The 58,682-nt window shown below is 41.7% G+C and overlaps 1 protein-coding gene across 1 annotated transcript; it reads right to left on the bottom strand.

The window, feature by feature from the left end:
- Positions 1 to 6,776: 6,776 nt before the first annotated feature.
- On the bottom strand, positions 6,777 to 31,148 carry LOC124146303 (tetraspanin-8-like). Its single transcript, XM_046516540.2, has 9 exons — positions 30,996 to 31,148; positions 15,181 to 15,267; positions 13,387 to 13,435; positions 12,990 to 13,042; positions 11,393 to 11,467; positions 10,282 to 10,350; positions 10,011 to 10,121; positions 9,419 to 9,505; positions 6,777 to 7,049 (listed from the first exon to the last, which is right to left on the bottom strand). Exons 1-9 carry the CDS (start codon positions 31,050 to 31,052, stop codon positions 6,915 to 6,917), a joined length of 723 nt encoding a protein of 240 aa, XP_046372496.2. The 5' UTR covers positions 31,053 to 31,148; the 3' UTR covers positions 6,777 to 6,914.
- Positions 31,149 to 58,682: the final 27,534 nt, after the last annotated feature.

Consider the following 58,682-nt stretch of genomic DNA (forward strand, 5'->3'; position numbering starts at 1 on the left):
CAGCTCGTGGGTATAAGCATTGATCGCGCTCTCGAATCATTTGTCCAGGTTGTTTTTAAAGCAGCAGAATGTATGAGAAAGCGTAAATTTACAGGCGCTTCCAGTGGCTTTAGCTATATTCACTATAAGCGAGCAAAGTATCGAACTCGCAAGGACATTTTCGGAAAAGCAAATCTGTTCAAAATAGGCGACTGCATTGTGTTGAAATAAATAAATACAAGAGCATTTGTGGGCAGACAAATCAAGCTTATCAAGTGAAAAAAGCAGATATGTTAAAACAAACAACAAATAACCCTGCTAGATTTTGGAGGATACTTAGGGGTATATCCTCAGTACCCCGTCATTTTAACACTATCAGTCAGAATATATGGTTTACATATTTCAGTGAAATGTTTTAGTCCGACAGTTTAAACCTCAAGGATAATGAGATTAATATTGAAGACCCGCCTTTAGATGAAACTGATTATATTATCCCAGAATCGCCCATTACAGAGGAAGAAATAGAATTCATGGGTTACACATTGTTCAATACAGTGTCGGAAATAGTATTTACTAGTCCAGCATACATCAACTTTAAGGAATAATTTTATGATTTTTTATTCCAGTTTTGCAAGGAATTCGTCATATGAATAAAATCGCCAAAACTCATATACATTGTTTGACCTAGTAGTGAGTGAGTATGGTTTTACGCCGCTTTTAGCAATATTCCAGCAATATCACGGAAGGGGGCACAAGAAATGAGCTTCACACATTGTACCCATGTCGGGAATCGAACCCGGGTCTTCGGCGTGACGAACGAACGCTTTAACCACCAGGCTACCCGACCGTCCCGTTTGACCTTGTGGACCGCTCGATACTCCAAGTTGCATTTCAGCGAGTGAGTGATCACGCCAATTGGGCCATGCTGTGGTTTCTCGATCGATGTCTGACGTCAGTGAGAATTCCAGGCAGGTGATTTCTGACATTCTATTAAAATCTATGCGTGATAGATCTGAGGACATATGTTCTTCGAGTGTGAGTGAGTTGGGTTTAACGTCGCTTTAACAGTATTACAGTTATATCACGGCGTTTCAGCTTAATGTGGGAGGAAAGCCCGAAGTGATGCACGTGGTTCTACGTAGACAGGTTTAACAAACTGTCATAACATAACACTTGCATTCAATTTGATAAGTTGATACGCCCCCTTTGACCTTTCTTGTAATACTTTTGATATCTTCATTCATCCATTCATAAATTTGAGTACAACCGTAAACAAGAATAAATTCAACAGGCATTGTGTATTCAAAGAATAGATACGTTTCGATACAGAATTACTCAATGAAACAGAATTGTATACATGATGCATTTGCATAGATACATAAATGTATCATAAATGACATACACGTTTGATATCAAATTCAATGTGTCAAGGTTGAGATGTCAAGGATGTCAATCAAATTTTATTTGAAGTCACCTGTTCTCTGATCAACAGCGACAAAATGGCCGATCACATAGAATCAGGCACGCCTTCGAATATTCATGGATACAAAGTGAAAATTGACGAATACTGACCAACTGTACTTTGTGTGGGGAAGGGACTAGTAGATGTGAGCAGATTGAATTATGAAGGTTGTCTGGGTCTCGGACAGGAAATGAAACTGACTCAATGGTGCTCATCCGTCCAAGCCCCGTTAGCTTGCCGATGCTGATGAGACTGTGGTACCAACTGACCTGTCCAACTCAACATTTGAATCTTACGTTCATATGGCTTTCATATGGCCAAACGTCGCCATAATCCTATTTACAGATATGGTTAGGTGAGGTGAATTGGGGTTTAACGTCGCGTCCAAGATTATTGCACTTATATAGCGACGTGCATGTGTTTGTGTGGCTGCTTGTACTAGACCGGACTGATGCCGATTTATAGTGCTAGCACACTGAGATACCATGCCGCAGTTTAACATGAATACCCCACTCAGACACAGTATATTGACTCCGAGCCGACCAGTCCTTGTTTTAGCCCCTTAATGCCGAGCGCCAGACAGGGTAACAACAAGTTCCATCTTTTAACGTCTTTTGGTATGACGCGGCTGGGGATCGAACCCCGGACCTTCCGCTCTCCGGGCGGACGCTCTACCATTAGACCACGGAGGCGGTCTCATCTACAGATATGAAATCCGTCATGTGATGAAGACAACAGTGGGGATGCTCATTCACGAGTATACCTTTTTCTTGAATTTGCTTGTACAAATGTATAGGATTTTTCACACTAGCTCGCTCATTGAACAGCCCCGATGTGAGCCTGGCTCAGTCAACCAGTTCGGCTATGGCCCCTCTCTAAAGCTGGGAAAAGTGAAAAACGTTCCACTCGGGACATATACTTGACGTGTAAATGGAAACTCGTTTAATAGCTTCATGTATACTAACAAGTATGAAGATGAATGCCATATTTTATTCATGTGTTGCAAATAATCACAGTTATCGACTAACTACGTACATGTATCTACAGGGTCCATAGGGTGTCACGGTAGACCGGCTCATCCACCCGGTGGCTTTCTGTTATTCCTATTGTGTTCTGTCAGGGTACATGTACTGTTGTATATCCTGGATTGATTGAACATGTTGTGTCTTGTCAGACCTGTCAACAAAGGTTTAGTGTGTCAGTCTCAAAACATTAAGCACCCGTGAAGATCCGGCGTAGAATAGGTCTTCAGCAACCCATGCTTGCCCTAAAAGGCGACTATGCTTGTCGGAAGAGGCGATTAACGGGATCGGGTGGTCTGGCTCGCTGATTTGGTTGATGAATGTCATTTACAGACCGCCGTCATTTGGCTGGAGTGCTGAGTGCGGCGTTAAACAACAAACAAACAAAACAAAATCTACAGTTTGCAAAGACCAAGTGTAAAAGCAAACAACTACTGACAAAGGAATTCCCAATAATGTGCATCACATCTATGACATGTACTTGGTGAGACATGACTATCTAATTTAATAGATAAAATACCTTTACCATAAACAAGTGACAAATCTATGTTTCTCATGCTATTGTACTATGACCAATACATCCGAATAAACTGTCTGAATGTCGAACAGTGTCACACCGACTGATTTATCTCTGTTCTACATTTATAGAGCAAACGGAAATATCCCAAGTACGACGGAAATATGGCTTTGGTGACGTCAGCTGATATTGACCAGCATCCAGTGAAGGATACAGCGAGACAGCTGTGCTGTCATTTGCCCTGTATGTCCAGGAAGTGTTACACTACGTCATATGCGAAATAAATAATTCATAGTTCGGTAAATGTGTACGTCGCCGGTTAAACTAAACGAAATCGACAGTGACAACGATCGCCTGCTAGGAGTCTAGGAGTGTTTCAGCAAGGTACTCCGATCACTTCTGATGGCTGGACATTGATGGTGAAGGAGTGTATATCTGTAACAAAAATGTAGATTTTCTGGTTGCCTTATTTGCCACTGTCACGAAGTCATATGTCCGTGAATTATGTATCCAGTTCATTGCTTTCAAATGTCTTGAAAATGTTACTGCTTTACAACGAAGCATGCCTTTAAATGATATTCTAATAGCCGCCAAGATGGCAGAAATAGGCTGTGTAAACCCCAAGTAAGTTTTTTTCTCAATTCTGCTATGCAAAGATTATTGACATCAGAAATTATTTTTTTTAATGGACTTCTTCTCGGGAAGTCGTTTGACATATACCATGAGAAGGTCAAGGTAACGAGATATATAAAATACAAACAGCAAAAAATTATTAACCCATTTATCATTGAATTCACAATTCAGAAAGTGGTCAAATGTAACAAGTGTTATGTATGGGATAACACGTTCTTAGTAAAGTAAAGATTCTCGTAATTTTTTGAGTTGAGTCCCGTCCGGGATTCGATCCCACACTGCCAGAGTGAGGCACCTAATCGTCAGCACACAAAGTCAGCGAGCTAACCCCATTCAGCACCGAGGCTTTCACAAATTTGAAAGTCCGACAACTGGTAGTCTAGATCATGTACTTTGTGTACCCCTCAGATAAGTGAAAATTAACACGGCTCCCATGGCCGGAAGCTATGAATTCACACTGCCATTTAGAAAGTGGTCAAATGTAACAAATGTTATATTGGGGATAAGACTTTCTTAGTAAAGTACTGATACTCGTACTTTTGGGGGAAGAGTCCCGTCCGGGATTCGAACCCACACTGCAATTCATTAAATGTGGTAATACCTCCTTTGGGATAGGGTCTGCTTTGTAAAGGTTTCCATCCAGGATACTCAAAAGTCAAGCTCAAGTTTTCAGTGGCCTGGTGAATGCAAAGTGATGCAGGTCTCAGACATTTGCCACGAGCAAGGGTATTGTGCTGACAAACCTAGAAACATAAATGGGGCAAACAGGGATTCGAACCCACAATCTTAGCTTTCCGGCGTGTCCAAGGGACGCAACTGTGCAACAGCGAAGTGCGTCGCCTCAGAAGACTGGTAAGGCATTACGAATAGTATGTTATGAACAAGCAATAAAAACAAACTTCAGCACACATTCAGTGACAAAATAATTTATTCAAACCATTTAAGTTGTGGAAGAGTTGTTGATATTTCTCATCGTGGACATTTTCAAAATCAGTTCACATACACATGGAATTACATTTATTGTGGCGATTGACAATATGCGACAAACAAACAACATCTAATAAACAGACACAAAAATAGATAGGTTTTACTACATTATCACAAACATGAATGATTGTATCGCCAGCTCAAACCACCGTCTGAGTATAACAAGATCGGTACGAAACAGGGCTGGGACGAGACCAAATTTACTACCCAGGTACCCACCCCTCTATTACCCGACCCTACCAGGGTACCCGCTGTAGGTCTCAAGAGATAGGTCCAAATGTCCGACTGGGAATAGTTAGACCGAAACCTGGACGTATATTTAGATACACGTCATGGATAAACTGAAGTTGAGTCCAGAGCTACAGATAAGCTGCGTATCTGCGTAAAATACGCATCAGAAATGCAGAAATACGCAGTAAAATAAAATCCAAGCGTAGCAAATACGCAACGAACATTACAGATACGCTACAAAAATAAAACTTGTGCGTATCATCAAAATATTGCGAACTAACCCTGCGTATTTGATTAGCAAATCAGCAACTTATTTTGAAATCATAGACGGGCATTCCGTCAACCTTGCCAAACTCCACAATGACAGTTACATCATGATCATTTGCCATCACACTTTCTTGTAGAAGTATCGTGGTATTTTTTAGTATAAAGCTCTCGAACCCACACGACACCAGTTTGCAGGGACTAGATGTATAGTATTTTTAAATATTTAACTTAAATACTCACATGTGTAAAAACTGGGTATATATAGGGGGTAACAGAAATTTGAATACCCAGATAGAATTACTGATACCCAATGATTTTAAAATGCATGGGTAAAATACCCACAACACCAAAAGCTTATCTGGAGCTCTGAGTTGACTGAAGTTTTATCTTTATTGATACCTATAAAGTCAGGGTCACGGGTCCGGGTAGTCCTGTGGGTACCCGGGTCCTACTCAGTACCCACCCGACCCGACTACCCAAATTACCCGTCCCAGCCCTACTAAGAAATAACAACATCCCATTCAACACCCGTCAGGGCAAGGGAGGTAACAACATCCCAGGCAACAACCACCAGGGCAAGGGAGATAACCTTGGCGTACTTACTGGTTCTGCAGTCAGTTGCGTCAGAAGCCTTGTACGGTATATGGTCTCTGCGTGTGTCAAACAGTATTTCTCTTGTATAATAATGTCGGCAATGAATAATATATAATGACATATTCAAAACCAGACAATACATTTGTGAAGCAAGTTAACCATTTCAGAACAACATACACATATAATGTTATTCATGTTTATGATCACTTATCATTTTGATTGTCTTCTTTTCATGTAAAGACATTGATCTTAGTCGGATTCCTCACAGAGAAAAATACAAATTTGTTCAAAAAGAAAGGTGGACTCTTTATTGTTCTTTGTCATTTGTCGAAGTACTTTTTCTGTGAATGCAAATACGTAAAATATGAAGGGTAAGATTAAAGCTAGGATGTTTTGATCTAACCAAATTCTTTAGCTTGTTGAGTAAATTCCTATACCAGTGAGCTAGCTCATTCATAGTGTGTGTGACTCGGTACAGGATAGAGGTAGGAGCTGATTAGGCCACAGCCACCCCACCCATGCCCTGACATGGCCGAACATCAAAACATTTACTGAACAGTCTACCTTTCTCCAAAATATAGACAAACCGATAAAATACAGAAATATATAGGTATCGAAAATATGTACACCAATGGACGGATATATCGTTATAGATATTTGGCAAAAGTACGTCTTTAAATAGGAGATGACAGATAATACACTGTAATGAAAATAGCTTTCATCAGTCTGAATGTTCTTCTGTGCCTTAATACAATATCGTCAAATATGTAGGGATTTTGCAATTACAGATGTAAATAGTCACCAGATAGACGGAAAACTTTGGCACAATAATAAAAATCTTCTGTGGAAAATATAACACAATAAACAAAATTCCAATAAAAAACACAACGACAGTATAAACTAAGAACATATACAGTAACAATGTCAATTACTGAACTGAGTACATCTAAATCACATACACACAATATAAGAGTTGCTCACCGAATTTTCAACAAAACGGCTAGCCATTGATTCAGGCACAACCGGTAGTATGCGTCAACTTTGTGTCTGCCCCCCCCCCCCCCCCCCCCCCCTTCCCCCTTCCTCGCCCCTTATGGTTCCTGAAATAGACCTAAGTGATGCAACTATCCTAAATATCTGACCTTTACCCCCACCCTTATTTCGCTCGAGGTAACTTTAACATAAAGACAACTGTTTTGTTCCTCCGTCAGGCACATGCAGCCTAATACCGCCGACCACCACCCCTGCGCGCGGCGTGTCGTCCATCCCATGCCTGGCCATTGGAAGATGTGGACGACACCTTGCGGGATTTCTTCACCTTGGACAGCATCACTATAGCGAGGATGAGGCTCACGATCTGGAACACATGGGAAGAAAATGTTGGACAGGTGACAGAAGGGTGGATAATGTTAGAAAGTCGACATAGGGGTGGATTATGTTGGACAGTCGACACAGGAATGGTTTATGTTGGACATTCGACACAGGAATGGAATATGTTGGACGGTCGACACAGAGGTGGAAAATGTTGGACAGACGACACAGAGGTGGAAAATGTTTGACGGTCGACACAGAGGTGGATAATGTTGGACAGTCGACACAGGGATGGATTATGTTGGACAGTCGACACAGGAATGGATTATGTTGGACAGTCGACACAGAGGTGGAAAATGTTGGACAGTCGACACAGAGGTTGAAAATGTTGGACAGTCGACACAGAGGTGGAAAGTGTTGGACAGTCGACACAGAGGTGGATAATGTTAGACAGTCAACACAGGAATGGATTATGTTGGACAGTCGACACAGATGGGGGAAATGGTGGACAGTCGACACAGGAATGGATTATGCTGGACAGTCGACACAGGCGGAAAATGTTGGACAGTCGACACAGAGGTGGAAAGTGTTGGACAGTCGACACAGAGGTGGAAAGTGCTGGACAGTCGACACAGATGGGGAAAACGCCGGACGGTCGACACAGAGGTTGAAAGTGTTGGACAGTCGACACAGAGGTGGAAGTGTTGGACAGTCGACACAGAGGTGGATAAGGTTAGACAGTCAACACAGGAATGGATTATGTTGAACAGTCGACACCGATGGGGAAAATGTTGGACAGTCGACACAGGAATTGATTATGCTGGACAGTCGACACAGGCGGAAAGTGTTGGACAGTCGACACAGATGGGGAAAATGCCGGACGGTCGACACAGAGGTGGAAAGTGTTGGACAGTCGACACAGAGGTGGAAGTGTTGGACAGTCGACACAGAGGTGGATAAGGTTAGACAGTCAACACAGGAATGGATTATGTTGAACAGTCGACACCGATGGGGAAAATGTTGGACAGTCGACACAGGAATTGATTATGCTGGACAGTCGACACAGGCGGAAAGTGTTGGACAGTCGACACAGATGGGGAAAATGCCGGACGGTTGACACAGAGGTGGAAAATGTTGGACAGTCGACACAGAGGTGGAAAGTGTTGGACAGTCGACACGGATGGGGAAAATGCCGGACGGTCGACACAGAGGTTGAAAGTGTTGGATAGTCGACACAGCGGTGGAAAGTATTGGACAGTCGACACAGAGGTGGATAGTATTGGACAGTCGACACAGAGATGGAAAGTGTTGGACTTGGGTGGCCCATAAGGGACATGGACTCTGTTTTTCAATAGTTTGATATTTCACTTACTTTTATCGAAACCTTTTGCAAACTAACACGATTTGTCATACAAATATGTGATAAATCATGTATAACAACAACCGAAAACATGGAAAATGTACTTTCAAGTAGCTATTGAGTCGCTGAAACGTGAAACGAAAATGTCAAAAACTAAAATCGAAATGTCCAAAACAAAAACGAAAAGGTCAAACACTAAAATGAAAATGTCAAAAACAAAAACGAAAATGTCAAAAACAAAAGCGAAAATGTGAAAATCTAAAATGGAAATACAGAAAAGTATTTTCACCGCGGTGAAAACTATTTCCACTGCGGTGGAAATATTTTTCTGTGTTTTCATTTAAGTTTTTGACATTTTCGTTTTTGCTTTTGACATTTTCACTTTTCAGCGATTCAATATCTACTTTATACATGATTTATCACATATTTGTATGCCAAATCGTGTTAATTTGCAAAAGGTTACGATAACAGTAAGTGAAATATCAAAATATTGAAAAACAGACTCCATGTCCCTTATGGGCCACCGTAGTTGGACAGTCGCCACAGATGGGGAAAATGCTGGACCGTCGACACAGAGGTGGAAAATGCTGGACGAGTCGACAGATCAAAGCTAAATGATGATGTTTATCGCATTTTTTGCATTTCTTGTAATTAGTGTAACTTATATTTTCACTTTAGAAGTATTAGCACACATTCTTCCTTAATTAATCATCGCGATATCTGTATGCATTGTGTACAATTTATTGTGTTGAGAGTGTCCGACAAATGATAACATAACAACATATGGAAACCTATCAATTTAATGACATTATTTCCTACAAGTCTCCTCGGCGGTTATTTTAACTTTAGCGTCTTTTGAAGTGTACAATAAAGACGTCTAACAAGTAAATACTTTAGTTCACAGGATCTCTGTCAGCCTGGTCCGGCGGATAAATAACCTGAGAAATCTCATCAATGTACTGTTCCACATTTATCATCGCACATTGTCGAGGATCCTGCAACAGTAAGCTCGGAGCCAAACATGGCCATCATCTTTCAGCTATCATTGTACATACCTGGACAAGCGCCACGCCCCCTAGTGTGCCCGCCCATATCGCCATGTTGCTGTCCAGCCATTCGTTGATCTTAGTCCAACAAACAGCCTGGAGCAGAAAGCCAACAGCTTAATAAGATGTTAATTGGAGAAACAACACATTGCAACAACGTAACCGTCCACGATGCTTTAACAGGAGAGGGGGTATGGTTCAATTCACTGTGTTTGCCCTTTACGTCATATGGATTCTGTTTCTGCGTATAATCAAGACTGGTTATTCTCATGCATTGACGTTTAATATTTACAGGTAACGGGGGGAGAGGGGGGAGGGAGCATGTACATGTGCATCAGCAAGCATGTCGCAGATGAAGCTACATCCCCTCATCCTTTGCCTCAAGGCTGTCCCACTACAAGTTCGCTGGCTCAAGAATCGGATACTTTCCCTATGGATATAAATGTACCAACATCCTTGTTTCGTATAATTTAAATTTTATAAATTAAAAAAAAGAACTTAAACATATTTATTAACAGAATGAAATAATAATCGATGACAACAAAAGCCTGAAACAAAAAAGGCCTTTGAAAAGGCCTTTCGTGAGACAACCCAGACCTACATTGTGTTGACTGGCCCCAGTTTTGGATGACGGGTCTGAGAAGCAGCTGTCGGGGTAGTCGGCCACGGTGGAGCCGTACTCCGAGGCGCTGTTGAACCCGCAGCACTTCAACTGGAACACACACAACGCCACATACAGCTGCAATGTTAGGTAATTTGACTCAAACTTCATTGTTGTCTCGTGACCTGCAAAGTTGACATTTTCAGGTCACTCTAAGACATAAGCATGTTATTTGACAAGAAAAGACAAATATAGCTACAGGAGGTCCTACCTCCGTCTGCAGGAAGTTCTTGGTATCTGTGTTGAAGTCAGTCCATCCGGAATCCCGATACACTTGTAACTGAAATGTTGAACAATGATGAATATTCAATATTAGCACATTCAACCGCGATGTACAATTACGGTATACAACTGTGCATTCTTGCAACTTTTATTTTTCAGGTTTATAAAAAACGTATATTAAAAACGTGACAGAAATACTGGCAAAGTATTGATAATCATGATAACGCTGGACCCTTAATTGGGGGCAATTCGCTGTGCAGAGTTACTTCCCTTGGGCATGCCAGAAACTCGAATCCCGGTTCGCCCCGATTATGTTTCTAGGTTTGTCAGCACCATACCCGTGCTAGTGGGTTTCACCAAAGTAGTAAACGTCTGAGACCGGCATCACGGGTTTTCCTCCCACATTAAGCTGGCACGCCGTAATATAACTGAAAAACTGTTAAAAGCGGCGTTAACCCTCACTCACTCACTCAGTGGACCCTTTACCACCAATAGCTGTGTATATTTCTCGGCGACGCATTAGCACGTTGACTCCCATGTTTAAAGTTACACGTTTCTGGTTGGACTACATTATAAAACAGTCAGGATGTTACAGATAGTAAAGGGCGACAAATCACTAAGAACAACACGCCCGCCTTCTTAAACTATTGAGAAGATTGACATGTATCCCTGGAAGGATGAATCCGGGGTAGAATAGGTCTTCAGCAACCCATGCTTGCCGTAAAAGGCGACTATGCTTGTCGTAAAAGGCGACTAACGGGATCGGGTGGTCAGGCTCGGTGACTTGGTTGATGCATGTCATCGGTGCCAATTGCGTGGATCGATGCTCACGTTGTCAATCACTGGATTGTCTGGTCCAGACTCGATTATTTACAGACCGCCGACATATAGCTGGAACATTGCTGAGTGCGGCGTAAAACAACAAAACAAACCAAAACCAAAACCTGGAAGGATGATGAGGCACACACAAGGACGTGAGAGAGGGGTGTGTAGGATACGTGCAGCAGTACCCGAGAGGAACCGAACTCTTCCCCGTGCAAAGCGACCGCATATTCCACGGTGCTATCCTGACAGCATCATGTAGATGTTGAGAAACTTACCTCACCCTGCATCATGTAAGCCGTCACAGCACCGCCGATCTCTATCAGCAAGATGATGATGGTGAAGGCGATAAACTGCAAACAACAAAAGGATGTTTCAGTGGAAGAACAAGCAATTCATTACCCAAGTGCCTACTCAGGGGTTTCTCTTTTGAACCCGGCTCATGTGAAAGTTTACCGTATTTACATAAGTTGAGGAAATAAAATGGTTACACTCACGTCACGCAGAATGCGATGGTCACAGTTGAAAGGTACTTTTTTTAAATGAATATACTCGTACCAGTCTCCCATAATCATGTCGAAGCAAAAAGGGTTATGCCGTCGCCATGTTTGTTGAAAGCTGTCTTTATTATCATAAACTGCGCAAAAAAGGAGTTGGGAAATGGAACTCATTTTCGAAAATTACATGAACGACGTCGGGGTCCTCAACCCATTTTAGTGGACAGCGGTGACAGGACCATGACGCTTCTGTTACCTGTGAATCGTTATGTGCGGACACAGGCCTAAACAACAACATATTTAGGCCCATGATGCAGATTATCTTCAATGAGCTTTCATCCTACACAACACATTGGACGAAAACAATGTATAGTGAATGCCTTGTTGGATGTTGGATATCCAAGGAAGTTATATGTGGATCTCAGACGACGTCGTATGTAAGTATAATTTGTATGCAAGAAAGACACATTTATATATAAACACCAAGAATAAGAATAAGTTGAAAGTCTTCTGTCATTCTTACAGGACCGACACAACTATGAGGGGGTTCCATCGTTCATATATTTTCTCTGTTGATATTTATTTCTATAGGGCCAGTATATTGGTTGAGATGCGTTTCTAACCATGTCAGTCGAAGACAATATATAACATCCAGAAATGCAATAGCGTAGCGTGCACAAACACCCTTGGTTATTTTTATGGAACTGTTGGTATAGGTATCCATAGAAACAAGATATAACGTGCTTGTGACATACCGATTACTTGTACCTTTAAAGATGACAATACTTAAGACTATATTAATTCCGTTACGTTGTACTGCTGTATGATGTGACTTAAAATTAACTCACTCACTCACTCACTGTTGTATGAGGGTGCATTCCACAACGAGGTCTTCATAAACCTGTTTTTCGTCCTCAAACAAACTGACACGCACTTAATGTTTGTTTGTTTATTGTTTAACGCCGCAATCAGCAATATTCAAGTGATATGACAGCGGTCTGTAAATAATCGAGTCTGGACCAGACAATCCACTGATTGACATAATGAACATCGATCCACGCAATTTGGATACGATGACATGCATCAGCCAAGTCAGCGAGCCTGACCACCCGATCCCGTTAGTCGCCTCTTACGACAAGCATAGTCGCCTTTTACGGCAAGCATGGGTTGCTGAAGACCTACTCTACCCTGGATCTTCATGAGTGCTTAATGTTTTGAGACTGACACCCTAAACCTTTGTTTACACGTCTGACAAGACACAACATGTACTATCAACCCAGGATATACAACAGTACATGTACCCTGACAGAACACAATAGGAATAACAGAAAGCTCCCGGGTGGATGAGCCGGTCTACCGTGACACCCTATGGACATACCGTCTTCAAGAGACATGTCCCTTCCTTCAGCCCGCCAATGCACCCAAACAGACCTGCAAAACAAAACCAATAGTATTAGCATCAGATATGTCCACAGAATAAATAATTCAGCATCCCTATTTTGCTGACAGGATGTAACATATATGCTAATGTATTTGATCAGTCACCTGTGACGGCATCAGTATCCGGTATCCAAGGGATGAAGATAAGACCGAAGACTACATGGCATCGTACAATGGTCCTAACGATATACAACGCAAGTAAAGGTTCTGCCGCTTTTTATAATGGTATTACTATCTACACAGATCTTGATATCTTGATGTTGAGCGTTCCCCGCGTTTCTGGACGCCATTGTAATGTGTGAACATAAACAATAAAACGAAATATATGGCCTTACCTGCCAAGACGATGAGTACGCCTGCACCCAATATGGAGTAGGTAAAATACTGAAAGAGAAGTATTGATAAATGAGTGAGTATGGTTTTACGGCGCTTTTAGCGATATTCCAGCAATATCACGGCGGGGGACGCTAAAAAATGGGCTTCACACAGTGTACTTATGTCGGGAATCGAACCCGGGTCTTCGGCGTGACGAGCGAACCACTAGGCTACCCGACCGCCCCGGAATTATTAATAATCTATAAATGATTATATAACTAGCTACATGGTAACTCACTAAAAAGAACAAATGTGAAATTCAGATTTGCTGGAGGCTATTATTTCCCACATAAATCAAGGTCAACATAATTTAACAGGCCAGTTACCCGGGTCTTCGGCATCGAGCGGACGCTTTAACCACTAGGCTACACAACTGTTGGTTTCTTTGTTGGTTAACGCCGCACTCAGCAATATACAAGCCATATGACGACCGTCTGTGAATAATCGAGTCTGAACCAGACAATCCAGTGATTGACATCATGAGCATCGGTCCACGCAAATGGGATACTATGACATGCGTCGACCAAGTCAACGAGCCTAACCACCCGATCCCGTTAGTCGCCTCTCACGACAAGCATAGTAAATAAACTACAAACAAAAGAGTTAGAAATGGTATTAAACTATTAGGCTGTCATATGATATTGTGGGACGTGATATTACAAATGGTTTAGTATAGTTATATGTATATGAAATGATATGATGTGACATGACATGACATGATGTGATATGATGTGATAAGTGTTGTGGTGTGATATGATACATGAGGGGATATGATGCAATATTTTATGTGTATTATAGAAATTGTGTAAATACTGTTTTTTAGTGTACATATTATATGGCTTGCGGTCTTCCAGTGTTGAATAAATATTGATTGATTGATATGATATAAATTGGCATGGAATGACATGGCATTATATGGTATGATATGATAAGATATGATGGGACAAGCTATGAAATTGCTAATGTGTTGTGTTATATGACATATGAAATGTGATATAATATAGGTGTGATATATGGTACGATGGTATGTATGGTATGTTATGATATGATAATGGTATATGAAATAATACTATATAGTATGATCTTATAATAATGATACAATATGATATGATGTTATAGAATATGTTGTATGATATAACAAGTTGTGATATGTTAAAATAGAAATTATGAAATTACAGGGTATGGTATTGTACTGTATGTGTGAAATTATGTGACTGTTTTGAGATGCGATGTGGAATGACGTGAGGTGATTTGGTGAGATATGTACATAAATTGTATAAAATTGTATATTCTTCAAATTGTACTATAGGCCTGTGGCCTCTTCAGTACGTGAAATAAAGATTGACAAGCATAGTAGCCTTTTAATGCAAGCATGGGTTGCTGAGGACCTATTCTACCCCGGATCTTCACGGGTCGGCTACCCAACCGCCCCCTGTGACGGGTATATGATATGAAATCATAAACTTCCACTTACATACACTTGAAACTTGAATTTGACCAAAAAATTACAAACGTACAGCCACCGAAACAGTGCAAACTAAATCTCCAAAACAATACCTGTGTCAAATACGTACCATCGAATAGCCATTTTGTTGGTTTCATATTTAGCCACCATCAAACATGGGTGCATGCTTTTTTGCCCAGCAATTTATATTAGGGAACTATGTTGTGCCCTGTGTAACATATTTGATATTGACCTAGGTAGCAAACGCTAACATGTGTCGAGACCACGTCCAGACAAGTCCCTCACTCACCCTAGAGCCGGAGATGAAGCCGGTGATGAGAGCCGGGTTGGTGGCCATTGTCCAGGCCATGAAGCCCACGAGGAAAAGTCCCATCAGCTGCAAGATCAACGGAACATACATTATAGGGAATTGCTTTAAACTGGAAGATGATATATCGAGCAACATTGAATTCACGCTTGGTAATACTTTGAAATATTGTAAACTTGTATATTATCTTCGTGACTGACAATATCATGTAATCGCGTTGGTGATAAGTTGAGTCGAAAGTAGCCTTCGATTGACAAGGTATCAAGTGGGATTCAAATTAGCTACTGGCACACAAAACGCCAAATATGACGGGTCCATTTCGTACATGTATGCACTGTCTGGAGTTGTATGACGACACATGCAATCGTTATATAAAATCTCAACGTCAGAGAAAAACCAGCCTCGATTTTCTGCCGAAACAGATTCCACTGGGTGTAAAGGGTAAAATAGCGGTGAAAATAAAATTATTATGTGAATGGATCACTGAAACTTAGCGAAAATGCAGGTTTCGCGAAAAGGTTAAGCATGTTCTGTTCTAACGGAAACAACCCGACACAAAATTTACATTTAAAAAGTATTTGTCTGTTTCCTAACGCCATACACCAATACTCCTGCTATACGACGGTGGCCTGTACACAATCGAGTCTTGACCAGACAATCCAGTGACACGATACCGTTTTTTACCGATTTTGTTGAAACTGTGAACGATATGCTATCTTTGAATTACAAATGCAGAGATTTTGTTGTTCATATAATGAGACAAGGGCTTTGACAATTTTACGTATAGTATCTTCCTATATGTTTATTGCTGGTCTATCACTTCAACCAAAGTGTTGTGGTAAAAGCTAGGTGTTATATCCAGATGTATATCTGGTTATTTTATATTATTGATAGAATCTGTGTATCGCTGCACGCCAGGCGTTGATGGCGACAGGACACGCCTGCAGCACCTATGCCCATTCTCAGGTACACAACTCAGCTAATACAGACGTCATTGCAACATTTTTATTGGAGTCTGAATTGTGGGAACTGGTACGAGTCACATTGCTATTGTGTTCAATGTTCCATCTGACCTCGGACCGTGATATACGGGAAGAAACATGAGACGGACCCGTGAGTTAGTCGATCAGAATGCCAAGGTAACAATTACAAATAAGCACGCGACACTGTAGAACACATATCGTTAATGAAAAGGGGGAAAGGGGCCATGTCCTTTAGGAACCTACCATTTAACATTCTTGTGTGGGGGCGTGGCTGGGAAAACGTCAACTCCAAAAAATAATTAATTTTGATTATCTGCCGCAACAGATCCGTCACTGCTACAAAACACGCATTCTGTTCTGTGAAAACTCTTTTTGATAATTCATATTTTGAAAACATCCAGTGTGTCATATCCGATTCCGCTTTGAAATGACCTTCATTAAACCCAAGTAAATATATGGAGAATCACCTTCAGTAGCAGAGCCAATAGTGATGTCATTTGATTGTGACGTCATGGTAACAATGACGTCACAATGGTCTGAAAAGCATTATGAGCAATTTCATTGCAGCGATATCTACAATTTAGATATCGCTTGATCTCACCCAAACGATATCTCCTGTGGGAGTCAGTTTTGGATGATAAATCATCTTACAGCATGCATGTGCTTTTTAATTACTAATGCTTCGTTTAATTACAGGTATATGCTGTTTTAGTCTGTTTTAGCGTTCAGGAAATGATAACCATTAACAAAACATGAAACTTTTGTCGTTGGCTTTGTCCAAAAGCTTCCCCAATAATTTCCACACAATGACAAAAGATAAAGACGGAAGAAATCAATAACATTCTGAGATCGATAACGCTGATTGGCAGACAGATCCCCTAAAGTAGGACAGTGCTACGAATGCCAATAGGGATTTGATGTATCCCCTTACCCCTGGCGACGTTGATGTAGATGTCGGTCCTGTTGGTGCCCCTGCAGACTTTCGGGCCTTCCACCTAGCCAGGGAGGGTTGTATTATGGAGAGACAGTTGCGTGCCTTTTTTACAGTAAACATAACCCCGGCGGGGGTTAAAGTGAAGAACATATCCACTTTGTGTTCATGTAATTCAGATGTTCATTTGCAACTTGAATTGTGTTTGAACTATAAAACACAGAAACCCTCCCGTTGGGCGCGTTGAGACTCTTCTTTAATTACCCTACTCATATACCAACTTTTCAGCTACTACCAATGTAATTGTAAAGTGACATTTAGCACTGCGATGACATCATGCATTTAATAAATCATAACTTACATGTGTCATAACGTTGATATGAACACGTGTTTGTAACGTTGATGTATAAACTTGTGTGTAACGTTGATACGTAAGCGTGTTTGTAATGCATATATGAACACGTGTTTGTAACGTTGATATGTACCCGTGTTTGTAACGTTGATACGTAAGCGTGTTTGTAACGTTCACATCTACACGTGTTTGTAACGTTGATATGTTCATGTGTTTGTAACGTTGATATGTACCCGTGTTTGTAACGTTCACATCTACACGTGTTTGTAACTTTGATATGTACACGTGTGTGTAATGTTGATATGTACACGAGTGTGTAACGTTGATATGCACCGTGTTTGTAACGTTGATACGTAAGCGTGTTTGTAACGTTCACATCTACACGTGTTTGTAACGTTGATATGTACCGTGTTTGTAACGTTGATACGTAAGCGTGTTTGTAACGTTCACATCTACACGTGTGTGTAACGTTGATATGTACCGTGTTTGTAACGTTGATACGTAAGCGTGTTTGTAACGTTCACATCTACACGTGTTTGTAACTTTGATATGTACACGTGTGTGTAATGTTGATATGTACACGTGTGTGTAACGTTGATATGTACCGTGTTTGTAACGTTGATGTGTAAACGTGTGTGTAACGTTGATATGAACACGTGTGTGTAACGTTGATATGAACACGTGTTTGTAACGTTGATATATAAACTTGTGTGTAACGTTGATACGTAAGCGTGTTTGTAATGCATATATGAACACGTGTGTGTAACTTTGATATGTACCCGTGTGTGTAACGTTGATATGTACCCGTGTTTAGCGTGTTTGTAACGTTCACATCTACACGTGTTTGTAACTTTGATATGTACATGTGTTTGTAACGTTGGTATGTACCTGTGTGTGTAACGTTGATATGTACCCGTGTGTGTAACGTTGATATGTACCCGTGTGTGTAACGTTGATATGTACTCGTTTTTGTAACGTTGGTATGTACCTGTGTGTGTAACGTTGATATGTACCCGTGTGTGTAACGTTGATATGAACACGTGTTTGTAACGTTGATATATAAACTTGTGTGTAACGTTGATACGTAAGCGTGTTTGTAATGCATATATGAACACGTGTTTGTAACGTTGATATGTACCCGTGTTTAGCGTGTTTGTAACGTTCACATCTACACGTGTTTGTAACTTTGATATGTACATGTGTTTGTAACGTTGGTATGTACCTGTGTGTGTAACGTTGATATGTACCCGTGTGTGTAACGTTGATATGTACCCGTGTGTGTAACGTTGATATGTACCCGTGTGTTTAACGTTGATATGTACACGTGTTTGTAACGTTGATATGTACACGTTTTTGTAACGTTGGTATGTACCTGTGTTTGTAACGTTGGTATGTACCTGTGTGTGTAACGTTGATATGTACCCGTGTGTGTAACGTTGATATGTACACGTGTTTGTTACGTTGATATGTACACGTTTTTGTAACGTTGGTATGTACCTGTGTGTGTAACGTTGATATGTACCCGTGTGTGTAACGTTGATATGTACACGTGTGTGTAACGTTGATATGTACACGTGTTTGTAACGTTGATATGTACACGTTTTTGTAACGTTGATATGTACCCGTGTGTGTAACGTTGATATGTACACGTGTGTGTAACGTTGATATGTACACGTAAGTGTTGACATCTACACGTGTTTGTAACATCGATATGCACTCGTGTTTGTAACGCTGAATTCACACATACGTTTGTAATGTTGATATCTACCTGTCTTTGTAATGCTGATAATTACATGTGTTTGAAACATTGATATGTACCAAGTACTTAAAGGTTGAAATGGCGACATATAGAGTACACATGTTTAAAAAGCGGATATGTACATTTGTTTGAACGTTAACATGGTTAAAGCGCGTACGTGTTTGAAACGTAGATCCGAATCTCAAAACACTTACAGCATAATGCTTATATCAAATCGCTGACAGATCTGAAACTGCGACAAGTATACGTGGAACTAAAGTGGATATGCACATACAAACACTGCACTGTACACTTCTTTGTATCAAACGTATCTTGGCTTTCTTCAGTATACACCTTTGTCAATTTCCTTACAGCCCTATACCAGGTAAACCGTGGCCGAAATGAACCAAGTGTTTTCCCCATTGGGATAGTCAGGTTGGTGAAAGCAAAAGAGAAGATCAAGATGAACACAGGCATTGCCATGCTCTAAATCAACTATTCATATACTAGCTTGTTGGCCTTGCCTCAACACAAAACAATTGAATGACGGGCAATGGAGCAACACTAGGCACCCTGTGCTTTAACATAAGATCAACCGACCGTTATAAACTCTCAGTGTAGCCCATGTTGTTAACTATAAATCTGGGTGTCCCACATTGTCAGTATAGCCCATGTTGTTAACTATAAACCAGGGTGTCCTACATTGTCAGTATAGCCCATGTTGTTTACTATAAACCAGGGTGTCCTTCATTGTCAGTATAGCCCATGTTGTTAACTATTGACCAAGGTGTTATACACTGTCAGTATAGCCCATGTTGTTAACTATAAACCAGGTGTTATACACTGTCAGTATAGCCCATGTTGTTAACTATAAACCAGGGTGTCCTACACTGTCAGTATAGCCCATGTTGTTAACTATAGATCAGGGTGTTATGCACTGTCAGTATAGCCCATATTGTTAACTATAAACCAGGTGTTATACACTGTCAGTATAGCCCATATTGTTAACTATAAACCAGGGTGTTATACACTGTCAGTATAGCCCATGTTGTTAACTATAGACCAGGGTGTTATACAGTCACTGTCAGTATAGCCCATGTTGTTAACTATAGATCAGGGTGTTATGCACTGTCAGTATAGCCCATGTTGTTAACTATAGACCAGGGTGTTATACACTGTCAGTATAGCCCATGTTGTTAACTATAGACCAGGGTGTTATGCACTGTCGATATAGCCTATGTTGTTAACTATAGATCAGGGTGTTATGCACTGTCAGTATAGCCCATGTTGTTAACTATAGACCAGGGTGTTATACACTGTCAGTATAGCCCATGTTGTTAACTATAGACCAGGGTGTTATACACTGTCAGTATAGCCCATGTTGTTAACTATAGACCAGGGTGTTATAAACTGTCAGTATAGCCCATGTTGTTAACTGTTAACCAGGGTGTTATGCACTGTCAGTATAGCCCATGTTGTTAACTATAGACCAGGGTGTTATGCAGTGTCAGTATAGTCCATGTTGTTAACTACAGACCAGGGTGTTATACACAGTCAGTATAGCCCATGTTGTTAACTATAGACCAGGGTGTTATACACAGTCCGTATAGCCCATGTTGTCAACTATAGACCAGGGTGTTATGCAGTGTCAGTATAGTCCATGTTGTTAATTACAGACCAGGGTGTTATACACAGTCAGTATAGCCCATGTTGTTAACTATAGACCAGGGTGTTATACACAGTCAGTATAGCCCATGTTGTTAACTATAGACCAGGGTGTTATACACAGTCAGTATAGCCCATGTTGTTAACTATAGACCAGGGTGTTTTACACAGTCAGTATAGCCCATGTTGTTAACTACAGACCAGGGTGTTACACACAGTCAGTATAGCCCATGTTGTTAACTATAGACCAGGGTGTTATACACTGTCAGTATAGTCCATGTTGTCAACTATAGACCAGGATGTTATACACTGTCAGTATAGTCCATGTTGTCAACTATAAACCAGGGTGTTATACACTGCAGTATACCCTAAGCCATAGACCAGGGTGTTATACACTGCAGTATACCCACAGCCATAGACCAGGGTGTTATACACTGTCAGTATAGCCCATATAGACCAGGGTGCTATACACTGTCAGTATATCCAATGTTGTCAGCTATAGACTAGGTATTTGAGATCAACAAAAACGTACCAAGCTGTACTGTTCAATTGCGTGTCGGTAACAAAGGGACACTACCACTACCTACAGGTGTCAGTTTCACGTTGTTTATCTCGACCCTGTGTTGAAACCATGAAATGCCGTCGAGGTCACGTTGACACGGGAGTGTGAGGGGAGGGTGAATTTGGCGTTTCCCCGGAACGTGAGACGACAAGAGTTAAGATAGGGTATAAACTAATACCTCAATTAAATGTGAAGCGACTCAAACACAATGAACACGTCCATTCCTCATTAATCAGGATCACCCAATGTAATGAAACGTACATGTGAAACAAAAATTGCCATAAGCCAGAATCGCCATCAAACAGTATCTGCAATCCGACTGGAATTATATATTCGCACTTACGACCTAGAAGATAAAACCTCGGATTAAACTGATTACGTGATTGATCCTGAATCGTATAGCTACTGATCCGATCACGGTGACCCCGGTTTTTGTTGACATACCACGTTAATTTGGCACAATGATCAACTAAACACGTAACTGATCCTGAATCGTACACTCTTCAAAAAAAGAAACGCACAGGTAGATATTTGTAAATGTATTGTACCTAATAAAGTCGATATATTTGATTTAATATCATAGATACAGACATGACATTTTGGAGCTCGATAGTCACATGTTGTCGTTGTAAGGCATTGAAAACTGTTCATTATTATGTCACAAGGAGGTGCTGAACTCAGTATTTCGTGTGTCGTGTGACCGCCCCGGGCAGCAATCGTGACTCTGCATCTCTTCGGCACTGACTGGATAAGTGTACGAATTCTGTGGTGTTCGACTGGGTTGAGAACTGGAGATCTCGACGGCCAGGGCAAGGCGTTGATGTTGGCATTATGAAGGTAATCTACCTTGACAAGAGCTGTGTACGGTGGAGCGTTGTCCTGTTGAAACAGCTTCCTCTGGCGGTCAATGATTGAAAGAAGGTGATGTTGAAGAATTTGATTCATGTAGCGATTTGCTGTCAAATTTCCCTGAAACCACAACCAAGGCAGATCTTGTGGTCTAGGGCAAAACGCATATTTCATCTCGCCGGTGAAGAGGAAATCTTGATTCATTGCTAAACCACACTCGTCTCCGGTTTCTCAAATTCCAAATATGTAAGGTATGGCACCAACGCAAGCGCTGTCGATGGATCTGTTGCAAACAGGGACGATAACTGGTCTTCTGGGTCGGATTCCAGCCTCGCGAACATGGTTCCTGACAGTCTGGTCCGATATCCTCCTCAAATCAGGGATGCGTCCTGCAGTCTCCGTAGCTGTCGCATTGCGATGACGTTGGTGGAACAGTCGAATGTAGCGATCCTGTGCAGGGGTGGTAACTCTTGGTCGGCCAGTTCTCGGGCGGTCTGCAGTAGAATTGAAGTGTGTGTATCAGTCACAAAGGCGGCAAATGGTGCTGTTTGAAGTGGCGTGCAACAGAAGACTGCGATTCCCCTCTTTGGATACGTCCTTTGGCGATGTCCCGAAACGGCAGCGCTGAGTCTCGGCATTTTCGAACTTGAAAAATGTTGACAATTGAATGGAAAATTATTGGCTTTTTATAGCCACTACCACGAGTTACGAATGCCATAGCTTGCACGTACATTTTGCTTTACAGTTTCCCTCCTTGACATTTTTGAACAGGTGTGAAAACAATGTCGTCTGAGACATTGCAAATCGACAATGGCTGCGTTTTGACGTGAGTGTATGTACATTGATCCGGCCACTTTGACCCCGGCTTTCGTTGAAATACCACGTTAAATTGGCACAATGAATAAGTAGGTGTCTGTCCAAATCAGTGAGTATGTTTTACGCCTCTTTTAGCAATATTCCAGCAATACCACGGCGGGGGCACCAGAAATGGGCTTCACACATTGTACCCATGTGGGGAATCGAACCCGGGTCTTCGGCGTGACGAGCTAACGCTATAACCACTGGGCTACCCGACCGACCCTGTCCAAATCAAGACAAAGGGGTTCTCGTCAAGGTTAAATCAAAGTATAATGAAATAATGGCGGGAATTGGTACATAAATTAATTCAGGAAAACAATACTGAGATTTCTATACACGGGTTTTATGTAGTTTGCTGCTAAATTAATACCAATATTGTCTCAGGCTGTCTATATAGCAAGACACAACGCAAACAACCGACGTCAATTCATATAACAAGCCATAACGTGTTGTTTTGTTCCGTGGTAAGACGATACATTTATAGTTCAAAGATTTATGGAACTGCACCAGGATGTATTATCCTTATCAGATTAGTCCGTCGAGGAGGCATGTTTATGCATTTGATTTAATTGTCAGGCTCCTCACAGCGATAGCCCGTTCGCGGAGCTCTCTATAACAAAGGTGTCACGCGCTGGGAAGGAGCTTGGTAGTGTGTGTCTATTGTTCGGTAGATGACGTTATATGTATGACAAGACGTAAACACCACCTGCCTGTAGTACTCCATGTACATTTTATGTGCATGATAAGGGGGATACTTAAAGTCCGTCAACTTCGGGTGGCATAATAATGGCCTCGAGGACGGGTATGTAGAGTATCACAATTACCTGCAACATGGCCATATACTGCACTTGGTTCTGGTGACCGACGGCGACTCAACATGCCCAACACGACTAACACAACCATTCACTGGGTCCATATTACTCATACTCTTGGAATGGGGTTTAGTATAACTTGCCAATATCTGCACAAGTACTTTTAGCGATTATCAGACGATTTTCAGAACAAGACGCCAACCGTTTCCTTCATGAAGGCACAAACTGATAAAATTAGTGTATTTAATAGTTGACATTTCCCACGTGATTTCTCTTAGTTTCCTTTCTAAAATTTACAATGGATCATCTTTAGAATTACCTTCACGAAACTCGGAATTATGGATTTGTCAATCAAGGATTAGACAAAGATTTGCAGATACATAGAGATTATTGTACGGGCATGTGTGTCATTCTGATGTTACGAAACTAGTGTCAGAATTCTTGTAATACATGCATTCATGCAGGAGTTTCGTAAAATCAATGTGGCACACGTGCGAGTGTAATAATATCTTTATTTACCCATTATATCCTAATCCTTTTGAGCTCCGTTTAGAGAAAAGGTGCCGATCACTACCGCTGTCCTAGAAAACCACATGGTGGAATGACGTCTAATGTGACGTCATTCCGACCCTACGTCACAATAAGATTCAAATTATGTCAACAATGTCGTTCGGATGACTGAAACAATACACTGGTACGCGAGAAGTGATATATATACTAGTGCACATATGATTTCTACGAACTTGGTTATTTCCAACCCTATGGGTAATAAATAGCAATAATATTTCGCACAATGAAACAATAAATAGACGTAGATACAGGTCACATTTAAATAACTGTGATCGGTAATAATTCACCAGCATGTTTTAATCAAATATGTAACAGTCGTGTGAACAGATTCTCGGAAAGGTAAAAACATTAAACATGGTCAACCTGGGAAAATATTATTGATCACACCTTGAACTCTTGCGTTGCGTTGTTATAACAAGGACACATACTTCAAACGAAGAATCATCTAACTGTAACGGTATGTTGGATATAACAGGATGTATGATACTATTTTATTATTTGATTTTGTGTATCATTTTGAGTTACTTCAACGAACCTTCACCATAGCCAAATCATGAAAAAAACAAGACTTGTACATAAGTAAAATGCTCAGAATTTCAACAATAATGTATATAGCATGTGTTTATACCATGAGCAAGTGAGTGAGTGGGTATGGCTTCTAGCACTATTCCTACAATGTCACGGCAGATGAACAGCTGATGATTGTGATAACGTCATTTAATAGCAATACATACCATCATTACTAATGAGCCAATACTTTTCAAAGGATATTTACATTAATCATGAGACCCGTGAAGATACGGGGTAGAATAGGTCTTCAGCAACCCATGCTTGTCGTCACAGGCGACTATGCTTGTCGTGAGAGGCGACTAACCGGATCGGGTGGTCAGGCTCGCTGACTTGGTTGATGCATGTCATCGTATCCTAATTGCGTGGATCGATGCTCATGATGCCAATCACTGGGTTGTATTGTCCAGACTCGATTATTTACAGACCGCCGTCATACAGCTTGAATATTGCTGAATGCGGTGTTAAATAAACAAACACTACACTACAACGTAATATTGAACAAAAGTTTCTACAGGCCGTTCGCAAACAGGACTGGGTCATGTAAAACGACTGGGTATTAAAGTGTTCTAAGTTGAAAATTAAATATGTTCATCCTTAGTGGTTAATGCATAGCTTTCGTGCAACGTTTAGTTACAGTAATAACATATAAACTTGTGCGAGTGAAGGCAAGTCGATACCCCTTCCAAGGTTATGTTATGCTCAAAGCATAAGATGAGAATGGAAAAGACAGTTGAGCATCGTATGTGAGACAAATGTTATTTAATAGCGGTTTTGCGTATGCGTGGTTATTCCAAGATGTTTGCGATAAAGAACATGTTTTGTCTGCATTTATAATACGCTTAAGAGATATCACTTTCTAATCATGGTACCACAGTTTAGAGTCATCGACTTTTTAGTGCATTATGCTAATATAATTTTTTAATTTGACGTTTACACGATATGCGACTTTTCCATTGGACGAGAGGTCGGTCACATGACCGCGAAATTGACGTTCATAAGTGTATGAACGACACAATTTGACGTTCATACGTTTTTCACGAGACCGTGTTCTTGAAATGACGTAAACACTGACGGACTACTTCCACTTTCCTGGGGAAACCCCTGGGAATTCCCTAGCACGAAAACATACATAAACATTATTTCTGATCATTTAGAACCTTTAATCTTGGTCTCAGCATCTCAGTATACATTGAGAAACGTAAGAGAGCTTGACTGCATGATTGTTCACAATTTTTTCCTCGCTACCGGCCATCCTAATGAACAAACGAAAAAATGCACATCCAAACTATCGTCAGTATCGACTCGATCTGTGCCTAGGCTGACAGTGATTGTCTCCAGCAATCTACGAATTTACCTTGGTGTCCGTTTGACGCATCTTTAATCACCTTTCAATAATTGGTCAGTTTATCAATGATGACTAACACATGTAACCGCCACAGGTTCATTAACAACTTCGGAAATCCTCCCGTCACGTTTATCGTGTCGGCCATTTTGACGTCTTGTACTTGATTTAAATGTATTACGACGCGCTGTCATTGTGACTGACTTACTGAGGTAGTTCATTACAGACCTTTCTCATCTAATGGGGATATTATATGAACACATGTTTAGCATAAGATGTTTCTGAAGAGCAAGTTCTGCATCCATACACTCATGACACCTCTTTTGGGGGGGGACTATTGTATTCCGCGATATAGCTGGTTGTTGTTTGTCAGTGTAAACATGAAGTCACAAGTACTAAATAATAAAACGTTTGGCCCTCACTCTATGAAGGTTCATACTCCAATGAACTCACACAAAGTGAAGGTCAATTCTTAAATAAAATTTCTTCTGCAATCCGAATTATATATAACAGTACTCCAGCAATGTATAAATTTCGAATACCTCTTCACAAATTTCTAGTCCACATTATTCGTAAAAGGTCATTGTTAAATATACCTCATACAGAATCTATATGTAAAGAATGTGACCTTCATTTAGTAGAGGATGACTACCATGTCCTTTTTGTATGTAAGAAATGTTTACACTTGAGAAATATTGTTTTACTTTATTACAGAAATATTAGGTACATATTACGTTTGCAAATTTATTTAACTCCTGTGATATTAATGTACTACGCTTGATAGCTTTATATTCATGTAAATTATTTATGATGAGATCGACCTTTGATATAATTTAGGGGGCCCGGGTGGCCCAGTCGTCTAAGGCGCCGCGATTCGCTGTGCAGAGTTGCGTCCCTTGGGCATGCCAGAAACCTATGCTTGTGGGTTTGAATCCCGGTTCGCCCCGATTATGTTTCTAGGTTTGTCAGCACCATACCCGTGCTCGTGGGTTTCACCGAAGTGGTAAACGTCTGAGACCTGCATCACTTCGGGCTTTCCTCCCACATTAAGCTGACACGCCGTGATATAACTGGAATACTGTTAAAAGCAGCGTTAAACCCAACTCACTCACTCACTAGATATAATTTATCTTACAACTGTCCTGTGGTCCATGTGGCTTGAATTACGAAATAAACTTGACTTGAGTAACGACATTATTTGTTGTGAATGTCATTTGAAGTTTAAGAACTAAACATTCCACTGATGTAAAGTTATCGTCTCTGAAATACCCAAACAAATATTCCTGGGTTACAGAGGCGACATCGTTATTAAAGCTGAATTAGCCACTGAGATTATCACACAACCTCAACAGTTCACCACACATAATACTCCACGCTGCCAATGTCTGAAATGTTAACGTAAATCGGAGTACATATTACAACACGGCACGCTGATTATAACGTAAGTCGATTTAGTTTAACAAGGTTCACTGATTAAAACATAAGATGGTTTTATGTGTATAAACTTGCATTTTTACCGACGGACATAACGTCCCATGTGGGTGAATGACCGGATTAACGTCGGAGGACGACTCAAGGTCAAAGGTCACATTGTTGAGGTCAAGGTGAACTAAGATCCCGTACTGAAAGGATCACACCCCTCGCGCAAAATTATGAGATCAATAAACTTGTTTCTTGGGGTAATATAGGACTGGCCTATTAATTCCTTATCGTCAAATGTTGGCATATAATCAATTATTGACAGGCTGTCTCTATCAGTGCCTCTGGTTAGGATGAAGACAAAACTCGGATGGTTGCTGCAGTTTAAGTCTCGCTGACCCAGTTTCTAGTTTAGTAAAAATGAAGTGAAAAAAAAAATGATAACTACTGGGTGATGATATTTGACACGTTGTGTTTCAAACGTTGAATGATATAGGCTGAAATTATATTAAAAATGCAATTGAATAAATAAATATTTATTCATTTGAATTTTGGGCGGGTGGGTATTGTGGACTTGGGTGACGTGAAGACATTAACTCATCAGTGTTTTCTGGTGGTTGCGTATCCTGGTGGTCAAATTGTTTGCTTGTCATATAAGGTTTTTTTCCCATCTGATTTCGCATTGACCAACCCCAACGCCTTCTCCCAAACCTCAAACACTCACTCCCAACTGTCACTACATTGCTATGCTGCTGCGAGAAATAGATATGTCTTCTTTATCCTAGTGTTCCAAAACAAAGTAGAATGGCACAAAGTGTCTCAGGTCTACTTTGCATTCGACTTGCCTCAACTGAATGGGCAGCATTGGGAGGAATCAATATTGGAAATGGATAAACTAGTTTCGCTAGTTCACGTGACTATCACATAACACAACATTTTAATATGAATAAGGCTTGGTATCGAATGGTTACTTAATTTATATTAACCATGACCAGTCCGTCATGTTATACGAGTGAGCGAGTATGGTTTTACGCCGCTTTTAGCAATATTCCGGCAATATCACGGCGGGGGACACAAGAAATGGGCTTCACACATTGTACCCATATCGGGAATCGAATACGGGTCATTGGAATATTTAATTCTATTAAACGCAATTTGATATCTCAACTTCCTTTTGAAAATGTGTTGAAATAACTGATTATATCCTAGAATCATAAATTACACAGAAATGTTTTTTCAACTGAAGTTGTCGGACGTCTTTAGAGTAATCTCCCCTGATGGTTTAGGGCGTGGGTAACTCCGCTCTGGCCATGGTCACCACAGGGGTTTTAATATAAGGTGTGCCAAATACTTCATGTTGAGTTCGGTATTATATACCAAACAACTTCATCCTGCATTACAGCGGATGACCTGTATACCCCCTACTCGTGGATCAGGTTGCTGTCGTTGCAGGGGTAAGCGTTACGCCTTGTCTAAGGTCGACTAACGGTTATGGTGACACGCTGTCATTGGCCGGAAAGACGTAGGTAGAAGATAAGGCGGCTGTGTTTTCTATTGAGCTATTTCAACGCAGATTTGTATCTCTGCACATGTAAACTAAAACAACAGCGTGTCTTCATTCAACAATGACAAGCACATCGGTATTGTGGTTAAATCGTTGACGTCGAGCAAAACATGCGGAAGTAAGTTATATATCGGTTTGAAGCTCGTGATGCAGAACAGTAGCTTTGTATACGATGTGGTCGAATTTCCGCTGAGTGTGATTTATTTCACCTTCACCATTGTGATGAGTGAATATTGTTTTGTGGGGGTCTGTAAATAATTGAGTCAGAGAAACAAGTCAGCGCATATATTGTTACCCCATGGTCCATGTACAAACCATGTTCTTTATTTTCTAGGACTTGATACTTTTCCCTTTCTTTTAACATTCCCGAGTTTCTTTAAAACGATCGGCTCGCGAGATGTGGCGGATACGTATTAATGGAACAAGATCCTAATCTACACATTGGAGAGAGACACACAGAGAGAGAGAGAGAGAGAGAGAGAGTTTAGACTTCTGACACTGGTGTAGACACGCGTCAAAATGTACAGTAAACTACGGTTATAACGAATACGCTTATAACGAACTGACGGATATAACGAACTTACTTTTTTGGTCCCGACTATTTGCTGTAGTTATGCTGTATATATGCTTATAACGAACTACGGTTATAACGAACTAAAATTAGTTGTCCCTTTGAGTTCGTTATAACCGTACTTTACTGTATATGATACTGACCTTTCGTCCTGTCAAAATCAAACCTCAGTTACATTATCAATAATGTATGAGTTTTAAACAGCCCTACATAAATTCAGACCACACGACTGGTGCATATACGCAAATCTAGATCATTGTACGGAGGACAATGTCATGAACAAGATGTGCGCTTATTCCACAGCAGTATGTTGAGACATCATCATCAACAGAGGATGGTGATTTAACCGGGGAATGCACTGAAGCCCCGTGACAAATTGTCCCGTCTGTCCATGTCGGCATCAAAGTCGGCATCTGTCAAAGTCGGCTGCAAAACATATTAACCGTTACGTGTTTCTTGAACTGATAATGTCAAGTAATCACTGCGACAGGTAATAACTAAAGGTACAGTGTTCTGACCCCGAGAGTTTTTATCCCAGCAATTCCGTGGTGGTGATTTAAGGTGGAAATGTCGCTTTCTTGTGAATTATACATGAGTAAGAACAATAGGGATCAAATAACGAAACGAAAAGGAATCCATTCGTGATGAGCAATGTGATGTCCCTGTCGGGTGAGCGTCTCCACTGGACATCATCAACAACATCCAGCACATCGTCAACGATAAAGTGACCATCGACGACAGAATATCGCATCACAGATGCCACACGTGGAATGTTTTATTGTCAAATGTTTTATCAAAATTTATTTCAAATTCCATGCGTTGGACTAGGGATTAGAACAATACGATGTCAAGCGATAGAACTGTGCCATTTCAGATGCACCACGATATGTGTAATTTGATCTGAAGTTATTGTTTTAACGTTTTTGTTGTTAAGTCGTTTGACATGAACCTTGGAAATAAAACTATATTGAATTACAGTTGTACAATTTCATACAGGAATAAGAGACTTACCCAAAACAGCAAATTGAATACGATGAAGCATGGTCGCACACATCCTGACGCCGCCATGATAATATCCCACCAACTACCATATGAAAATCCCAGGTAATGTCGTGATCAGCGGCTGTTTACTCTCCGCGCATGCGCGAGTCCAGTGCCAGCATATATCGGTACTATCTCGGTAGAAATAATGAGAGGTCTCGACACTGTGTTCACGCCGATTTAGACACGGCGGCCTCGATCCCTTTATTGTAGCGCTATACATGACTAGAGACACACACGACATGTAAGCACAGCCGTCGAAAGCCACTTTTGTCCGGCTAAGTTGAATATATTTGTATAGCTTTATCGTTAGCGTTTAACAAGGGCAATGTCGTTATTAGATTGGTTTGTGGATATTACGTTGGCATTCAATGTCAATCTGCGTCATGCTAATTGGTGAGCGGGTCTCAGATATTTAACTTTGTATATACAGACTGTTGGACAAACACCGCTGGGTGACATGTCGGGCACAAACGTGATGGGCCGTGTTCAGTGAGGAATGAAGCCTACAGACAATTCAAGTAGGTCTGAGACCTACTGAACTTGTGACAGCTTCATACAATTGTTTAATGGGCGTAACTGATGTCGGAATAATTTGGCCTAACACTCACTGTGAAGTCAAATAAATGAAAATAAACAGATTCTTGCCAAGTTCAGATAGGTATTGATACCCATTAGACGTTGCTTCAAACACAGCGTGCCTCTTCTAGTCAATCAGTAAACTTACACTAGATACCCGACCTTTTTCTTTATGCCCCTATTTTCATTGGTATCGTCTAAACATGTTACGAGAGAGGTTAAAATAACCATTACGATTAAGTCGGGGGTGCCTCGTTGCAGACAGAACAAAATGTACAGATCAATTGCATCAACGTGTATAATATCTGTGTATTTGAAAATAACCAGATTCATAAAGGAGAAGAGAGAAAAATATTGTATTAATGTGTCATTATTGTACATTTAGTACATGCATAGTTTAAGTCTTGGTGAGGTACAATTGTATTAAATGTCCGACCAGAAGAGCCCATGAGACACAATAAAATACAATAAGTTACATAACAGTAAAATATATATTAAAACACGTCTTGAACTAACCAAAATACATAAAAGCGAACATATATAGTTTACACTCAAAGTTACATACCACCACCCCACAGCAAGCATTCACAACATTGATTTACCTACACACAAAATACATACAATTACCCTGCGCCCACGCCCCACCCTGACCAGACAAACGTTCAACCCCCATCCCCACCTCACCCCTCACCCCTCACCCCCACCCCCACCACCACCACCACCACCCTCCCAATACATGCATATGCTCACGATGGATCCATAACGTAAAAGAGTTCTTGTTAATAATATTATGAGATATCACCGAATTAAGTTCTGGGATCACCGATAGTTGTCGAGTTATCCGTTGTTCGAGATAAACGACGTACAGACGTCCCTTATGTTTATGCCGTTCATTGTAAACGATATATCGAGTTCGAATTTTCGTGGTTTCACTGTATGGGAATACGACTTTAACGATCAGCAACTATTACTCGGTAGATTACATCACGTGATCCTGTGTACAGGTCACAGATCAGGTGAAATTAATTAATTATTTTCAAATTTGAGAAATGTGGAATTTGATTGCAATAGGTGTGTGTGGGGGAGGGGGAGGGGGGGGGGGGGGGGGCTAAAGGATGGTGTGGTTGTGTGGTTTTTGTATTGATGTTTTCTTAGTTTTGGTTAGCGGTGGTTTCATTTTTGTAGGTGATTATATGCGGCCTAGTAGGTCAGTTAAAGTAAAGAATATGCCTCATGCTTTGACGGTTTGTTTATCGTTTAGCGGATTTAGAAGTGTTGCTACTGTTAGTTTACAAGCGGACTAATTTAATATATATCCTGGGTACTCCCAGGCTACCAAAAGGACGCCCTGTTTTTCACTGCAGCACAACAATGTAATCAGTGTGTATTCACACACTGACAAGTGGACTGTTACGCTGTGTATAGGTAGGTATGTATGTATGTATGTATGTATGTATGTATGTATGTATGTATGTATGTATGTATGTATGTATGTATGTATGTATGTATGTATGTATGTATGTATGTATGTATGTATGTATGTATGTATGTATGTATGTATGTATGTATGTATGTATGTATGTATGTATGTATGTATGTATGTATGTATGTATGTATGTATGTGACTATACTTATATCGGTTTGTACATGTATCACAAGCGTGTGTTACAGCAACCTATTCTTGACAGCCTTTGGATAAATAAAAATATAATTCAAAAGGTTAATTAACGTGTACAACGTGTAGATCATTCGTGACCAACTCGTGTTATTACGGGACAAGCCGAATAGCGACTGGGTTCCGTCTAAGCGCAAATGATATTGCTTAAAGATTCAGGTAAATGTGTGATATATATCCCAGATGTTGTTTAAAACACATCGGGACTTGCTGTATATTTTACAGTATGACTGAACACTTTTAACAGTACATGGGTATATTTTTAGATGCAAGACATGGGTAATATCAAAAATTATTCCCGAGGGATTCTTTGATCGAAGTACTTGATGTCATACACGCATTCTGATTGGTTTGTCGTATTTTTGCACTTAACTGTCGTCCGTAGGGGGATGACATTCGTCACCACTCGCCCCTTTCCGTAACCTGCAAGAAGACTCGTCCCCCTATCGATGAATGTCATGTGCGAAAATACGACAAACCAATCAGAATGCGCGTATGATTTCAAGTTCATCGTCAAAGAATCCCTCAGAAATATTTTTTTGATTTTACATATGTCTTGTATCTAAAAATACACCCAAAACACAGTTAAATGTGTCTAATCATACTGTATTGATCCGCATGTCCAGATGTGCTTTAAATTGCATCTGAAATATATACACTGTATAATATATGGGGAAATATACGTGAACCATGTGGGTTGTTTTGGTGGGTGGACACCCCATGGGTAGCAAAATACAGGAGATACCTTTCGTTGTTTGATAGGCATTACTAAGAAGTTGCCGGATGACAAAGTAGACACGATTTATGGATAACAACTTCTTTAATACTCATTAAACAATAATCACCACACCTATGCAAACTTATCCTGTTTATTTGGATTCATTTCCCATTGGCTTACAGCTGTGTGTTCTCTGTTATCCTTCTGTTGTCATTACTTACTCACGTTAGCCCACTCTTGTATGCAATTGTTGTTACTGTAAATACTCCACCTACTGTATATATAAATATATATTCTGTACCCAACAATTCATGCCAAATATAAACGTATTAAAATGTGTTATTAAACAACGTATCTTTGATCAGTTTAGCCAGACTTGGACAAGTTGGATAAACAACTCTCCCAAGGCAGTATTTTACCGAATACTAAACATAAAATCCAGTTAGAAAATCATCTGCTGTCGCTACCCTTAAGACTCAGTATCCCGATTACTAAAACAAGATCCACAAACCATAGATTACCAATAGAAAAGGGGCGATGGGAAAATATACCGCGGGAAGACAGAATTTGTAGTCACTGTAATAAACATGACTTAGCTGACGAATAACACTGTCTACATAATAATATGTCCTTTTCTGCATAACTTGCGTAAGCAATATATTCAAAAGAAGAACTTCACAAGACCTAGTACGATAACACTTGATATGCTACTAAATACTGAAAGTTTATTTGAACAAGGAAAACTAGCACAGTTTGTAAAAGAAATCCTCAAGATGTTTAATTAAATGTATGGGTCTGTTGCAGTTAAACGTACAGTTGACGCACGTCTGTCTCATGCCTCGTGTCACCATAAATCTCCATTTGTACCTTCAATATGTCATAGCTATGACCTTGAAGCAAAATAAACGTTTGTTGTTGTTGTTGTTGTTGTTGTTGTTGTTGTACAGTGTTCCTCATTAAGTCTTGCTTGACAACGGTATAAGGATCTACATGCATACCGGAACGTCGCCCTTACAGTATTAAAGAAGTTGTTATCCATAAATTGTGTCTACTTTGTCATACCTTTTGTTCTTGGTGATTACCACGCCTGGCTGGTTTTGTAACTCTAAACAATACGAGTTAAGTGAGTGGGAAGACCCGCAACATATTAATCCCTACATGACTGATTGCTAATCGATAATCCCCATCTCTATTGTTTTGTACATTTACTGTCAGCCTCCCTTAACAGTAGGAGCAATTATGTCACTCTTCATCCTCCTAATGTGAACTTGCTATCAAAGCACTGGTCCTTAATGAGATTGCCCGAGTGCGAAAACTGTCCCTCCGTAAGCACTCGTAAAATCACCGAAATAATCACCAAACGAAAAGCGATCGAGGACGTCTCACATTAAGCCCAGTTGGGGTAAAAAGATCGCATCAATGTTGTAAGGATCCAGTGAAAATAACCATATTATTTAGGATAGACGTTTTGAAAAACAAAAATGTAATTCGTTTTTTATGTGTATGTTTATATAGGTGCACGATATACATATATAAGGCGATTGTTGCGGAGGTTAACTACTGGGCAAAAGAAAGTATACACGCTAGTGTCTAAACATGAAACAAACAAGAAATTGTTATTCGATGGTGATGTAGTTGTGCTTTGAACTTTACGTATGCAGAGTTTCAGCGAATGTTTTCAGCCTAGCAACGCTTTGGTAAATCCAATTTTCAAGTGTATACTCTCTTTAGCCTGGCATTTAACCTGTAAATAGTATCTCACCATATGACAAAACTGTGTTTATCACATCAACCATTAGCCTTTTGTCAATAACTTGGACTGTTTATCCCATCACACACTTCATCATGTTGTTAACTATTTGGACTGTTTTAGCTTATGCCAAAAGAGAAGGCGATTAAGTAGGAGTAGGAACATTGCACGAAAATTGTATTTACTATAATCAGCATTTCCTTAAATTCCCGGACATCACCAAGACGTTAAACCACTTGCTTGAACCTTATGAGTGTCACCCTCATTTAAGAAACGCCACCTTTAACAGGGAAATGTCACGTACACATTGAGATCGCCACTATCATCTGGGAAACATCGCTATCATTCAGATCGTCAATTCGGAAACGTCACTTACATTTTGAACTGTTGAAATGTCACTCATGTTCACATATTCGTTTCTGTGAGTGAGTGAGCTGGGTTTAACGCCACTTTTAACAGTATTACAGTTATATCGCGGCGTGTCAGCTTAATGTATGGTGCTGACAAACCTAGAAACATAATCCTCGCGAATCTAGATTCTAACCCACAATCATAGGTTTCTGGCGCGCCCGAAGGGACGCAACTCTGCACAGCGAATCGCGGCGCCTCAGACGACTGGGCCACCCGTGCCCCCCTATTCGTTTCTGAATATTGAAGTCAACTATGTGATGCCACTGACATTCAGATTATCTCCTTCAAATGGGAAACGTCACTGTCCTTCAGAGCGTTACCTTCATCTATGAAACGCTACTAACATTCACATCGTCACCTCCAACTGAGACAACCTCTCCATCATTCAGATCATCACCTTCATCACTGAAACATCAGAAACATTAATACCTACTGACGCAGTTCTAGTTGATCGTATACACAAATACAAATTTGAACATTTTTTAGGGTGTGGTCATTTATTATAGTTGGGGTAGGAGATCATAAAAAAATGTTACATGTGTTGGGGGGGAGGGGCATGGGAAATTGTTATATAGAATGGCGGTCAGCAAAATATGATACAGCCCAAAGACCAACCCAGCCACATTTTGAATGGAGGCCGCAACAATCCGAATGCGCGCGCGCACTCGGATTATTGCCGTCTGCGTGATTTACTGTTTGGTCCCAGTGAAAATGTGGCGGGGGTTTTAATCATTACGATGCAAACTTTATGGCGTTGTGTCTTGTTTGTAATTTGTGTGACTGTTTGTATTTAAAGTGTGTGTTCATATTCCATGGTTCCTTGATCTCCACACACTGTTCCAGGAAGAGTCATGGCGTCATACTTCCGGCAGGTCATGACAACCAGGTAGTGAGACGCATTAGCTATGTTCTTGTCTTCACAACACTACGACACGCTGAGGTCCACTGGTTTGTCCTGGTTCAGTGCCAGACGTCGCACTCGTGACGACAACGAGCACCTGTCACGCAACGTGTCACGTGATATCAAGGCGGTGATATCCGGTTGGTTTAGTGAGACACAGATACTGAGCCTATACTGGCAGAGCAATGCCTTACAACTGTTAGTGCGTGTGCAAATAATGATGTTAGACCTTGCACAGGGCCATGTAATGGTGTTAGACCTCGGGTAGGGCCATGTGACGGTGTTAGACCTCGTGTAGGGCCATGTAATGGTGTTGGACCTCCTGTAGGGCCATGTGATGTGTTAGACCTCGTGTATGGCCACGTAATGATGTTAGACCACATGTAGGGCCATGTTATGGCGTTAGACCTCGTGTAGGACCATGTAATGGTGTTATACCTCGTGCAGGACCATGTGATGTGTTAGACCTCGTCTCAGGTCATGTTATGGTGTTAGACCTCGTGTAGGGCAATGTAATGGTGTTGGACCTCCTGTAGGGCCATGTGATGGTGTTAGACCTCGTCTAGGGCCATGTTATGGTGTTGGACCTCGTGTAGGGCCATGTAATGGTTTTGGACCTCGTGTAGGGCCATGTAATGGTGTTGGACCTCGTGTAGGGCAATGTAATGGTGTTAGACCTCGTGTAGGGCCATGTGATGTGTTAGACCTCGTGTATGGCTACGTAATGATGTTAGACCACATGTAGGGCCATGTTATGGCGTTAGACCTCGTGTAGGACCATGTAATGGTGTTATACCTCGTGCAGGGCCATGTGATGTGTTAGACCTAGTCTCAGGCCATGTAATGGTGTAAGACCTCATGTAGGGCAATGTAATGGTGTTGGAGTGAGTGAGTGAGTTGGGTTTAACGCCGCTTTTAACAGTATTCCAGTTATATCACGGCGTGTCAGCTTAATGTGGGAGGAAAGCCCGAAGTGATGCAGGTCTCAGACGTTTACCACTTCGGTGAAACCCACGAGCATGGGTATGGTGCTGACAAACCTAGAAACATAATCGGGGCGAACCGGGATTCGAACCCACAATCATAGGTTTCTGGCGTGCCCAAGGGACGCAACTCTGCACAGCGAATCGCGGCGCCTCAGACGACTGGGCCACCCGTGCCCCCTAATGGTGATGTACCTCGTGTAGGGCCATGTAATGGTGTTAGACCTCGCGTAGGGGCATGTAATGGTGTTAGACCTCGTGTAGAGCACGTAGGGTCCTAGGCTGAGATCTCTCTCGAGTGACTTGGTCCTAGGCTGAGATCACTCTAGACTGACTTGGTCCTAGGCTCAGATCACTCTCAAGTGACTTGGTACTAGGCTGAGATCACTCTAGAGTGACTTGGGCCTAGGCTGAGATCTTTCTAGAGTGACTTGGTCCTAGGCTGAGATCTCCCTAGAGTGACTTGGTCCTGGGCTGAGACCTCTCAAGAGTGAGTGGTACTAGGCTGAGATCTTTCTAGAGTTACTTGGGCCTGGGCTGAGATCACTCTAGAGTGACTTGGGCCTGGGCCAAGATCACTCTAGAGTGACTTGGTACTAGGCTGAGATCTCTCTAGAGTGACTTGGTCCTAGGCTGAGATCACTCTAGAGCGACTTGGTCCTGGGCTGAGATCTCTCTAGAGTGACTTGGTACTAGGCTCAGATCACTCTAGAGTGACTTGGTCCTAGGCTGAGACCACTCTAGAGTGACTTGGGCCTAGGATGAGATCTCTCTAGAGTGACTTGGTCCTAGGATGAGATCTCTCTAGAGGGACTTGGTCCTAGGCTGAGATCACTCTAGAGTGACTTGGGCCTGGGCTGAGATCTCTCTAGAGTGACTTGGTCCTAGGCTGAGATCACTCTAGAATGGCTTGGGCCTGGGCTGAGATCTCTCTAGAGTGACTTGGACCTGGGCTGAGAAATCACTCTAGAGTGACTTGGGCCTGGGCCGAGATCACTCTAGAGTGACTTGGTACTAGGCTGAGATCTATCTAGAGTACACTTGGGCCTAGGCCGAGATCACTCTAGAGTGACTTGGTCCTAGGCTGAGACCATTCTAGAGTGACTTGGTCCTAGGCTGAGATCTTTCTGAAGTGACTTGGTCCTAGGCTGAGATCACTCTAGAGTGACGTTGGCCTGGACTGAGATCACTCTAGAGTTACTTGGTCCTAGGCTGATATCACTCTAGAGTGACTTGGTCCTAGGCCGAGATCACTCTAGAGTGACTTGGGCCTAGGCTGAGATCTCTCTAGAGTGACTTGGTACTAGGCTCAGATCACTCTAGAGTGACTTGGGCCTGGGCTGAGATCACTCTAGAGTGTTTTGGTCCTAGGCTGAGATCACTCTAGAGTGACTTGGGCCGGGGCTGAGATCTCTCTAGAGTGACTTTGTCCTAGGCTGAGATCACTCTAGAGTGACTTGGACCTGGGCTGAGATCTCTCTAGAGTGACAAGGGCCTGGGCTGACATCACTATTTATCTATGCTATATATGAAATACTCTTGCTTTCTCAGACACATACACCTTGCGGTCAGGACTTCGAGGGTCAGTATCAATACATATTTATTTGTTCACTATTTACAAACTGGCGAAAAAGCGATTTGATTTACATTAGGAATATTTTAATTCGGAAAGTTCTATTCGAACTAGAGGATAGTACTACTCAAAGTAGGACATTTCCACACATTCCACTTTTGTAAGAATTAACAAGAGTAGGGTTGGTGGCGGACTCTTTTCAGAAAGTGTTTTTCTTACATTTACCACAAAGGGCGTATTGGAAATGAATAAACTGTCATGTTGTCTGACTGTAGATAGGATGTGTTATCTTAAAACAACTACTGGGTGCAACCATGGAGGCAGGATCTCATTAGGGTTTGAGAGCATGGCCAATGGGCAATGATATTCATTTTCTACAATGTTTAAATCACAAAACTGATAAAATCTGTGTTCGTTTCTTATCCCCATATATCTATATAATCTGAATCTTTCAAGTTCTATTCGAAATGTTACATTAAATAAATATTGCTACATTTTCAGGTAAGAAAAAGGTCAGTCTCATTAAAATCAGAACTTAGTTCTCGCTACCGCTAAACAAAGATTGGAAAAAAGGTCACATGAACATCTTAAAGCTTCAGAGCTGAATGTCAAAACAGAACATTAAGGTCGAACACTGTACACATGTAGGGCTTTGATTTGAGCCCAACGCGAAGTGATCTAGGCCTAGAGTCATCTCAGCCTAGTCTCAAATCACTCTAGATTGATTTGTACCTACTACAGCGGGCCAACGACCGTATATGTTGACTATGATGTCTGAGCCTTAGCACAGGAAGAGTTATGCCCCTTACATCGCAGCCGTCTGTCCCATGCCTGCTGACAGATACCATAAAATCATTAACCATTTTGTGGTTTGTTTCCAATATTTTGAAATTATTCAATGAATACACTGTAAAATATCATTGCACTGTTCAAGATAATCATAAACCCTAGACATCAGAACGATATTTATTTCAATATTCAAGGACTACCCTTTGGAACGTATCTGGTTGTTTGGGGAGAACATCGTCTTACGCCACTTTAAGCAATATTCCAGCTATGTCACGGCGGGGGACACTAGAAATGGGCTTCACACATTGTACCCATGTTGGGAATTGAACCCGGGTCTTTGGTGTGACGAGTAAACGCTTTAACCAATAGACTACCCCACCGCTCATAACCCTCCACTGTTTCAGTTTACCCCGTTGTAACATGGGTACCCGTTGTCCACACAATTAACCCTATACTCCTTCAGTTTACCCCGTTGTAACATGGGTACCCGTTGTCCACACAATTAACCCTATACTCATTGAGTTCACCCCGTTGTAACATGGGTACCCGTTGTGAACAAACTTAACTCCGTTGTTTCAGTTGTAACATGGGTACTCGGCAGGTGATCACGTGACGTTATGTCTCGCTGTGTGTGGATGATGCGACTTGAGGTATGGATGATGCGACTTGTGGTATGGATGATGCGACTGTGGTATTGATGATGTGACTGTGGTTATATATATGATGCGACTGTGGTTATAGCTGCCACTGGGGTTATAGATGATGCGCCTGTGGTATGCATGATGCGACGAATGGAATGCATGATGTGATAAATGGTATGCATGATGCACCGAATGGTATGGATGATGCGACTGATGGAATTGATGATGCGAGTAGGGGTATGGAAGATGCGACTGGTGGTATGGCAGATGCGGTAAAACGACTGTGGTGCGTTCAGCTGAAACTATCCATCATTCCATAATAACAGTCAGCCACACCTCTTAAAAAACTAAAATGGCAACGTTTCAGTGAGCCCCTTTCAAACTGGTTATTTACATTACTGGCAAAGATTGTTGTCAAATTATATGCATAATGAGTTGAATATTTGCTTGCAGCTGGAGTGTTTGTCGTTAAACCACACGACTGTTTGATATCGGCAAAACGATGAATCACCAGTGTTAAGCCATACTCGTAACTCACAACCGAATTTAAAAAAAACATGCTTAATAATAAAAAGAAATGAAAACCACTTGCCGTGTACACGGAGCGTACATTTAAAGAACAAACACGTCTGACACCAATACATAAAATGCCCGCTCAGTCTGGACCAGGAATCAACCTGCGTTCTCACACGTCTGACTGCGCAAGTGCACGCCGGTTTCGTCTGCCCGCTTTGTGTGTGGCAGATGCACGAGCCTTGTCTCTTATGAGGTGTCCCCTGCTAGATAAGGTTGAGCGTGGGAACAGGTATCGGTGGCGGATTGTTATCACAGCTCAGCGAGCAGGCCCGGACCGGTGAATGCTGTATCGTCGATACTCAACCGTAGACTTTCAATTGCTGATCAAGAATACATAATATGTATATGGAGTCTCGTGCTGAAAGCTCTAGAGTGATAATTTTCAGCCTTGAAAGCAGAATGGTGTGTTGTATTCAACATCCGGATCAGGAATGCACTGTATGCATCGTCTCTACTTCTTTATGCAAAAGTTATACGATTTGAGAACATATTAAGTGCAGAACGTGATATCACAAACACATTCATGGTTAAGTATAACGATATTTTTACTGCAACAAGTGAAAGCATTTTGACGAACAATTGTTTGTTTATTTCTAAGGCCACATTCAGCTTTAAATAATCGAGTCTGGACCAGACAATTCAGTAACTGATATCTTGAGTACGATCTACACAATTGGGATACAATGACATGCATCAACCAAGTCAGCGAGCCTGACCATCCTATCCCGTTAGTCGCCTCTTACGACAAGTATAATCGCCTTTTACGGAAAGCATTGGTTGCTTAAGACCTATTCTGCCTCGGATCTTAACGGGTCTGACATGTATAACAAGAGACCATATACTGATGTGCGTACCATCCTATCCCGTTAGTCGCCTCTTACGACATGCATGGTTTCTGAAGACCTATTCTAACCCGGATGTTCACAGGGTACAAACAGCTGCACCGCAATAAGTTGCCCTGTAGCAGTATGAATATGAACATGTGTAGTGTTGATGAATTGATTGGGAAGCAATGCTTTTCAATGCGTCAATTTGCACAAGTACATGTCAAGGTCATCTTATAGTCTTTTAAAGAAACAAGTCCACTGACTTAATCTTGTCTTGAGGTTGCCTTCTGGTGTCCCCCGCCGCGATATTGCTGGAATATTGCTAAAAGCGGCCTAAAATCATACTCACTCACTTAAGGTTGCCCCATGCAGCAAAATTATCATGTGTCTTGCGGTTGCCCAGTGGACCAACTAACGCTATTCTCGAGGTTACCCCGTAGGCCAACCAACATTTGTCTAGAGGTTACCCCGTAGGCCAACCAACATTTGTCTAGAGGTTACCCCGCGGGCCAACCAACATTTGTCTTGAGGTTACCCCGCAGACCAACCAACATTTGTCTTGAGGTTACCCCGCGGGCCAACCAACATTTGTCTTGAGGTTACCCCGCAGACCAACCAACATTTGTATTGAGGTTACCCCGCAGTCCAGCCAACATTTGTCTTGAGGTTACCCCGCAGACCAACCAACATTTGTCTTGAGGTTACCCCGCAGACCAACCAACATTTGTATTGAGGTTACCCCGCAGTCCAACCAACATTTGTCTTGAGGTTACCCCGCAGACCAACCAACATTTGTATTGAGGTTACCCCGCAGTCCAACCAACATTTGTCTTGAGGTTACCCCGCAGACCAACCAACATTTGTCTTGAGGTTACCCCGCAGACCAACCAACATTTGTATTGAGGTTACCCCGCAGTCCAACCAACATTTGTCTTGAGGTTACCCCGCAGACCAACCATAAAACAGGTGATAAAACAGGTTTTACAACCCTAAGTGAATCAAATCACGCTAACACCTTGATTAAAAAAAAAAATCTGTTGACAACGAGTTGGCGGTGCACATGTTTTGTAAATCCTGCAATCGACCGAAATCTGCGCGACGTTTTACGAACCGGATTTCATTTCATTTTCATTGCGCAGTTTTGGTTGGACTATGCATAGAATCGTTAGTACAGCCAAATTGTAACTCCATAATACCAGCCGAGTTCGACAAGGATTGAAACTGGACTTTTATAGTCAGTTAACTCCCTTGCCTCGGGAAGATGGGGAAGAATAGGTCTTCGGCAACCCATGATTGAGCTGTTACACCACCCTCTTTAAGGGCGGGTCGCCCTATGTCCTGCTACTAAGTATGGGTATTGTCAATCAATTTGTTATGATAAAACATGACCAATGAATGACCAAATATTATGTTGTCATTTTCAATGTTTACACCACTTTATACGTCATGCACCCAACCCAGGCCTCTGCCGGGACAACACCATCACTAAGAACATGCCCTGTACCAGGAACAACACAATCACTGAGAACATGCCCTGTACCAGGGACAACACCATCACTAGGAACATGCCCTGTATCAGGGACAACACCATCACTAAGAACATGCCCTGTACCAGGGACAACACCATCACTAGGAACATGCCCTGTACCAGGGACAACACAATCACTGAGAACATGCCCTGTACCAGGGACAACACCATCACTAAGAATATGCCCTGTACCAGGGACAACACAATCACTGAGAACATGCCCTGTACCAGGGACAACACCATCACTAAGAATATGCCCTGTACCAGGGACAGGGACAACACCATCACTAAGAACATGCCCTGTACCAGGGACAACACAAGCACTAAGAACAGCCCTGTACCAGGAACAACACAATCACTGAGAACATGCCCTGTACCAGGGACAACACCATCACTAAGAACATGCCCTGTACCAGGGACAACACCATCACTAAGAACATGCCCTGTACCAGGGACAACACCATCACTGAGAACATGCCCTGTACCAGGGACAACACCTTCACTAAGAACATGCCCTGTACCAGGGACAACACCATCACTGAGAACATGCCCTGTACCAGGGACAACACCATCACTAAGAACAGCCCTGTACCAGGGACAACACCATCACTGAGAACATGCCCTGTACCAGGGACAACACCATCACTAAGAACATGCCCTGTACCAGGGACAACATTATCACTGAGAACATGCCCTGTACCAGGGACAACACCATCACTGAGAACATACCCTGTACCAGGGACTACACCATCACTGAGATGGTTGATGCATGTCATCGTATCCCAAATGCGTGGATCGATGCTCATGATATCAATCAGTGGATTGTCTGGTCCAGACTCGATTATTTACAGACCACTGTCATATAGCTGAAATATTGCTGAGTGCGGCGTTTAAGAACAAACAAATAAAACAAACAAAGAGTATATCCCCCAGACATACGGACAATGCATATGTTGCCTTATAGTCATACAGAGTAATCACGTGATCTGTTTACCCATCTGTTATATACAGTTATCACCCAGTCCTCCAAGCTAATAATGATTATCTAACACCGGTTTGTAGTCAAAAAAGCTTGCCTAGGGTAAAGCACATTGTGTTTAAACTTCAGTGGAGCATGGCATGTCTGGCTGTTAAGCTTGGGTGGCCTCTTTCGCATGGGGACATTAGCATACAAACTTAATCAAAACCAATTTACTGACAACAGGTCTGCTAATGCGTCGCCTGTGCGACAAGCGTTAGATGGCTGCTTGAAATAAATACTAGAAATTGCATCCGCTACACATCCGGTAAGAAATTACTTCGACCTTTCATGGAGCGGCAGGCGGAGGAGAATACAGGTGGATGTCCGCGACAGCTGCAACTGCACCGTAGGGAAGACTCCGTCACCATGGAAACACAAACCGTATCCGGACTTAGGATGGAGTATCAAGTGAATTCATTAATGCACCTGGACAACAGCAATTTATTTGATACTTTGCAGTGTCTGTTATGTCTACCGCGAGTGTTTGTATTCAAATCCTTGACTTCCTAAGGGGAGACAACACTATCACTACACCACGAGTATAGCACTGGCGGTTAGGGCTGGGACGAGTCCAAATTTACTCCCCGGGTACCCACCCCTATTACCCGACCCTACCCACTGTAGGTCTCAAGAGATAGGTACAAAATGTGCGATTGGAAAACGTTTGACCGTACTCCTGTCAAAATGTATTTGGGGTACGGGTGGCCCAGTCGTCTGAGGCGCCGCGATTCGCTGTGCAGAGTTTCGTCCCTTGAGCACGCCAGAAACCTATGGTTGTGGGTTCGAATCCCGGTTCGCCCCAATTATGTTTCTAGGTTTGTCAGCACCATACCCGTGCTCGTGGGTTTCACCGAAGTGGCAAACGACTGATACCTGCATCACTTCGGGCTTTCCTCCCACATCAAGCTGACACGCCGTGATATAACTGGAATACTGTTAAAAGCGGCGTTAAACCCAACTCACTCACTCAAAATGTATTTAGACCATTCTGGTCATGCATACACTGAAGTTGACTGAAGGTTTATTTTTATGCAAAAATATAAAGTCAGAAGGAATCTGTACATAGTCAGAAAGAAATGTGAATATTTGCCACTTATAGTGTAACCATATAGTTCTAGATAATTTTTGCCATTAAAAGATATAATCACGTGACTAACCACGGGTATCATGTCGGAATCCGGGTCCTACTCAGTACCCACCCGACCCGAGTACCCGGGTTACCCGTCCCAGTCTTTCTGACGGTATACCACCATTTGATTGGCGATTGTCAGTGGTTGTTCCGGGGCTAGTCTGCCCGCTAGCTGAACCGTGTATCTATGTATCAACGATGGCTGCCCTTTCAATTATAAGACACCCAGAATGTGAGACTGATTCTGGTTTATGGGGCCCACCCGGGGCTCTTTGTGTGCATGACTGTTGGTTGTAATAAAATGTTTAAACCGAACCCCAGTGTGTATGTGTCATGTTTGATATGACACCTGATAGGATGCCTCGCCTCCCTTGGATTGTGGCTAGTAGCTCGGTCAAGTTAACATAACCCACAGCAGGATGCTCTTAAACATACCGGAAAAGTGATGAGCCTAACCAGCCTGACTGTGCCCTGACTGTCACCAAAACACTATTTGCTGCGTTTATTTATTTTAATCTTAATCTTAATCTTAATCTTAATCTTAATAATAATAATGACGATGATGATGATGATGATGATGATGATGATGATGATGATGATGATGATGATAAAAATAAATGTAGAGGCGGATCCAATATTTTGAATTAAAACACATCTGTGACGTCATTCTATTGTATTAACGCTCCATTCTTTTTTCAGGAATGGACAGTTGTTGGCAAATATCAATTATCTTGAAACAACAATTCAATCAATTTACACTTGGAATAGACTATTTTATATTTTGACAAGTGAATCATTTTAAATTTTGTCGGAAAACATGTGTCGCCAGAGGGGTTCGAACCTGCATCTTATGATTTAGGGATATCTAATAGCGTCCCTCATCAATTACATTGACACAGTGCGGTGTGAAATTAACTATTAGATATTTTCATTTAATTGTAATCCTTAAAAGATCAGATCATTATTTGTTTAATGTTGTGTTACAGTATGTTACCTGTAACGATGTTTCTTTTTGAAGCAATTACATAAACCTTTGACGAGAAAAACAAAAAAAATCATGTCAACATATGTATCCTTGTTCTGGGCTCTATATTTCCTATAGTCCCTTAAGCATGTTTTAAAAACGTGCAAGCGATTGATAAAATAAATGTTTAGGGCCCCACGAAGTAGTAATGAGCCATGCACCATGCATTGGCCCATACTGTATAAGACTCATACTGTAGAAACACAGGCTATATACAAAGATTTCTGGTTTATTTTCAAATACTTTTCGTAAGAGAATGTTATGTCAGTTTCTAAAAGAAAGGGTGTGTTTTAAGTTGGGGAATGTCCGACTAACTCTCCATTCCTTACAATTGACTTGCACTAGTTTGTGACGGGTGCCATCGGTGGGGCAGGATACCGGGTATCATTAATATTTGATAGTGATTTATAAACACTTGCTCGTGATAGAGTCGGTATCGTACCATTGAGTCTGTTTTGGTCAGAGATTTCTTATGAATATGGACGGTTTGTGGCATTTATTTATATTATTAAGAATAATAGGCCTCGGCTCCATTATTTTTAAGTAATGGAGTGTTATTCGAACATTCTCCTCTACAAAGGGGCTTGCGTATAATACCCAACTAACTGTTCAGACAAAAACATTTATCATACCATGTCAGAATGATGAGATCTGATTGGTTCACGTGATTTTGATAAAATATTATGTATCCCGCCTTGGAGGTTCAGTTCTCAACGGAAGAATAAATGTCTTATACCCCGCAACGAACAAAACAGAACGCACGTTGATTTCTGAAAGGGAGAATAAATCCTTTATACCCCGCTTCGAAGCAACAATCCGCACGTTTTTCCCGAGTCAATGAAGTCACGTGAGACACAAGTTAACCTGAGCTCAGCAGAACAGCTGTTTTCGATAAATTTTCAATTTGTTTTAATTCTTTACAATGGCAGATTAAAACATGTCAGTCAGATAAATTTGTTGCAGCAGTATCAGTCGGGATGAATGTGGTTTTATGCGTCCACCGTTAGGTTGAAGCGAGTGGTAAAAAACCTAACGAGAGATGCATGGAACAACAATACATGTACCCCGAATGATACCACTACAACTTGTAGTGGCAGTTGCACTTTGGACATGTCGGGTGTCGGGTGTCTTCATAAATTGTGGTGCGCCCCCTGCACCCACCCACTCTGAATCCGCCAGTGATAGGCAATGGAGAAGCCACGGGGCTCCTTGTGTTTTTGGTTTTTTTGTTTAACGCCGCACTCAGCAATATTCCAGCTATATGACGGCGGTCTGTAAATAATCGAGTCTGGACCAGACAATCCAGTGATTGACATCATGAGCATCGATCTACGCAATTGAGATACGATGACATCAACCAAGTCAGCGAGGCTGACCACCCGATCCCGTTAGTCGCCTCTTGCAACAAGCATGGTCGCCTTTTACGACAAGCATGGGTTGCTGAAGACCTATTCTACCCCGGATCTTCACGGGTCGTCTCCATGTGTGTGCATATAGATCGGTATATCTGTAGTGGCACGGTATGAAGCAGTAAGTATAATTTACAGATTGCTTGCATTGTCTTTAAACAAAGTGTTGAATGCATGGAGAACCGGGCTGAAATACATGTCCATAGGCTAAGTATTGTGCCTGTTGCATCATCAATCACTGTGTCCCGGGCGGGATGCGTGGGTCTGTGATGGATCACTGTCCCCCAGGAAACCCCCCTTACGACAACGACCGTGACAGCGAGTGCAGCATGACATGACAGGAAGGAACGTCGGGCCACTGTTGTCGTGCAGCGGCACTTAGATGTAGGCGACTGTGTGCCCCAGGTCGCGCTGTGCCGCTTGATGTGCGCTAGCATGCAATGGCAATCACAGCACAAACATGCAACACTCATACGTGATTATCGCTTTTGAATATAAAGCCGATATTCATTTTCATTGTGAACTGCTGGCCCTGTCACTGTGTATTACACTTGATGTCTGTGCACGCATACTGTGATATATAAAGGGACTCTACTCCGTACCTATGGGGCGGTTGGGTTGACCCATCTTCCTGAGGCAAGGGAGATAACTGACTATAAACGTCCAGTTTCCATCCTTGCCGATAGGCTGGAATTATGGAGTTATATTTTGGCTTGACCAACGAGTCTATGCATAGTCCAATCAAAATTGCGTACAGAAATCGACATCCGGTTCGTAAACTGCCTTGCAGATTTCGGTCGAATACAGGATTTGCAAAGAATGTGTACCGTCAACTTAGCGTTAATAGATATTTTTTTCCAAATCTGTTCATGTTTTTGATCAAGGTGCTCACGTGATTTGATGCACTTCGCGAAGTAAGACCTGTTTTATTACAATATAGATCTTAATTATCGATCAGATCGTCTTGACTGGGCGCCGCCATTTTGTTTGAAGCAAATGCAAGTGATATGAGAGGTGGAATCTGATTGGTCAATTGGAGGGACATAGAAGGGACATAACTCGGGACACTGTCTCGGGGAGATGGGGTGGACCAGTAGTTCAGTTTTCGTTCGTCGCCCAGGCGATCACACTAAAACCTGCCAGTTACGTCCCCTTGAATTGATAACGTGTACCGACAGTGACGTCACAAACCACTGGAGAAAGTTGTACCAGGGACCATATACGCACATCAGTATATGGTCTCTTGTTATACATGTCAGACCCGTTAAGATCCGAGGCAGAATAGGTCTTCAGCAACCAATGCTTGTCGTAAAAGGCGATTATACTTGTCGTAAGAGGCGACTAACGGGATCGGGTGGTCAGGCTCGCTGACTTGGTTGATGCATGTCATCGTATCCCAAATGCGTCGATCAGTGTATTGTCTGATCCAGACTCGATTATTTACAGACCGCAGCTGGAACACTTTCGTTCAACTGGCAGAGATATACATGTACTCATGTCACTGACACGCGTTCATCCGTGATCGTGTATGATAAACGATGCGATGCGCTGGATGGAAATGACGTGGGTAATCACGAGAAATAATACAAAAGAATATTGTCAACCACAGCATTGAATCTGCTCTACTGCCAGCACAACGCTGAACGTGGAGTAAGTGTTACAACCAACCCTCCTACAGTCCCATCCTACTCGGGCTATATACAGCCTTGGTAAACAGGTAATCCGACTTATTTAGCGACACAGCTAAGTTAATTCCGGCTACAGTTTGTTGACAGAATAGATCTAGGCGTTCAGTGTGTGTATATTGCCCACACAGCAACACGGACTTCGGGTCACGTGATGCATTTAGTCATCTTTGAGTCCGCGTTCAGCTGTAGCAGTTTTCAGCTCTTAATGTCTCGATGGGAGGGGAATTTGTTAAAGCGCTCATATGGATAGATAGCTGGGCCAAATTCTAAAATGTTGAGGTGCAGTTTGGGGTAGACTAACATATTTTGCAGAAAAGAAACAGTTGTTACATTATAGTAATAAAATATAATAAAAAGGAGCAGACACTTCCTTCATTTCTTGATACTGCAGTAATTCTAGACTTGCCAAACATTATAAATTTGCGAGGGGTGTATTGGACATATTTGTTTCAGCACAGGACCATGTAACTGATAATTAAAAAAAACTCGTTAAATGGTCGTGAGGTTTCAGGGTCTGTATGACAGACTAAGTTTTGGGGAATGGGTGGACAAGTTTCGCCTCAGACGTGTAAGGGTCCACTAAACGCTGGTTGGAATCCATTTTTGATTTGATTGTTGCTTACCATTGCACTCAGCAATATTCCAGCTATATGGCGGCGGTCTGTAAAATAATCGAGTCTGGACCAGACAATCCAGTGGTTGACATGCAAGGCCGTAGTTAACTTTTTTTACAGGGGGGCAAATAAGATTATTCATTTCTTATTCAAGTTAACTTTCCCAAGGAAAAAGGTTTTCTATAAAAAATCAAGGGAGGGCAACTGCCCTCCCTGCACCCCGGCTGGATACGGCACTGACATGAGCATCGATCTATGCAGTTGGGATACGATGCCATGCATCAACCTAGTCAGCGAGACTAACCACACGATCCCGTTAGTCACCTCTTACGGCAAGCATGGGTTGTTGAAGGCCTATACTATCCCGGATCTTCACGGGTCTCGGGGTCTGTGTAGGTACACGTGTCGATACAAGCTTAAGCAAGCCACAGCTATCCCAACATCATCAGTTTCAGTACATACATCCACGTACCGCAGATATGTGTATCCATCAGGAAAGTACATCTGACTTCTCATATACATGGTATGTAAGGTTAATAGCTTAACCCTCCTGCGGCTAAAGCTACTCCTTTGATGTATCATAGGCACACTCAGTGTCTGACACTCGGCAGAGTAAACTGAGAGCCTTAAGGGCCAGCACATTTAAAATACATTGTACTGTACAGTGTGAAAAAATGTAGGCCCAGTGGAAAAAATGTAGGCCCAGTGGAAAAAAACTTGCAGGCCCAGTGGAAAAAAATGTAGGCCCAGTGAAAAAATCTGTAGGCCCAGTGGAAAAAAATGTAGGCCCAGTGGAAAAAGCTGTAGGCCCAGTGAAAAAAACTGTAGGCCCAGTGGAAAAAAACTGTAGACCCAGTGGAAAATCTGTAGGCCCAGTGGAAAATCTGTAGGCCCAAACATTTTAGCTGAAGCAGGGAGACATACTCTTGCAATATGAATTACAAACAACACAACCAGTCAACCAGAAGCTTTTACTGCCATCACACCGAGTTTCCAGAGACTCGGTGGTGATAGATGAAGCTTATATTTATCAGGAAACTATCAGCTTGTAAAACATCTTTGCGACTACATATCATACACCATTTGAAAAGTCAAATCCTACTGTTTATAATTCTGAGAGTTATGTTTATCACATTACTTACAAAATGTTTAATAAATAATTATTTAAATATACTGCAGCCCGAGAACAAATCTGTCGGCCTCGGGCCTACGGACCGATGTCTATTTCGAGTGAGTGAGTGAGTTAAATTTAACGTCGCATCGGCATTATTTTAAGTCATATAGCGACGAGGTCTATTTAGAACAATGGTGACACACTGTCAGCAAGTGGTAAATGATTGAGCGAGTATATACCGCTTTGTACAATTTTTCCAACAAAATCGAAATGAAGACAAAAAGTGGTTAACTGAACTCAAGTCTTCAGCTTGACGTGCGAACTCTTGAACCACGAGCCTACACTACCCACCCACCCTTACCAGGTATTGAACTGCCAAGTATGTATCTTTAGGTCCTTTATAAGCAAGTCAGATTTTTGCATACATGGTAGTGTGTTCGTCCTTCGTGCTGATGGCCTGGGTTCAAATCCGCTTATGAGGTTTGAGCTCTCCCGTTGATATAACGGAATCAGTGCTATCATATTCTATGAATAGATGATTCACACAAACTCCTTCAGCTGCGAGTCTTATGCAACTCCTAATTTACCTGCGCGTTTCTTTCACATGAGATGAAAGAGTGAGGTTGCTGCCATTACCTCACCAAGCGGACGATCATCGGAGCATGTTAGTGGTGTCGGGTAGCCTAGTGGTTAAAGCGTTCGCTCGTCACGCCGAAGACCCGGGTTCGATTCCCGACATGTGTACAATGTGTGAAGCCCATTTCTGGTATCCCCCGCCGTGATATTGTTGGAATATTGCATAAAGCGGCGTTAAACCATACTCACTCACTCTTAGTGGTGGACTACATTGTCTGTAAACTAAATTAAGTATGTACCCTAGTCTAGTTAATGAATATCTCCTTGTTACGGGGTATCAGTTTGACGCATCTATAACAAAAATTAGAAATGGACCCAATACCATGAAACATAGTCCCCCTTTAAGAGTGTATGCTCACCGCCCCCTTCTAAAGTGAGAGCAGGGTGGTTACATTACGTTACCGGACTGATCTTGTGTTGTCGGTCCCCGACGATGTGGTTCGCTGCCCGTGGTGTTGGCCATTGGTTTCCCTGGCCCTGATGCCGAACAGACCACTGTGATTACTCTGGTGAGTGAGTGAGTTGGGTTTAACGCCGCTTTTAACAGTATTCCAGTTATTTCAAGGCGGGTCAGCTTAATGTGGGAGGAAAGCCCGAAGTGATGCAGGTCTCAGACGTTTACCACTTCGGTGAAACCCACGAGCACGGGTATGGTGCTGACAAACCTAGAAACATAATCGGGGCGAACCGGGACTCGAACCCACAATCATAGGTTTCTGGCGTGCCCAAGGGACGCAACTCTGCACAGCGAATCGCGGCGCCTTAGACGACTTGGCCACCCGTGCCGCCGTGATTAATCTGGAAAAGTGCTGACTGTGTGTTAAACTCACTCACTCACTCACTCACTCACTCACTCACTCACTCACTCACTCTGCATGGTTGCATGTGCTTTAAGTGTGCTCTGTTCTGGCGACGTTCAAACACTTAGTGATCGTGTTAACACTTTGGTATTTCATAATCTATAAGTTTCCTTATTTAATAGTCTACAGTGTTGAGATATGTGGTATGAGTGCTCCTAGGGTTAACAGCTATTTGACATGGGGTCACAGCAGGTCAGCGATAACTTCAAAGGGTCTATGATATGACTTCCGGATGTGTGGCCATCCTTTAATTGCATATCCCGAACTCCCACAGGGCCACTGATGTGATAAACTATCACAGGGCAGCATCCGTTGTATAGCTACAGACCCTTCATACAGTTAAAGACCCTCTTCTCGGATCCATCTATATACTCCAGTGCAATTAGCAGAAATTGTCCATATCTAGAAGCATCTTTGTTTGTAATGAAAATGTCAGAAGGCCATATGTCTTCAGCTAACTTTCCATAGTTTCTCATGCATTGGCGAAGTTGACACTGTTTCAAACAAATATGGAGCCTCGCCAATATAAGAGGAATTAAGTTGCATCAAAAACATATTGTATTCCTTTGTAAAATCTATAATAGGCTTCAAACTGACCTGGGTGCCATTGTACATAGCGATCTTAGCGCTAAGGTGATCGTAACTCCCATGCCTTAACATTGACTTACGATAGTCGTTGTTTTGTACAACGACACCCTGGGCCACTTGCACAAAGCTATCTTAGCGCTAAAATGATCTTAACTCAGAAAGATTCCATCTATATGACGGCGGTCTGCAAATAATCGAGTCTGGACAAGACAAACCGGTGATTGACATCATGAGCATCGATCCACGCAATTGGGATTCGATGACATGCATCAACCAAGTCTGAGTCTGACCACCCGATCCCGTTAGTCGCTTCTTACCGCAAACACGGGTTGCTGAAGATCTATTTTAATCCGGATTTTCCCGGGTTGGTTGGAATCCCCAACGCGCCCCAATGATGAATAAGGTCATTTAACACCATGATCTTAATTACTTCTGGTTTGTACTCCTCTGAAAATTACAGAAAATGTGCGAAAATCAGTAAGAGTTGTGAAGATCGTAACTCCCATACCTTAACGTAGGCTAACGATAGTCTTAGCGCTAAGAATCGTTTGTGCAATCTAATGTTTTTTGTCTAATGGACTGCGACAGGCGCCGGCTGGAAACTGGACAGGGGTGTGCCACGGAAGAGCTTAATGTAAGGCAACGGGTATCAGATTACTATACTTTCTAGTTTTCATAGGAGTGTATATGCATAATATACTGTTTCGTTATGGAACGTTAGGCAACAAATATCCTATTGTATCTATGGTAGCAGGGAGGTTACGCAAGAGCTTATACTGGTATTGTACTTATGACTATATGCATAAGCATTAATTAGGCACTACCTCATTCAAAATCCAGTTCCGAACAAGACTGACAATCCCTGATCTGAACCAAATCAAACACCTTTGGGATTGCATTGGCTGCCAACTCAACTGAGAGCTAGAGACCCGCCACTTCAAAACCTGAATGAACTCACCCATGCACTGCATCAGGAGTGGTAGTCCGTCTCCCAGACAAGTCGGTGGGAAATTAAAAAGGAGTCCAACTCCAGTAAGAATGATTTGGCAAGCCAGAAATTAAGGATAGTCCTGGCTCCATTAGGATTTTGGATAATGGATTTGGTAGATGTATATTTTTAAATAAGATAACTTTATTAGACGCCTGATCCGCAGCATGGGGACGAGCAGCATGAACCTCACGATTGTCAGCAGCCAGAGGGATGGCTACTCCTGATACTGATGACAGAGACAGCGGGGATTCCTAGATGCTTCAATAATTCCAGTAATTGTTTTTCAGTGCATAATATCACAGTCTGAAGTGTGGTTTGGACCGATTCTTTTCAGCGTTGCAGAACTGAACGGTTCTAGACTTCTTCGCATAACGCAAATAAATGTTTACCGATTGCTTGTGTCAGCTTCCTTATTTGTGTGAAGTGCCAGGGCTTCTGTTTATCAGTTTGCTACTGTTGTGTCGTGTTTTAAACAATTAATAACACCAGTCATCTTTTAATGTAGCATTATCGGAAAGCTGGGTGAGCTTAATTAATGCTCATGTGTTATTGAACATATACTTGCTTATGCCAGGAGTACGAAGAGTGAGTGAGTATGATTTTACGCCGCTTTTAGCAATATTCCAGGAATATCACGGCGGGGGACACTGGAAATGGGCTTCACAATTTGTATCCATGTCGGGAATCGAACCCGGGTCTTCGGCGTGACGAGCGAACGCTTAAACTACTAGGCTACCCGACCGCCCCAGGAGTACCAAGACGAACCCCAACATTTTGGATGTCTCAGAGAACGAACTCGGAATATACCCTATATCCCTGACTGCAACATCATGGAGCTTTTTAACATTTTAGAGTACAAACTAGCAATATAAACAGGCGTGTTGGTAGTTAGTCAGATTTCCATGACTGTACAACCCTACTGTCTTGAAAGCATACATCCACCCGCCTCAGCAGCTGTTCAACTCGGAGTGAGGTGAAATTGGGTTTAACGTCGCGTCCAAGATTATTGCACTTATATAGCGACGTGCATGCACGTGTGTGCGTGTGTGGCTGCTTGTACTAGTCCGGACTGATGCCGATTTATAGTGCTAGCCCACTGAGATACCATGCCGCAGTTTAACATGAATACCCCACTCAGACACAGTATACTGACTCCGAGCCGACCAGTCCTTGTTTTACCCCCTTAATGCCGAGCGCCAGACAGGGTAGCAACAAGTACCATCTTTCAACGTCTTTTGGTATGACCCTCTCCGGGCGGACGCTCTACCACTAGACCACGGAGGCGGTCCAACTCGGAGTGATCCTGTGAGGCTTTCGACACCCTTGAGCAGGCACCTGCAGCTATTGAATATCATGTAGTCTCCCTAAAACAGGAATTAATTATTTTATTTTCCGTGCCTTTTTTGCAAAAAAAAACACTTGATGTTGATCTTCATTGACGGACGGAGCGAGAAATAGCGAAAACGCCTGGGGGAGGTGGCGATATATCAGTTGTTAAATGGATAGTCAGGGTAGGTGTATCCCCAAATATAAAAAAATATAATTTATGTGAAAATTCATGACTGCTAAAAGACATCAAAGTTGGATGATGTCTACTGGATCTTCTTGTTGATATATCATCTGGTTTTAAGAGACCACGGTATAGAAGATCTATACAGCGGGAGCGTTATACCGGGGACACTTGATCAAAGCGGAGTTGTCGGGGGCGTCAGATCCGTTTCTAAACGCTCAGACCGCGGTATCCTCACAAAGTAACTGCATGCCAAAATCACTAAAGTCTAAAACAACCAAATTAATGGTCCGGTGGGCAGCTCATCATTTGTTCCCTTTGTCCCCAAGTGGACTCGTCTTACAATATACAAATACAAAAAACATAAGTCTGAAGATATATTAACAAATAACAAAACATACACGTAAATGTCATATCATTATTTTATCGACCCGTGAAGATCCGGGGTAGAATAGGTCTTCAGCAACCAATGCTTGCCGTAACAGGCGACTATGCTTATCGTAAGAGGCGACTAACGGGATCGGGTGGTCAGGCTCGCTGACTTGGTTGATGCATGTCATCGATCTCAATTGAGTGGATCGATGCTCAGGATGTCAATCACTGGATTGTCTGGTCCAGACTCGATTAGTTACAGACCGTCATATATCTGGAATATTGCTGAGTGTGGCGTTAAACAACAAAGAAATCATTATTAAATCCTTTTAGCACTAACATGTTTAAATGATCCTAACTTTTAAAATATTTGCACAATGAGTAACAAATCGCCCTGGTTTTAGTAAATGCCCAGCAGCATCATGGAATTTAGTTGGTGTTTGTTCTTGGCCCTGACGTGGCATTGTCGTTCCGGAATGGCAAAGTTTTTCATCCTATAAGTGTGGCCTTTAACCTTCTGAATTGTTTTCACACTTCTTAGCCCTGTCTGCTGGATTTATTTTAGCATAAGGCGTTGTAAAGAGGGTGGGTGTTTTCACACAGTCGGGGTTTCATAAAACATGGGACAAATTAACCAATAGTTGGCACATTTATTCCTGACAGACAAGTAGACATTATTATAAAATAATGTCCTGACATTTTCAAACATACAGCGGTAAAGCCCAAAGCGAACAATTTGTATATTTTCTTGATCTTAACTGAATTACGTGATTGACCGTGGGATGCGTTTCATATTAGAAACCTGTTTAAATCGTTAAACCTCTGATTTCTAACTGATTTCAATAATCATATCTCCGAGAACTTAAATTTAACTGAGTTTAAATTCGTACATTTTTATTTGCAAACAACAGCACGATGGTAAATATAAAATTTAAAATCATTTACAAACTCGATAAATATTAGATATGTTTTATATAATTATACATCAATTACATCTATATAGACTCCTTGATGTAGCGTGCCAGATTGTTTTTGTTTATGAAAAATACACAAATCTTGTTTTAAGTATGGCACGGGGAATCTTGCACATTTATACCATAGCTACTTTAATCTCTCTCAGCTTTAGGCTGACATTTAGTCCCAGAAATAAAGTTATCGTATTTAAAATATATGTCTACAAAAACATATTAAAAAAATCCATCTAGAGCCCAGAACAATCCTTACTTTCTAGAGCTGAGGCAATCTAGATTTGCCAAATCATTCTAGACTTGTGGTGGACTCCTTTTTATATTTTTTTTGTCTTCGGTCTTGGAGACAGACTATCTCAGCTTGTTCCTATCGATCTAATCCCTACTCCTGGACTATTCTACTACATCAGTGCGTAATTTGCTTTGTTTTAACTAAGTGACTGATTTCGAAATTTAGTGATGATGGCATGTAGTTGTTTTGAAAGAAAAGCCGCTAGACAGGTATCGCACGACGCGGGAAAAAACACTTTACCTTGTTGGTTCTTGCACAGTTGTTGACGACGACAAATACTCATAAAAATGATATGTCGGTCAACATAGGTTTTAATTCATTTTGCAGCTTTGCAGGAATGAACCTTTATTGTAATAGACTACACAAGGTGTTGTGTTCTGATAGTGGATATTTCTCTCACCAAGCATCAAATTAAACGAACATTAAATATTAATATTGTGAATATAGAGCACATGATTGGCGACAGGTGCGTATTTATGTGAATTTAATT

Source organism: Haliotis rufescens, unplaced genomic scaffold (assembly GCF_023055435.1).
Source record: "Haliotis rufescens isolate VD_foot unplaced genomic scaffold, xgHalRufe1.0.p SCAF_2, whole genome shotgun sequence".
Classification (NCBI taxonomy): domain Eukaryota; kingdom Metazoa; phylum Mollusca; class Gastropoda; order Lepetellida; family Haliotidae; genus Haliotis; species Haliotis rufescens.

Excerpts from the sequence above, each read along its gene's own strand:
- LOC124146303 (XM_046516540.2), bottom strand. The coding sequence starts at position 31,052 with ATGGCGGCGTCAGGATGTGTGCGACCATGCTTCATCGTATTCAATTTG. Across the intron at positions 15,268-30,995 it reads TATTCAATTTGCTGTTTTGG|CTGATGGGACTTTTCCTCGT; the intron begins GTAAGTCTCTTA and ends TTGATCTTGCAG. Across the intron at positions 7,050-9,418 it reads GGGGCGTGGCGCTTGTCCAG|ATCGTGAGCCTCATCCTCGC; the intron begins GTATGTACAATG and ends CATGTGTTCCAG.